This window comes from Mustela nivalis (genome assembly GCF_964662115.1).
Source record: "Mustela nivalis genome assembly, chromosome: 9".
Lineage (NCBI taxonomy): Eukaryota > Metazoa > Chordata > Mammalia > Carnivora > Mustelidae > Mustela > Mustela nivalis.
Window position 1 is genome coordinate 109,221,149 of NC_139028.1, and position 69,576 is coordinate 109,290,724.

The 69,576-nt window shown below is 38.9% G+C and overlaps 5 protein-coding genes across 8 annotated transcripts in view; 4 read left to right on the forward strand and 1 right to left on the reverse strand.

Annotated features, from left to right (window-relative positions):
• LOC309840410 (oocyte-secreted protein 2-like) overlaps positions 1-4,148 on the forward strand; it is a gene marked incomplete at its 5' end in the record, with an annotated part of 15,651 nt that extends 11,503 nt beyond the window's left edge. Inside the window, 3 exons of the mRNA XM_082682456.1 lie at positions 818-996; positions 2,247-2,350; positions 3,962-4,148. Of these exons, the coding sequence (XP_082538582.1) occupies positions 818-996; positions 2,247-2,350; positions 3,962-4,076 (398 nt within the window). The 3' untranslated portion in view covers positions 4,077-4,148. The remainder of the gene's footprint in view (positions 1-817; positions 997-2,246; positions 2,351-3,961) is intronic.
• Positions 4,149-11,174: 7,026 nt separating this feature from the next.
• LOC309841218 (membrane-spanning 4-domains subfamily A member 3-like) lies at positions 11,175-22,113 on the forward strand. Its single transcript, XM_082684151.1, has 7 exons — positions 11,175-11,522; positions 14,297-14,468; positions 15,115-15,249; positions 18,170-18,226; positions 19,545-19,703; positions 20,961-21,062; positions 21,672-22,113. Exons 2-7 carry the CDS (start codon positions 14,313-14,315, stop codon positions 21,699-21,701), a joined length of 639 nt encoding a protein of 212 aa, XP_082540277.1. The 5' UTR covers positions 11,175-11,522; positions 14,297-14,312; the 3' UTR covers positions 21,702-22,113.
• Positions 22,114-33,046: 10,933 nt separating this feature from the next.
• Positions 33,047-40,185, forward strand: LOC309840552 (high affinity immunoglobulin epsilon receptor subunit beta-like). Its single transcript, XM_082682716.1, has 7 exons — positions 33,047-33,240; positions 34,285-34,408; positions 34,951-35,085; positions 37,447-37,503; positions 38,047-38,202; positions 38,561-38,659; positions 39,511-40,185. The coding sequence occupies exons 1-7, from the start codon at positions 33,179-33,181 to the stop codon at positions 39,607-39,609; spliced, it is 732 nt and encodes a 243-aa protein (XP_082538842.1). The 5' UTR covers positions 33,047-33,178; the 3' UTR covers positions 39,610-40,185.
• Positions 40,186-55,475: 15,290 nt separating this feature from the next.
• On the forward strand, positions 55,476-61,843 carry LOC309841451 (membrane-spanning 4-domains subfamily A member 4A-like). 2 transcript variants are annotated; one of them, XM_082684402.1, is made up of 7 exons: positions 55,476-55,650; positions 58,989-59,124; positions 59,522-59,656; positions 59,868-59,924; positions 60,282-60,398; positions 61,161-61,262; positions 61,622-61,843. In XM_082684402.1, the coding sequence occupies exons 1-7, from the start codon at positions 55,589-55,591 to the stop codon at positions 61,703-61,705; spliced, it is 693 nt and encodes a 230-aa protein (XP_082540528.1). In that variant the 5' UTR covers positions 55,476-55,588; the 3' UTR covers positions 61,706-61,843. The 2 variants fall into 2 exon arrangements, with proteins under 2 accessions (XP_082540528.1, XP_082540529.1); XM_082684403.1 differs by lacking the exon at positions 60,282-60,398.
• Positions 61,844-66,290: 4,447 nt separating this feature from the next.
• Positions 66,291-69,576, reverse strand: part of LOC309840444 (high affinity immunoglobulin epsilon receptor subunit beta-like) — a 10,843-nt gene continuing 7,557 nt past the window's right edge. For 2 of the 3 annotated variants that reach the window (XM_082682516.1, XM_082682518.1), the window contains exons 6-7: positions 69,156-69,257; positions 66,291-67,404 (exon numbers count right to left, since the gene is read on the reverse strand). In XM_082682516.1, the coding sequence (XP_082538642.1) occupies positions 67,264-67,404; positions 69,156-69,257 (243 nt within the window). In that variant the 3' untranslated portion in view covers positions 66,291-67,263. The remainder of the gene's footprint in view (positions 67,405-69,155; positions 69,258-69,576) is intronic. The other variant, XM_082682517.1, reaches the window with a different exon arrangement.

Genomic DNA, 69,576 nt, shown 5'->3' on the forward strand with positions numbered 1-69,576 from the left:
TTCCAAGGTCTTCTATTACTCTTTTAGGAGCTTTCCTAGTCAAGGTTTGAACCTCTAGCTACTCTTTTCTTTGTGAATTCTGGCTTTTTATTATTAATTTATAATGGACATGTAAGTGAGCACCAATCCTATAGGAAAGAAGATATTAGGCAATTAGTCCCTCTGACACATGAAGGGCTTGCTCAGTGTCATGTGAGAAACTGTGGTTAATGTCCATCTGGCATATTTGGTCAGAATCCAGCACACTTTTACTTCCACAGGATACATGAATCCATTAGAAATAGTGATTATTCTTAAAGGACTGATTTTTCGCTCTTCAGTGGACTTTCTCTCTTCAGAGTCTTTCCTCTATGGCTCTGTTTGTCTCTGGTTCTGGTTTCTCCGGACACGGGTCGTACTCTTCCGCTCTTTTTCTTCTTCCTCTCCAACAAGCATTCCTGGGAATATGTCTCTTCTACTCAAATGCATTGCATTTTACTTCTGTCCCTATGTTTAGCCCTAGGTAGACCCCCCTCTTTGGCATCTAATTTTTTTAAGAGGAGGCACAGGACTAGAAGATGGTCATTTTCTTATTCTTATGGGTCGATGTTCTTCCCTGTGAAATAACTGAAGTCTAATTAGTTGAGGATATAATGATGCAGATATTTTGGAAACTAACGGTGATGTGAAAACTTTTATATGTTGTTCTTTAAGCCTTGATTATGTCAGAGAAAGAAATACCTGTTAGTTAATCACAGAGGGCATAGCTGAATAATCTTCGAATTCTTTCCTGAGATAAATACATATCTGATATTTTCTCTTATGATTCTTTCCGCAGTGAAAGTAAGTTGTTCTATGGACTGGTTGATGATTTCAGTTAGCCCATGTGGGTACAGCAGCAATCTGTATATATTTGCTGATGAATTATATCTGGGATCAGGTTGCCCTGTGACTCGGATACAAACATATGCATATGATTTTATATACCCTGTATATGACTGTGGGATCAGGATAAAGGTGAGACTCGTGATTATTTATAAAAATAACTTCTAAATAGTTTTTTAGATCTTTATACCTGGTACTAAAATTATTGTCTTTCTTGTTTTGTTTTAAAGAGCAAATTTTGCTTCTAATTATCATAATTTATGGGTGACAAAAACACAGTTCCTTACTTATCATTCACTAGACATTGGGACGTCTGTGTGCGTAGGACCTGAGGACATGCAATTCCAGACTGGTTAAGGAAACCGATTTTAAGTTGTCCCTAGGCTATGCTTGTATTTTACTAAAGCTTAGCAGACAATCTTAAATTCCTTTTGGTGCTCCTAATGGGAAGGTCACAGTTCCTAGAAAGGTATATCCTATTCATTGGGTCATTTGAGTTGCCTGTGCTTTGAGGATGTGTGTCTATACAGCAAATAGATTTTTACTGGGATAAAGTCTCTCATGTTTTCTTCTAGGCATAAATCTTCAACTGTATTATTATCCTGGAATATTATCTTTTCATAGATTCCCTTATTTGAACAGGTTATATTCATACTACAGAGATATTTTGTCCAGTGACTAACTGTAATAGTCACCTACAAATAAGGTGTTGGCTCTATTAGAAATGAGAGAATGGAATGAAGCTTTAGAAGGCGCTTTTATAATGTTTCCAGGGTGCAAAGCTGGTTAATGGTAGTATAGACACCAAACCAGGACGATTACCCTTCAAAGCTTATACTTTAAACCACTCTGTTATTTGACCTCCAAATCCTCCTTTTTGAGAGAACTGTTGGAAATCTTTCCATTAATGAGTCATAAAGATGGCTCTCATTGGCAGTTTAGGTTTGCTCCTATGTTCTATTAAGATTTTTTTCCCCCCAGGCACTTTATTTATTTTTTATTTTTTTTAAAATATTTTATTTATTTATTTGACAGAGAGAAATTACAAGTACACTGAGAGGCAGGCAGAGAGAGAGAGAGAGAAGGAAGCAGGCTCCCTGCTGAGCAGAGAGCCCGATGCGGGACTCGATCCTAGGACCCTGAGATCATGACCTGAGCCGAAGGCAGCGGCTTAACCCACTGAGCCACCCAGGTGCCCCATCCCCCCAGGCACTTTAAATACGCTCTTACAGATAATACTTCTCTCTGTCCCAGCGGGTTGTCAGACCATTGTGACAGTAGCCAACTTTGAGATTGTAAATGTTTTCTACTTCTTACTCAAATGTGTGTATGCCTCCCCTGTTACTAGAAGTATCTTCTATTTAACCTTTCTGCTCCCTTAGGTTGTTTCGGAGGATACTCTCCTTTTCCAAACTGAGATGTACTTTAACCCTCGGAATCTGCATTGTGACCCTCAGAAGATCCCTTTGGAGTGTTCTGCCTCTAGGTGAGTCCAATAGACCAGCCTTCTTTGAGATGTATCTGCTTCCCATTTACTTAAGATACTTCTGCAGAAACACGAACTTTAGACTTGATTCACCCATAACCATACGTCCAAATGTGAAAATAGCCTCCCTAAAAATACTTAATACTTTTATTTTTTATATACATTCTAGTATAATGAGGTTATTTTGCAACAACTGAACCACAAAGAAGACTCATTACTCAGTCGCCTTAATAAATGGAAGAATCAAGCCTGATACTATTTTTCAGTGTCTCCTCCTTCCTAATACTTTAATACACCTCATGGTTTAATTCCATGTTAATAGAAGGGAATATAAGTTCTTCATTTTAATACTAACTCATGGAATACATGAAAGGAAAGGTTTATCAACCTAATCATTAAAAGCATTTTGCTTGCAGTTCTGTGGAGCTGAGACATTGAATCTCAAAGGGACCCCACATGAACTTTGAGTCCAAGTAAAATGGTATGTGGTGAAACACTTTAATATTTACGTTGAATGTCACAAGTTACAAATCTTGTCACTGTAATATTTACATTGATTGTTATCAGTTACAAATCTTGGAAAAAATTTTATCCTTGTTTAATGTGTGAAAATAGTTGACATAAAAAAAGAAGGTAGAACTCAGAGCAAATGTGCAGTATTTTTTGCAGGGAGAATTTTTTTAAGCAGGCTCCATGCCCAATGTGGAGCCCAGTTCAGGGCTTGAACTCACAACCCTGAGTCAAGACCCGAGCTAAAATCAAGAGTCGGACGCTCAAAAGACTGAGCCACCCAGGCACCCCTGGTATTTTATTTTTTTATTGTTGTAAAATATATGTAAGCTGAAATTTATCATTTTAACCATTTTCAAGTGTACAGCTCAGTGACATTATATACACTCATATTGTTACATCCTCTTGATACTCTTTTAACTTATTTCCATAAGGCATGTGTAAGGCTGAGGAGCTTAGTGACACTCTGGGAAGTAGCTGACACTAACATTTGATTCTGTAGAGAAATACACATACACACACACACATTTTCATTCCTATATATTAGCCAATGCTTAGAGTAATATGAAATGTTGTGAAATAATGCTCTGGAGCTATTGCTTCTCCATAGGCTACATGATCACTAATGATAACACCGGCATTTCTGCTTCAACAGTGATTTTTGTGTTGTTTGCAGCTCATCTTCCTTTGGGAAAAATGAAAACTAGGCCAAAAAAGATAGACAGTTAGCTTACTGGTGTTACAGCATACTTTTTTACTGCTATACACACACACACACACACACACACACACACACACACACACACACACCCTGTGCCACTACTACACTAGTTCAGATTAAACTCTGGCAGCTTTTACTTACTATTCTTAGGATCTACTTGTCTGAATCCATTTTCCTGGGCATTTTCGTACTTGACTAAAGCAAGCATTTCAAATCACCTGTTCTGCAGAGGGTCTGGGCACTGTGCCACATCCTTAAATCACTATACTGAAAATGGCCACAGGGGTAAAAATAACTTAATAACTTGGACCCAAGTATAGACTCAGGGAGACCAGGTGCCAAGTATGCCAACAATATCTGCTCCTGTCTTTTTTCTTTAGGAAATCAGTGTGGCTTACACCAGTTTCTACAGAAAATGAAATAAAATTGGACCCCAGTCCCTTTATTGCTGACTTTGAGACAACACCGGAAGAACTAGGCTTACTAAGTCCTTAAGGAGGAATGGAGCATTGGAACTGACGTCATGAGTTTTGTTGGAAAAACCTTTTTTGTATTAAAAAAAAAGTTGGTATAAATCTTTTCTTAGATATCTTCTCCCTAAAAATCCCTGATTCAGGGAAGAAATATATATATATATATACACACAAAAATATATAAATATATATATATTTTTCATCAGGGGTATAGCTTATTAATTTAGTGTTAACTACTGGTAATTTATACCACCCATTTAAATTTTATTTTCTATTCTATACAGTAGAACAAAATGTCCCCAATGACAATAATTTGATCCAGTTGATATGAACCTTTGAGAAATATGTTCTAAATGTTTTTTAGTAAAAGTAAAGAATGGAGATAGGTATCTAAATATGCCAGAGACTAACTTGGTGCAGAGTTTAAAATTTAATGTACTAACTCTCAGGACAAAGTGCTTTTGTGTGAAGACACTTTAACTCGTGTGGCTTTCCTAATTAATTGGTACAATTGTTTCCTAAAAATAATTCAATGTTTGTCATATTTGATTGTTGCAGAAGGAAATTAGATTCATATTCTAGAATTTAAATAGCCACTCTCTTTAAAAAAAAAAGATTTGTATTTATTTATTTGACAGAGAGAGACACAGCGAGAGAAGGAACACAAGCAGGGGGAGTGGGAGAGGGAGAAGCAGGCTCCCTGCTAGACAGGGAGCCTGATGTGGGGTTCTATCCCAGGACCCCCTGGGATTATGCCCTGAGCCAAAGAAAGATGCTTAATGACTGAGCCACCCAGGTGCCCCTAAATAACCACTTTCTTAATTGAAATTTGATGTCAGGTTTTCTGTTCTTTCCCTGATGGGATTTTTCCACACTTGAAATAATCAATGGATTGAGGTAGTCAAGGGTAGTATCTTCCCACCATGCTATCAATATAATCATGAATTTATATTCATCCTTTATATATATAAATGATATATTCATCATGATATATTCATCATGTAACTGGTGATAAATAGAAAAAAGTGACTTTTGGGGCACCTGGGTGGCTCAGTGGGTTAAGCCTCTGCCTTCAGCTCAGGTCATGATCTCAGGGTCCTGGGAGCAAGCCCCGCATTGGGCTCTCTGCTCAACGGGGAGCCTGCTTCTCCCTCTCTCTCTCTGCCTGCCTCTCTGTCTGCTTGTGATCGTTCTGTCAAATAAACAAATAAAATCTTAAAAAAAAAAAAGTGACTTTTTTGTATATTGCATGGGAAGACTCCTTCTTTGGACATCTTTTCCCTAAAGAGGGAGTCTTCCCATGTAATATACAAAAAAGTCACTCTTGACTTTTGGTATATTTCTTATATCAATTAGGAGAAAGAAGTTGTTCAATTTGTTTTTCAATCGCTTTGTAAATATATATATTTTGGGTGTCATATGAGCCTGGAGTCTGATTTTTGCCAAGGTATTTTTCATTAAAATATTTTCATTAAATTTTTAGTGCTACTATTATATCATTTTCAATAAAATGCTGCTTGGAGTTGTTTACTCATCAGAGAATTTAAATATTGTCACAATGGGCATCTACCTTTTACAGTCAATATAAAAGTAAGAGGTAACCCTTCTGTAAGGCTTAACATGTGTCAGGTGATATTACCAGCATCTAATGACAACTTACTTGATTCTAATAACCCCAAAGTTATGTGTGAATATTACACCAATTTTACAGAGAAGAAAAAAAAATCAGTTAAATCATTTCCCAGCTGCTTTTAAAATTAGTGATCTTCTCCTACTCTTAGAGGAAAAGCTTTCAGTTTTTCACCTTCAGGTGTGGTGTTCACTAAGGGCTTGCTTTATGCAGGTTTTACTATGTGAAGGTACGTTCTATCTTTCTGTAATTGGTTGACAGTTTATCATGAAAAGATGCTGAATTATTTTGGTGAAGGTGTCCCTTAAATAATCGTCATTCCTTTTTTGGAAATCAAAACTAGAAAGAAAATCACAAGAGTGTCTCTGTTGTTAGATGTTCCTCTTTTAAGTTGTAGCAGGTAGCCTGCCTTGACTCTGAAGAGCCTTGTAAGTTTTTGTGTATATGCTCCTTCTGTTTCATTCTATGTAAGTGACTGAAGGGTGGACTCATGCAGAACATTTACAAAGGATGGATGATGCCTAAATGTATAGGACTATACACCTGACAAAGGAAACTGATTGTTATAAATTATATTTCAGAGAGCCTGACGTAAAAAAATTATGCTAGCCTGATTACAAGGCACAATAGCTCATCCCATATGAACCTAATGGCATGGAAATACATTTAATAGTACATCAGTTAGACTTTTCAACTGGAATTTCTTGTTCTATTAGAAAATGAAAGTTGTCCTATGAAATATATGCTCTTAAAAAGAAAAGTATTGAGAGGCCAATAGCGATTTTGGTAGAGAGATGGAAAGGAGACGGAATCACGAGGCGGGGGAGTGTGGAGGCAGGAAGTGGTAAGGATCGAAAGACATTTGGGCTGAGGAACCCAGGCAAGTTCTACTTGAGTAGCTCAACCACAGCCCAACTAGTAGAGAGTACCCCCCCGCCACGCCTGCCGCCAAATAGTCCATTAAAAGGCCCCCAAACTCCCTGCTAAAAACCTGTAGGCTGACTCTGAAAAGGAGGCAAGAGTGACTTGGTGGCTCCCTCAGGGAATGACTTACCAAGAACCTTGGTGGGCTGAGGGGCGGAGTGGTAGCCCAGAGTTGACAACATGTTTGGCAATGGTCAGGAAATGATCCAAGGGAATAGAGTGGAATTTGTGCCCTAAGTAAGGTTGATGAGATTTGGCAGATCAAAATACAAGATTCCCGGTTAAAGTTGGATTTCTCATAGTATTATTTCTGTTGTAATTATATTTCATGCAATATTTGGGACTTTAAATAATCAAATATCATATGTGGCATACTTAAATATTTTTTAAGTTGTTGTTTTCCTGAAATTCAAATTTAACTGGGACTTCTGAATTTTATCTGGCAACCTTAGTCCCAATCCAGCCAGAGCAAAGCAGTGTTCTAGCAGCAGAGGCTAGCGGGGAAGGTCAGGAAGGAAGATGCTCTCCAAGGCTGTATCTACTCTAGGTCATTCTCACTGTAGAAGAAGAGCACTGGAGATTAATTTAAGAACTTGTTCAAGGGCCAAAGGATTGGCTTGAACAATGTCCAGGGAAGACTTCCAGAACGTGTGCTGCTGACTGAGGGATCAAAGTGATCCCACTGATTTAGCCCTGGCAGGTGCCCAGTGTGAAGTCGGCGGCTTCCCAAGTGTTGTATCCCTGTTTGGACACTAGAGGGGGCAGCCTTGTCAGAAGGAGCGCAGATTGCTTTTTTCGGGTTCCAAGAAAGAGTGAAAGTCTAATTTCCATGCCAGTTGAATAGAGAGGGAACCTTAGGAGATACAAATGAAGGGGGCATTGAAGAGAAGATGCTGGTTTATGAGCCTCCTAAGCCAGAGGGAAGAGCTACCTTTGCCCAGACCAGGGGGTTAGCAGAAGACCATGTGAGCAAGAACCCCTAGTCATGTAACTAAGAGAGAATTTCTCCTGAGAAATACAGTGGGTAGAAGATGAAGTGCTTTGTACAGTGGCTTTATCCAAGGAAAGAAGGTCTGTTGCAAAAATCCAAGCGAACTTCAGTCCGTGCACAGAAGCCAGGTGAACTGGAAACCAGCCCTGTCTTCCCGGGCAGTGGGGACACTGAGATGCGGGTGGGCATGTTGGCTATGAGCCTTGTCTTGAACAAGAGCCTGGGTCTTCAAGGTGGACCTCTTACATGAGCAAAAAGTACCAGAAGTTTCCTATCCAGGCCTGGGTAGGAACCATGAATGAAAGACTACAGGGCTTTGGTCCACCATACTACATCAGCAGACACATGTTCGATCAATGTTCAGGACTAATTAGAATATGTATAGGCGCCCACTTCTATTTCTAGTCAGGACATAAATTTAGTAAGATGTAGTGCTAGCAAGGGGATCACATGAAAAAAAAAACCCATTTTGATTATAGAGCCTGTATTCTTCCTGTTCTTCTAAAATAGGAGCCAAAATATCACAAGATCACACTGAATGAAACAGAATGACAAACAGTGATATTTATAAATTTTCCCCATAAACAATGAGTGACCCTAAACTACCTACAATTAAGAGGATTCCGTACTGTATATAAACATTAGAGTTCTCCAGGGTCTACTGCTTTTCTCCTTTGGAGAAGAGTGAAAAGGCATTTTAGGATTGAAAGCTATTTCTGGAGGAAACAGACTCTACGCTATTCTAATCAGATAGTTCTCCTGACAGCTCATAGGAAAGAAAGTCCAAAGCTAATAGCGAAATGAGAACCGAAAGAGTAGTGATATATCACTCAGACCTTATGACAGGGTTCAATCAGGGGAACAGAACCAATATGCATGATATTGATAACATAGTTGTCATAAAGAACAATACATTTTGGGAACTGGGGTAGAAATACATTTTGCATCTGATGGTAAGCCCAGTGCTGCTGAAGGTCAGCAGGGCTGGGAACATACTGGAACTTGCCTCTTTCTCTCATTGTCTCCAACCTTGACCATGTGGAGGACCTGCAGAAGCTGGCACCATCACCATGGTGTTGCATGAACACCTGGTCCAGGACTCGAAGAGGCTGGATGAGGAGACCTGGTGTGAGTAGGAGAAGTTGAGCCCCAGTCTGGTCCTGTGCCCAGTGAGCCAGCAGATCCGTGACAGTGGGGGCGTGCCACAGGGGCATTGACACGCCACAGCCACTGGAATCAGGGAATATGACACACCCGTGGAGGACATTTCTGTGAGTCTTTTGAGAGCAGTTTCCATAATCATTCTCTCCCTAAATAATTGAAGAGGCTTCCCTTTTTTTTTTTTTTTTTTTTTTTTTTTTTTTTTTAAAGATTTTATTTATTTATTTGACAGAGAGAGATCACAAGCAGGCAGAGAGGCAGGCAGAGAGAGAGAGGAGGAAGCAGGCTCCCTGCCAAGAGGCTTCCCATTTTTATTCATTTATTTTGAATGCATGTAAAGACCTTAGTTGCTAAGATATCTAGATGCATTCTGTCATTTGCTTTTTACAGGCACTGTTCTCTAAGGTGGGCACTAGCTCTTATACTTACAAATGAGATAAATGAAGTCTTAGACTTTAAGTAACTTCCTTTCAGAGCTCTTTCCACCCCCCTACAGTTCTACATTTAAAACAAGTACGTTAAAAGGAACTACTTTTTTTTTCATTTACTCATATTTCTTCCTCTCTTTCCCTGAAGACACTTTCTTGTCCTTCCCTTCTTCTTCCTCCTCCTCCACCTCCTCCTCCTCTTCCTCGTCCTTCTCTTCTTTGTCCTCTTCTTCCTCCTCCTCCCCTTCCCACCCATCTCCACCTCCTTTTCCTCGTCTACCTCCTCTCCCTCTCTCCCCCTCCTCTCTCCTCCCCATCCTATTCCTACTTCCTCTTCAGTATTCCATTTGCAATGGCTCTGGCTAAAGTGAAACAGGAGGAATATATTTTTGTTGCCATCCTGTTAGCTATTTCCTCATGATTTACGGTTAGAATTTCTGTCTTCCCTTGCTCCCCAGCATCTGTCCCAGGCTCAGGTGCCAGCCGTGGTCGCAGAGCTCCTGCATTTTGTTACTGCTGCGGGACCTTTGCTCACTTGATATCCAGTGCCCAAGTTCACAGTCTACCAGAGCTCTCCTTGGGTCATCGTATCCATCCCTCTTTTTCTCTTTTCTGTGACCAAGTTCCCACTTCTCTTCCAGTTTCTAGAACTAGAACCTCACCCAATTTGTTAGGAACATTCTCCTCTTCCTCACAAGCTTCCCTTTCCAGCCTTTCCTCACCAGTCCTGCCCTGTGACTGTCCTAAAGATGGCAGTGCAAATCTTCACGTTACTTATTTCCTTACTGTCTCTTGGCTCTGATCGTTCCACCACCTACTTAAGGACACTTACATATTGAGGATGATTATGTCATGTTAACCTTGAAAATGAAACTGCCAGTCATTTCACCAGCAGAAAGGGGTTTATTTGGGAATAGTAGAGAATTACAACTTGAGAAAAGCAAGCTACAACAAACCACCGCCAAGGCAGACCAACAGAGGGAGGACCGCTCTTTTATAGAAGAAGCTGTGGGGAGCTGGGGAAAGCTACCATAAGCGCAAAGTCCATTGGACTAAAGAGGGAGTTCCAAGTATAGGGCCTCCTCATTGGCTGAGTTGTGGCTGGGCCGCTGTTAGGGAAGCACCTTTCTTCCTCGCACTGGGTAGTAAAGTAGATAAAGTAGCTTGAGAGGGTACGTCTCTTCTTGTGGGGTCTGCAATCCTCGAGAAGTGGTAGGGTGTGAGAGCTCCCCGCTTTGACCTCCCAACACCATTTTATTTTAAAGATTTGTTTGTTTGTTTGAGGGAGAGAGCATGAGAGAGTGAGCACAAGCAGGGATAAAAAGAAGAGAGACAGGGAGAAGCAGGATTCCCACTGAGCGGGGAGCCTGAATTGGGTCTCCATCCCAGGACCCTGAGATCATGACCTGAGCTGAAGGCAGGTGCTTGACCAATGGAGCCACCCAGGTGCCCCTTTCCAAACACCCTTTTAAACAAGGTTTCTTTTTATTAATTTTCACAATAATTCATCTTCTAAGCTGGGACACCTCTGAAAATGAAGAGAGGTGTTATTAAAATTGCACTGGGGGTAACAGGCACTGCTCTGATCTCACGGTACCCAGAGCCTGAAGTTTGCACACAGCCTGGCCAGGTATGGGCTGATGTTAGGAAAGCTGGTTAACGTTTCCCTGCGATAGTCTTCTTTTCTATGAAATTGGCCTAACAGTTGTTCCTTGGTCTGGAGTTAGCATTGACCCATTCTACATGTTCTACATGTCATGTAGGAGGAGGTGGATCAATGCATGTAGAACATGTAGAGTGATGACCCCTCCACGGCAATCATTCAATGTATTTAAACTACAGTTTATATACTTTTTGTACCTATAATGTTGGCAACTTAACTAGCCTTTTGAAGCCTGTAAGACCTGAGTGTGAGGCATGGGACCACTCTCCCTCATCTAGACACTGCTCTTACTGACTTTGTTCTTTGACATAACTCTTCAGTGCCCAGCCCCAGTGCTTTCCCAGCCATCTCCCTGTATGTCCTGCTTGTATTTCTTGTTCCAACAATGCATTGGGCAATGTCTCAATGCCAGAAGACAGTTACTCCTGCTGCCAGTTTCCTAATCAACGGTAAGCCTTCAGGAAGCACAGTGAACTCAGAGTGGTCTTAGCACGCTCTCCAGCCAATACATTTTCACTGACTCCTCTACACTGTTGCACAAGGCAAAGGCACGTTAAGTCGGAGTCAGAAGAGGCTGCAGATTTCCAGAAAAGACACACTAGCCATCATTTTCGAGTGTCTCCTACTTGGCTTCAGAGGCAAGACGTCTTCCGAGGCCTGAAGCCTCCAAGGTAAACCCTGTAGATTTCCTCTGCAGAGAAAGCCTCCTTTTTCATGATCTGCTCGGGGTGCCCCCCAGTGGGATGAGGATGTCTGCAGAGGTTTCTGTATGGTTGCTTTGTAGAGATTTGGAACTTCAGCGAAGAGCATGGCTTCCCTGGTGCCAAAATGTTAGATATAATTATATAGTTATTTCTTTGGGAAGACACGGGCCTGGACATGCATAGCCATGTGCACGCACGAACATAGGCATGCACACACACAGCCCTGAGATGTATTCCATCCAAGGGGCTGCCTCCAAGTTTGGCTGCCAGCTCTGGGAATGGGATGGTCTGGACACACCTGAAGCCTGGGATTTAGTGAGTGGGTTTCTGCATAAGCTCGGAGGGATCATAATGACATCCGAGAGCTGGGTCACCAGGCTCTGATTCCTATCTCCTCAGTTGTTGGCTGTGTGTTTTTTGGGAAGGGACATAACTTTCCTGCCTGTAAAATGGAAAGGATCACAAGAGTAGTACTTATTCATGTGGACGTGTGAGGGATAAATGGGTTGAATGAGTAGAACACTTAGAACAATGCCTGACACAGAGTAAAAGCCAGATGGGTGAATTTAACTGGGGTTCTCAGAAAATCTACACTTCTCTCACTTAAAAAAAAAAAAGCTAAATTGAGCAAATAATTGAACATAATTTATTTTGCCTAAAGGCTGAAAATTCTCCCTGGTAATTATAGTTATTCAAAAAAAAAATAAAATTAAATGATGTGGTTAGACTCGATTTCTCCCCTCTAGAAGTTCTCTGGGAGTTTCTCCGTAGGAGAGGCTCCAATCCTTGAAAACAGATTTTCAGTACAGCATGGCTCCATTGAGCTGGACCAAAAATTTATTTATTTGTTAAGCATGTATTCCCTGAGTGTCCAGTGTGTAACAGACAAGGACATAGCACTGACTTCTTATGTTGGGAAGACAGCAGATAAAGCTGAGCTTTCAGTCACTGGAGGCTTAGAAGGGTAAGTGGTATAAAAAGGGAAGCAGAAGACATTCTTAATAACAGGGAGCTTCCTCCAGACTTGGGCAGGACTGAAAAGGGCTTCCTGCATGAAAAGTGTGGATGTGGGCAAGGGGTCAGTCTGGAAAAAGACCAGACATTATCTAGGTGGAGCCGGAGGGACAACGTGTTCAAGATGGGAGGAATAATACTGAGAAGGAGGGTTTGAGACTTTTGAGAGCTTGATGCTTGGGGAATTAAAAGAAAGAAACCATGGCTGGATGGAGCTATGAGATAGGGAGGGGGAGGCATGAAGCTGGAGTAACAGGCAAGCAGCTTCTGATCATGAAGGAGCGCTGCTCCCCACATTACATACATTTTAAAGCAGTAGATGTCTTATCTAAAATATATGCATATTTCCCAGGGTGGCTGGTTGGCTCAGTCAGTGGAGCATGTGACTCTTGATCTTTGGGTTGTGAGTTCGAGCCCTACATTGGGTGTAGGGATCACTTAAAAAAATAAAATCTTTAAATATGTACACACACACACACACACACACACACACACACTTTTCCCAATGGAGAAATTTTATTTTATTATTTTTTAAAGATTTTATTTATTTTTTGAAAAAGAGAAAGACAGCACAAGCAGGGAGAGCAGCAGGCAGAGGGGAGAGGGAAAAACAGACTCCTCTCTGAGCAGAGAGCCCGATACAGGGTTTGATCCCAGGAATCTGAGATCATGACCTGAGTTGAAGGCAGAGGCTTTAACCCACTGAGCCACCCAGGTGCCCCTATCAGTTTTTATACTATGAAATTATACTGTCCAAGATGGAACATACTGTGTATATTTTAGTGATAATGTATTTTTTAGTTGCAATGATTGTGGTGGTTGTTTGGTGATCTTTATATATGATACTTTAAGTCCTTTTGACACAAGGCAGAGTGCAAGTTAAAGTCAACATTTAGCAACTGCTTGTTAGGTTAGGGACTTCATACCTTATCAAAGTTGCCCCTTATAAAGTTAATATGAAATTAAAATTATTTCCATTTACATATGTGAACACTGAAGTTCCCATTCCTAGATCACTCAACTAGTAAATGGCCAAATTCAGACTTCGACTTGGCTCTTCCATGGTGAGTAAACTATCCACAGCTATATGGCTGCCCAGAAGGCAATCTTCCCCTATAGTAGTATGTAGCATAAGATTTTTTAAAAATGTTGGCCCTTAAAGTAGAATGTCTCTAGTAGAGCTGAATTCATTTATAAAAGGTGTAAGTTTGGGTATGTGGTTTAACCTCTCTATACCTCCCTTTTCTCATCTTAAAGTGGGAATAATATTCCAACATAGACTGTCAGGAGCATTAAATATGTTCAGACATTCGCAGGAACTAGACCATGTTTGGCATGTAGCAGTAAGTACTCAATAAATTATACCTATTGTTATTATAGGAATATGACCAAAGGCATCTTCCTTACCTAAGGGTTCACCGCTCAGTGAAGCCATCTGTCTAGTTGTCTAGGATAGATTTGCAGAGAGAGGGGCCTATGTAATAATGTATACCTGTATATAAAAAAGAGAAGGGAAGGACTCTTCACTGTTTCAAGGTTAAATGAGACACCCAGACTTACTAGAATAGTCTAATGATTACTACCCCAAGACAAAATGAAACTCAACAATGGAAATTGTTGCACCATTTTGAAGTCATTTTGAATCAAACATATCTGTTGTGCTCAAAAATTTTTAGCTAACAGTAAAGGGGAAAACGTCAATCCTTTGGACTTCTTTTTTGTGACAGCCATCAATAACCCCAGATGGCCTCCCAAGAAGTTGGTAATGAAGAACCTAGGATAGCCTCAACAGGTAGTCCCCCAGCAAGCCAGGCGGAACCAGAGGTGATAAATAACTCTGTCTACCAGCCCATTGGTGAATGGCAAAATCATCTGAAGGAGAAACTACAAGCCTTTGGGGTATGTCAACCTTAGTTTAAAAAAGGTTTAAGATGGAAGAAAATACCTATCATATGGGAAATCTTGTTTATTCCCATCAGGGGGAATCTAAGTTATTCAACACTGAGTCAATAATGTACTTTTTAAAGAAAAGACCAGGATCTACTTTAGACTTGGAGAGTAGGAAACATCCTATCAACATTGGAGAATGGACTCCAGTCTGAGCAGCACATCAGGAGGCTGAGTTCTTATGAACTCATACTCCGCATCTTAAATTTAAAAATTGTGTTGAGGAAGGCTTAATGAACCGTTGTTTAATGTCTGGGTGCCTTCCCCATCATATTATGGCCCTAAAGTATGCTAGGAAGATGACTGACCTTATCTATGAGGTCGGCCATGTTGCCTGTACTCTTCTACCACTTTGGGGAAGGGGTTTGTGAGAATAAACAGGAGCAGGGAGAGAGGTGGAGATGAAGGGCTGCCCCTGGGATCGGTGGCGATAGCATGGGATGAAAACCTCCGAGCGTAAGCCCTAGCCCAGTTAAATTAGTTGACTTTATAATCATTTCAAGCAATGATACCTGCTTTCTGAAGGATATTAAAATGGTCTCTTCTCCATGTACATTAGTATATGACCATTATGCCTTTTCCCCCCTGCTTCTTACAGGCCGTCCAGATCCTGAGTGGAGCAATTATTCTGGTTCTAGGTGTTTTTCTAGGTTCCTTAAGAAACATATTCCATTTCTTCAGTGTGTTTTTCTTTATCTTCTACACAGCTTATCCACTGTGGGGCCCTATATTTGTGAGTATTCCTATTCCCCTGACCAGAGATCACTGCATAGATACCACTGCTAGAAATGTGTTGGATTATTATAGTGCCGTTCTTAGGTGATTTGAAGATTGCCTGCTATGGGTTTGATTTGTAATCTTTACACATGTTTTAAAAACAAAGTGCCTTTCTGACCAAGAGAAATCGTATTTTCTGAGTACAACTTAAGTCCCAAACATGAAGTTAATGTATTCATGTATTAAACCCAGGTATTATGGATACTAAGAAAATCAAATGGAAACTGAGTATTGGTGAATTGTCTTGTGTAGCCAAGAGAGTCCTGGTTTGAGACATAAGAGATTTGCCTGCTGATCACAGTCTTGAAATCAGAAGATTGATTTCCCCTATCTAGGTAAAAATGTAATCAATAAAATGGGCTTTGGTCCTAAGTGATCTTAAAATTTATTTATTTAGCTTTGTTATTTGACCATCACCTACCTGATGGTTTTTTTTTTTTTTTAAAGGTGATTAGTAGGAAGTATTTGTTAATTAGGTAGGGTTTGTTTTGTTTGTAGATTCTGGTATTAGAACTTCGAGAATTTATATGTGTTTGGTCTCAAACAAAGGTGCTACCATGGCATATCAAAGATGGGAAGGGTTAGCTGAAAATGGTAAATAGAACGTGTAATTGGCAAATGAAGAAGAAAAAATGTATAGCAAATTTTGAACTCTGATTTATTCATACCTTGTTTTTTTTTTTTTTCCTCCCCCAAAATCATTGACCTTCAGATGTCCTGCAAAACAAAATTGCTCATCATCTGGTCAAAAATTTCTTGACCCAAATCAGATCTCATGTTCTGACAAAAGAGTATATTCAGTTTCTGGATATAGTCTAACACATGTAATTTGGATTTAACATTTCTGAAATGTTTAAGTAGTTAATATAATCATTTAGATGACCTAGCTAGAATCTGGATTTTTTTTTCCAGAAAATCAGGAGTACACATTTTTTCTGCATCATAAATCCTATCTAAATGGGAAATTTCCATATTATAGAAAAGAGAATAATAGAGAGTCTCAATTATTCAACTGGAAATGAATATTCTTTTCTCAGAAAGCTGAGGTCAGTTTGTTGAAAAAAAGTAGTCAGGGAACTAGAACTCACTCTTTTAAGGCATCCTCAAGACTAAGATTCAAATCTGATTGTTGGATTCCCATTGCCAGAAACTTTTCTCTGGCTCTGTATCACCAGCGGAGCAAAAGTCTAAGATCTGTGACTTGGAACAAAGCGTTTCCTATCTGGCCTTTCTATACCCTTGTCTCCCTCCCCTTTCTTCTGTATACAGACCCTGCTATCTACACACACTGATGTGTGATTCCTTCTGTTTACCAATTTTCCTCTTACTTAATCCTTGTTAAACCATGTGCCTTTGGAAAAGATATTTTAGCTCTTGCCCTCCAGCTTCCTAGGATAGTAGAAATAATATAAGGACCTTCTCACTGGGTCACTAGGAAATTAAGTGGAAAAAATATATAAAAACCTTAGCTGTTTTTAATAGGCGCTTCATGTTTGCTGGGCCCATATCTAGTATCTTACCATGTGTTATTTCATTTTATCCCCATATAGCTATAAGATCAGTGACATGGAGCTATGAACATCTCTATCTTACAGAAAAAGAAATGCAGGCAAAGAGGGGTGTGACAGTTTGCCTCAGGAAACGGAATGAGAAAAGTTAAGATGGCATCAAGACACAGAGCATATGCTCTTGACCATGAGGGTCTAATGAGCCTGGAGTTTCTTGTGATAATCACTTTTTTATTTGAAGTGGAATTCAAAACCCGTTCCTTCATGTTCAGTCAGAATTCAAGAATTGAATTTATGTAGCGAGCTTTAGCTCTCCATGATTTTGATGTTTGCCTTCAAACCCTACGATTGGTTTGATAAAGGGTTGTAAGATATATGAGACAGAAAACAGAATGAACTTTTAAGAAAACCATGAACTTGGGGCACCTGGGTGGCTCAGTGGGTTAAGGCCTCTGCCTTCGGCTCAGGTCATGATCCCGGGGTTCGGGGATCGAGCCCCGCATCGGGCTCTCTGCTCGGCAGGGAGCCTGCTTCCTTTCCTCTCTCTTTGCCTCTATGCCTCCCTGTGATTTCTGTCTGTCAAAATAAATTAAAAAATCTTTGAAAAAAAAAAAGAAAACCATGAACTTGTAGAGAATTCAATTTATCAAATTAGAGTCATGAAAACAAGAGCTTATCAAAAAAAATCATTTAAAAAATTAGTGGACATTTCAATATAGACAGATTTGCAGAAGTTCTTTAAGAAAATCTAATCCAGGGGCACCTGGGTGGCTCAGTGGTTTAAGGCCTCTGTCTTTGGCTCAGGTCATGATCCCAGGGTCGGGAATTGAGCCCTGCATCGGGCTCTCTGCTCAGCGGGGAGCCTGCTTCCTCCTCTCTCTGCCTGCCTCTCTACCTACTTGTGATCTCTTTCTCTGTCAAATAAATAAATAAAATCTTTAAGAAAATAAAAAAAAGAACATCTAATCCAATGAATCAAACCCTTATCTGAAGCCTGGGTAAGAACACAAGAATAATGTTACATATGTATGTGCATATAAATAAATGTTATCTACATTAAATATAAATTATGTTACATTAAATATATGTATTTATTATATTTTTAAAGTATGCACACTCATGTAACCTATAAAAAGCCAGACATATAACATGATGATAATATATATTTGGTCAAAATTTTAATGAATTTAAAATTTCATTGCTATAAAATGATGAACGACATCAAGTATAATTCATGTGGTAGAATGTTAATTTAAAAAAGAATCTTTGTACAACCATTGCTAAATAGCTACTAATTCAAAGAGTACTAAGAAAAAATAGTTGAGATTTAGTATTCTCTAATCTGCTTTGTTTCCTGTGTTCAAGCAGTTCATTGTTTCAGGATCCTTATCTGTTGTCACTGGGAGAAAGCCCACAAGAGCGCTGGTAAGTGGCAGTTCTTCTTGTCTTCCTATGATCATAGGACTTGAAATAAATTATCTATTAATAGCAGGAGAGTAGAGGTTGGTGAATCCAGCTGAGATACTGAGTCTCATGTAATGCACAAGAAAATTAATTCTCTTATCTTAAGGCACTCAGATGGTAAATTATCAGAAAGTCATAGAGATTCGAGTGATTATTGGGATGGTTCTCTTTAATAGTTGATGAATCTGAAGCTCAGAAAAAGGCTTCTTGACTTTTGTGTGTTGTGAAACTTGATGAATTCTAATGACTTAGAGCATACACTTTCTACCGCTGATTCCACCACCGAAAGAAAGCAAAAAGTTCTATTCCTTCAGTGATTCATGAAGCACTTACTATGCCCCTATTATGCGTTCTCTCTGAATCATCTGCCCAGCTACACAGCTTCTCTAGCTCATTCTCTGCCCCTCCCTGGATGGCCACCTCGAACCCTAATCCCTTTTCTCTCACCTTTATTCTCTGTTGATGACCTTGCTTCCTATTCTGAGAAATGCAAGCCACTGGAGAGAACGTTCAGACCCCCACTCTAATATCCACTTTGTGGACCAGATCTGTACCATTTCTCTTTTCATTCTAACCTCTTATAGCAGGCGACCTCTCCACTATTTTCTCTAAAGCCGGTATCCCTCCTTGAATACGAGATTCCATTTTGTTTTTTTTTTTTTCCATCCAAGTGCACCACTCCAAATGTCTTTCTGCTAGATCTTTTTAATCAGCCTATAAGCATCCAGTAACTGCTCTAATTAGAAAAAATATATACAGTTTCAGTTAAACTCATTCCAAAAGGCTTTATTTTCTTCTCTACCCCATCTCCATAACTATTCTCCTTAAGATTACTGAAGACTTCTGAGCACCTGGGTGGCTTCGTTGGTTAAGCAACTGCCTTTGGCTTGGGTCATGATCCTGGAGTTCCAGGATCGAATCCTGTATCGGGCTCCTCACTGCATCTTCCTAGGCAGCATTCCTATTAACACCCCCACTTCCGCTTCTCTCTGGATGTCCAGGTCCTCCTCTCTCCACTCCATTAGCCCTAATACTTATTCCCCTTCAAAAATACTACGTAGTTTACCAATTTGTATGCTTAATTGTTTTTTTTTGTCTTTGCTGCTAGCATGTAAGCTCCATGAGGGTATGGATCTTTGTTCTGGGATGTGCGCCCAGCATCTAAGATGATTCTGGGTGTGTAAAGAACCTTAAATTGATATTTATTTAAATGAACCACCACCAAAGGAAGGAAGGATGTGCTTCCTATATTAAATGAAAATTCCTATTCTTTTTTTAGGTGCAAAACACTTTTGGAATGAATATTGCCAGCGCTACTGTGGCTCTAGTTGGGTTTGTTTTTCTCTCAATAAATTTAGCAGTTAATAAGCAGTCTTTCAAGATCTGTGAGGCTTCACAGTCACAGGACTTATGCATTTACGTGGGCATCTTTTCAAACGTATGTTTTCCAAAATTATGTTTAATTATAAAATATTTCAAACAACCCAAAATGTACAGAAGAATAATGTATCAGGTATCATGGAACTTTGATTTGAATCTGGGCTTGGCCATGTATTAGCTCTGTAATGAAGGTCAAATTAGACAATCTTTCTGTGCTCCAATTTGCTCATCTTTCAAAAGAGGATGATAATAGTATCATTCTTGCAGAGTTGGTGTAAGAATTAAACAAGTTAATATTTGATGAACTGTTGAGACCATGCACATTTTGTTATACTATTAATATTGATTACTACTACTATTACACTCTCCAGAGGAGTTAAATTGAAAAAAAAATTTATTTCACATCTTAATAAACTGACTTGGGAGTTTTGCAGTGTTCTCTGTAGTTTGGGATTTTCTTTTTTTTTTTTTTAAATTTTTATTTTTTATAAACATATATTTTTATCCCCAGGGGATTTTCAAATCAAGACTGACTTCTGAATTTTGGCAGTTGTCTTCCTTTTAGAGGGAAGCTCCTTAAAAACCTTTTCAAATGACTTCATTGTTTGTGTTAGAAATTCTCCTTTTGAGGTCCAATTAGAATTAAGATTTTCTTTCAAATTTACCTATTTTCTCCATGATGACCTATTTTATAATCTATTTTTACTGACTAACTCCTGTGTGCTGGCATAGAAGTTTGTGCATCAATTTTCCCAAGTTGTATTTTTAATTATATAAGTTTATATTTATATTGGTCTGATTTTTTATTCCTGTGGATTTCATAGTATTTTCCTTCTGGAGCAATTTTATATTTGTGTCTTCAAGGTGCCTCAGTGGTAACAGAGGAATTGCTAGTCTAGTGATTTTAGTGTTTGGTTGCTAGCGATGGTGTAAATGCATAAAACCGCTAATGAAATTCCATTAATGAAATGATGGAGGGGTCATTTTTGTCTATTTACTTGTCTGCCTAGTTTGCTATGATTCAAATTAGTAGATGTTAATGAGAATATCAGCATTTCGCCTCCACAGTTTCTTTACCCGTGCCTACCTCACGTGCGTTGATAAATGCAATGTATCTCTCTCTAGGGAAAGTATTCCCATGTTTTTAGGTTGGTAAATTGTCTCTTGTAGAGTGTTTGTGTATGTCTGTGTCTTAAACCTAATCTGTGGTTCACTTTGTTCTAAGGGCAGGAGACGTTATATTTGGTTTCCTGATGACACTTTTTTCCCTCTGAATGTTTGTGCTGGGTTTGATATGAGACATTCTATCCCCTAGGGCCTGATGTCTGTAATGCTGATTCTTACTTTGCTGGAATTGTGCATAAGCATCTCTGTCTCAGCCATGTGGTGCGTAGAAAGCTCACGTAATTCGACCGAGGTGGGTTTGTTTCCATAACTAATAATTCACATGGACTGCTAGGGTTTGAGGTTCTCACTGAGTCCCAGAATTGGAAAGACACAATTATGCAGTAATGATTTGTGGGGTTCCTGGAGTTAGAGATGGTGTGAATATGTGGGATGGAATCAAGGCTGGAAAAATGAGGAAACAGTGTATTTCATATAATATTCAATACATGTATAAAATCATAGTATCATGTTATAGTCATATAATTAGTATAATAATCAATAAATTAAAATATCAATAATAATACAATTAGTACAAGATAATAAATATTATAATAACATTTAGTACATTTTTATTCAGATATAATTAAGTTCAATTATTTACTCATAACTTATCAGTTTTTTGTTGTATAGCCAGGAAAAAATTATAAGTTCTTTACAGATTTTAAGTAACTCAAGTATAAGATGAAAACATTTTCATGCTCCTCTAATGTTTGTTTTGAGGATCATGTACATAAAACCTTCAGCACAGTAATGATCAGCAATCACATGTTATTGGTGATGATCATGATGATTAAGGAAGGGTTGGAAGGAGAGGGAGGTGATGATCCTATTCTTGGACATTGATATTTTTATTTTCCAGGTGATTTCCACTCCTTCCAATTCTGTATAAGCAGGAATGCCTCCTGATGAAAATAAGTCTGAGAGCAAGGAAATTCAAGCTTAAATCTCCAGTGAGTCAGAGCTTCATCCAAGAACTCGGGAGGATGGGAGCCTGCAAAACGCGATCCTGTTCTCTTAGGGCACCAATCATGAGAAACTTGAATATTTGACTCAATTTTCTTCTGTTCCAATTATAAACCCCATTAGTATGTTTGGGTATGGAAGGAAAAATATACTTCTTTAGACATTCTTGGTTTTGTAATGTCTGTGATCACCGCTCCAAAGTTGTTCGCAAAATCAGTGTCTTTCTTCTTACCTACCTATTCCACTGCCTAATAAGTTTTAAAGAAGTCAAATAGAAAAATTCCTGTTTTATGTGTTTTCTCTAAACCCAACTCCCAACCACCCACTAAAAAAGAAAATGAGTCATATATTTTTTTTTCATTGCAGAAAAACACTTCCTGACTTTAGCTGACATATGCATTGTTAAAACTCAAATAAAAATCCATCATTATCTTCAAGATACATTTTTACTACATTTGAGGTGGGGAGGGTCAAGCCTCAGAGATTTTGTTTCAGTCAGCTGCTGAGATTCCAATATGCCCTGATACATAAAGGATGGTGGAGACCAGGGACTTTGAGAGCAGTATCAACATTTGTTCTTCAAAGGATGGTGAGAAACTGCAAAGTAGAGACGTAAAAAATAAGCCTTTGGAATCTCACAGATCTGGCTTTAAATTTTGATAACTGTCACTTATTACCTGTGTGAATTTGATCAAGTTACTTAATCTCCTTGATCTGTTTCTCCTCATCTATAAAAGACGTGTGATAATATCAATGACCTTCAGGTACCTGGGTGGCTCACTCGGTTAAGAAACCTACTCTTGATTTCAGCCCAGGTCAAGATCTCAGGGTCCTGGGATCGAATCCCACACTGGGCTCCATGCTCAGCTCAGAGTCTGCTTGAGGTTCTCTCACTCCCTTTCCCTTTGTCCCTCCCACTGCTTGTGCTCTCTCTCTAAATAAATACATAAATAAAATAAAATAAAATAAAATCTTAAAAAACATCAATGACCTTATCAGTTGTTATGAGGCAAAATATGCTTACAAGTACTAAATAATGCTGGTGTTATGGTACTGCTGCTGCTGCTACGGCTGAAGTGGGGTGGTGGTCAGATGTGCAGGGAAGATGGCAGAAACCCTCACTTCTGTATGGCTCCTCCTATCCCCTAGGGATATTAATGGTTATCTTTTCAAGGTGGCATTTTGATGTTAAACCTCCTTCTGATATATGTGATTCCTGATTTATCCACTACTGAAGTGCTTATGTTTCACATTTATAAATGAATTCCCTTCTCTTGATACTAAACTGTGTCATTCAGAGTGTCCGTAAGTTCATACCTATAGCTACTCTTAGCTCCTTGTTTACCATGTATGCAAAGATTCTTCCACACTCTTCTCAACTTGTTGTTGCCTCTCCAGAGCATGCACACACATACACACTCATTATATATATATAATATATATATTAGAATACATATATATATACATATATGTATATATACATATATATAATACATATATATACACATATATATAAAATGAGTGTGTATGTGTGTGCATGCTCTGGATATATATATGTGTGTGTATGTGTATATATATGTATTTATATATGTATATATATGTATTCTAATCTGCTTTTTAATCCATTCAACAATATCTGGAGAGTGTCAACTATGTGCATGTGCTGTGGTAGAAGTTTAATGTATGATAGAGAATGATGGATAGTTTTTGCTCTCAAGTTGCTCATAGTAAGAGATATAGACCTATGGAAATATGTGATTACAACATGGAGTGATAAGGGCTATGATAGGAAGAGTATAGGATTCTGGGAAGATGTAGGAAGAGTTTCTAACTCAGGCAAGAGGGGATAACATTTTTTTCTTAGAAGACTTCTAAACCGAGCTCTTAAAGATAACTAGAGTTGGCAAGATGAAGGGGGATGCATGCAAAAGTCTTTAAGCTGGGGAGAATTGGGGATATTCAGGGAACTAACAAAAGAGTTTAGTGTATCTATGATGTGTGAGAGGCAGATGGCAAGATAAAACTTTAGAAAGAGAGGGAAATTACACACATCACAGGAGATCATAAGACAAACTCTATGAGTCTTCAGAAGCAATTGAAAATTGTATGTAGTGGTGTTGAGCTGGGTTATATAGACTTGTGAGAGCTGATTTTAAATTTTCAAGGTGACTTGAAATTAGCTGTGGTGGTAGTATTTATACCTCAGAGACTGGTAAGCCGCAAGTCACATTCCCACTCGCACCCTCCAACTCTGGAAAGCCAGTTGTTGAAATTTACAGCACTCTACTGGGAAAATATGGACAGGGCATACACTTGCTTGAAATTTAGAGATATCCTTTTGGTTGCAATGTAGAGTGTATTGCAAGGAGTTTGTGAAGAAGAGGTTGATTAAGAGTCTGATACAGTACACAAAGCAAATGGTAGGTGCCTATAGACTTCTCCAGAAAAAAAGTGATTTATAGTAACATTTGTATTATCATTTTTCATTATTTCTACTTTTCTCCTCTAATATGTTATAATTAAACAAATCATTTTTTGGTATTTTTCCAAAGATATCTGCTAACAAATTTTGATCAAAACATATTGACATCCTATAGTGGACATTGGGATTGCCTGTCTGGCAGCCATTCTAGCTATCCCTGGCTTGATGGCAACCTTGAGATTTTGGTGGAGACTGCAGGACTCACCATGGTAAATCTGAACCCATAAGAACATTTCCATTCCTGATTGTATCAGCCCATGAAATGTCCCTTAACCAGGGCTTGATTCATGTGTGGAACCATCAACATTAAGTTAGAGGCTCTTTTATGAATGTAAAATATGACCTTCCCTTTCATCATATTTGTGAACTAAGCTGAAGCTAGAATTAGTAGCTATAGTGGCCGTGGCGAAAACCAACCTCAGTAGTAAGCTGAAGGCAATGTGAGAGAATTTCAGAAAACAGAAACCAAACCCTAACCTACCCACATCTGAAATTTAACCCATATCTGGAATTAGAAGTTTCATGAACACATACATTCTGTTTTTATTGTTAAACATTTGTTGCAAATATCTTCTCCCATTCTGATTTTGTTTTGTTTTATTTTGGTGTTTCTGTTACTTCTTGTTTTGCTTCCACCGTGAATTGTTGTTGTTTTATTTACTCACTTTTCATCATGATTTATGCATTTTGCATTTTGGACAAGAAACTCTTCTTTACCTCAAGTCCTTGGAGATTTTCTTTTTATATTAAGATTTTTAATATATCCATAATTTACTTTTTCTATAGTGACATCATCATCATCATCACCATCATTATCATCATTCTCCTTTTGGAAAGCTAATAATTCTAGAATATTTTGGTTGAATATCTCCTTATTTGCCATACTGAAGTTCACATACATTCATGCACATACCCAGAGCCTCCTACTTCAGAGACTTTGTTGTTGTTACAAAAATAACACATTGTTTTAGTTGCACAATTATTTTTGGGTAGTATAGACATTTAACAGTATCAATTCTTGTAATCCATGAACATGGAATATATTTGTATTTATTTTTGTCATCTTTAATTTTTTTCACTGATATTTTATGGTTTTTAGTTGTTCTCTTTAACTATAGGATTTTTCCCTTCAAGATCTTGCTCATCTTTTATTATATTTACATCTACAAATGGGGGCAAATTACTTTCTTTTTTAAAGATCAATATATATCCCTAGTCTTTTCGCATCTGAGACATTTTCTCAGACTCTTCTTGTTTTCATGACTTTGACATTTTTGAAAAGCACTGTTCTGGTATTTTGTGGAATGTCTTCTCAGTGTGATAATATATGCCATGATTCAAATAGATTTATGGTTTTGGAGGAAGACTTTCATACAGTTGAAGTACCTTTCTCATCACATCATGTAAGGACACCCAGTATACTCATGATATCAATATGGCGTCATTGGTGTAGTAAACCATGATTACTTGGTTAAAGTCTCCCCAAGATGTGCCTCTCTAGTTTGTAGACTGTTTTGAGCTGAAGGCAATCAAGACTCTGTGGGCTCAAGAGAAACTTTGTCCCTCCCTTAACTACCTAGGGGGATCTAAACTGGAGATCTTTCCCAGAATAAGAGTTATTGCCAGAGACAAAATTTTTTAAAAAGATTTATCTATTTGTTTGAAAAAGAGAGAGAGAGCATGCACAAACAGGAGAGGGACAGAAAGAGATGGAAAGAGAGAATCTCAAGCAGACTCCCCACTGATTGTGGAGCGTGACATGGGCCCCCATCTTATGACTCTGAGATCATGACCAGAGCTGAAATCAAGAGTCACACGTTCAACCAACTGAACTACCCAGGCACTCCACCAAAGATAAATTTTATATGAGTGACCCACCTGTGTGGCAGGACAAACATCCAGTTACCAAACATATACCTTTCTTCTTATTGCCCCGTGATTTTCCCTCCTCTTCTTTGAAGGGCCAGATTTTTTCCCATTCCTTAACTCAGACTTCATTTTACCTTTTTTGTCTTTGTGCCTCTCATATATGTGGAACTCTCATACATAAGAAATTAAATTTTATTTTCTCCAGTTAATCTGTCTCATGTCAATTTAATTCTTGGACCAGCTGAAGGAAACTTTGAAGGGAAGAATAAAATTTTTCCTCCCCAACATCTTTTAGATGTCTTCACTGAAAAGTTGCTATTTTTTCCTCTTCCATCCTCCAATCATTACAAGTGAATTAATGTCTAGTTTACATTCAAGGGGAAGAGAAATGAGCTCCACCTCCTGGAGAAAGGGCTATCAAAACAAAGACAGGCATTCGTTAAAACCACCATTGTAATAAATATTTTAGAAAAGACATTTTGAGGCTATATAAATATCCTATTTCTCCTTAAAGTTTCACTCATTAATTTTATCATTCACATATAGAATTTTCTTGCAGCAATTACTTCTGTATCATTCAAAAGTTGATTTTCTATATCCCTCATTTCTTCTTCCTTTATTATTTGAATTCTGCAAAGAAGATTTGTCCCTTTTCTCTCATTTCTTTCTTCATTAAATCACTTATTTATATCTGTCTGGACTAATACATATTTATATTACTCTTTGTGTTATGACACATATTTTTTTAATTGGTCCAATTGTTCCAGTTTTTGCTGTTGAGAGCTGAGCTGACTTCTGTGTAGTTTTGACATGCTCCCAATGTTCCCTTTCTTTTTTAGCACTTTGCTGTTTTCTAGAACCAGAAGATAGTTCAGGTTCATTTCCCTGTTGCAGACATAGAATTTCCATTTCTATAGGGAGACCTGGTTTCTTTTTGGAGGGAAATTATGTTTTAAAAAACCTAATATGGGGTTAGGTATGCTTATTGCTACAAAAGTCACTGTTTTAGACCCCCTCAGTGGACAAGGTGAAGAAATATACATAAAACACTAACCTGTGTGCACACATGTTTATATTTATTGCTGTACCTGTTATCCGCACATATGTTAAAGGATACATGAGTTCATACTCATCTCTTCTACTCAAATCTAGCTCCACAGGATTCATTCTAGCAGCAGCCCCGCCCTGCTTGTTAATAACCTGTTTATATATAAACCTTGTTTATAACATGTAGGAAATCTGGCAATGATTATCCAACATTTATTTGTGTGTTTGTTTAACCTTAGCATACTTGTAAAGTTGTTTCAGAATTGCTCGCCAGTATTATGTAATACTAAATTTACCAACAGGAGCACGGCACTGATGTACAGCTCCCTTTGTCTTTTGTCTGTGGTCTGCAGTCAGAGAAGCTGTTTGTCAGCCACTTAGGTCAGCTTCATTTAACTCCCTCCTCTTCCAGTGAGGTTTCCGTGTGTTTCTACTAAGGTTTAATTCATTTTTCACAGTCTGCATAATATCCTGAGTCCCACAGTTATCCTGGTTGACTTTTTTCTTTTTTCCTCTTCTTTCCCTTTCCTCTTTCCTTTCCTTTCCCTCCTTCTTTTTAGCTTTGAGGGAAAATAAAGGATATGGGGGAATTCTTCTCTTGTAGGAAGTCACATTCTACCTTTGACTTGCTGTAAGATCATTTATATGGTCCTTAGTTTAGACTCTGCCTGACTCAGGCTTTCTTCCTTTCACCCCACAAAAGCCCTGTGACCTGGAGAAAGTAGCACAGCTTTGCAATAATAAAACCTCAGCTCAGGAAAATATTTTATTTATCTGAGAGAGAGAGACAGAGACAGAGACAGAGAGCATGAGCAGGGGTGAGAAGGAGAAGCAGGCTCCCATCATGGGGGGTTGGTCTCAGGGTCCTGGGATCATGACCTGAGCCAAGGGCAGATACTTAACCAGGCACCCCAAAACTCAAAAATTTTAAATGATTTTTCTATAGTTTGTAAAGTACTTCTGCTCATCTTTTCTCCACTGTGTTTTGTGAAATTCCTTCAGTGAAGCCTGGGTTTTATTTTGGGTTAGACTGGGGTCAGGGCAGTGGTTCACTGTTGGGTTTAGAATAGTGGGAATTATAGGGGTCCAGAGGGTGTTGGGCCATGATGTGCCATTTTGGCATGCAGATGATTTTGAGCTGAAAAAAACCAAGGCCTAAAAGACCCAGAAGAAACTTTGACCTTTTTGCTAACTGCCTAAAAGAATTTCAATAGAGAACATCCTCCGGAAGGAGAGCTACCATCATAAAGAACTACAGTATGATGTGAACCAGGTGCAGGAGGCTCGGAGAGACCTAGCAAAGTCTATTGAAACTCCTATGCTCCATTGTTTCTGCATGTCCCAACAAACACTTGCTTACCAAACATTTTCTATCATCTTCCTGTGAATTGCTTCCCGTCCCTTTGAAGTCCCAGACACTTACCCCTCCTCCTTCGTTTAGGTTGACATACATGCCCAGTTTTATTTGCCTTTGGAATTTCACGTGTTTGTGTGGATTCCACATAGTAGATAACAAAATTAATTTTTCTCCCATAATTCACTTTAATTTGTAGACCAGCCCAAAGAACTAGGAGTAAAGGGGGAAATGTTCCCTTTCCTCCCTAATGAATGATTCATCTATTCATTCATTCACTTCTTCAGTATTGAGTTTCTACCACATGCTTTGTCCTTCTGTTAAAAATTCAGAGATAAAAGTGCAACTTGTGGAATCATTTTGTCCCTACTTTCATGGAACAATAATAAATGAAGTGAAATGTGTAAAATAAAACCCCAACCAGACAAAGGGTTACATAAATAGTCACAATTTTGATCAATGGGTAAAGATGAATTTGAGTCATCTATACAAGCATTCCCTTCTGGATGAATTGTCTCACCCATATCTGATGCAGGTGATACTTAGATAAAACTCGGGACTTAGACTTTGGGCTGATGCTGGAATGAGTTAGGGGCATTGGGCTGGAATGAGTGTATTGCATATGTGAGAAGGACATGAAAATAGAGACAAATTTTGGATGTCTGCCGTCTCCCTAGTAAGAGATCCTAGTAAGTTTTTTTAATATGAGGAAGGTATCATAAAGAATACATGGGCAATTTTTTTAGAACATAGTACATGGGTGGGTCTCTAGTTTGAAAACGCTACTGACTATCCAGTAGAATTAATGCATAAAATTTACATTATATCTAAACATTATGTATTTTTACCTTTATGGATTGAGAGAAATTATAAAGACGTCTAGAGAGAAAATACATGACATATTTCAAATATTTGTAATTTTGTAAATAATTGTGAAGTTACATTGGAATTGCCAAAATGAACTCTAGATGCTAGAAGAAAAGAGAGTGAATGGTTCTGAGTAGAAGAATATTTTCCAGTTTAAATGCCATACTTCTCTAGAATTCAATCAAATATGGGCGGTGTAAAAAGAAAATGTTCAGGCCAGCAAAACCACAAAAACTCTATCTCCCAGATACCCTACCTCAGCATGTAACTGGAGAGTGTGTTCTACCCCTCTCATGGGCAAATCGAAATGGAACTAGGGAGCCCTACAGGGGGCGCTTTTGCACACATACCATTCCCCACAGCGGGCATTGCCGCAGGAAGGAAGATGATGAACTTAGCAAGGGAGAGTATTTTCGACCAAGAATATATATATATTTTTAAGATTTTATTTATTAATTTGACAGAGAGAGAGATCACAAGTAGGCAGAGAGAAAGGCAGAGAGAGGAGAAGGGAGGCAGGCTCCCCGCCTAGCAGAGAGTCCATCACCCAAGAATTTTATCTCCTGCCTTTAAGAAAAGGACTAAAGATCTCTCCCAGTTCCTGCAACCATGCACCAACCACTGCTTGCAGCCGGTGAGAAATTGCCACAGCCTCACACTAAGCAGAAGTTTTTGGTCAGAAGAGAACAAATACATTAGACACATAACTTTCCCTGTGAAATTGCCATTTTGGGAGCTAGAAGGGGTGGGAGCAGATAGAGAACAGACACGTGCAGGACCTTGGCAGTTGAGTGGCCCAGAAGCAGCAATGGCAGGCAGATCGGCTCCAATTTCAGGAAAGGTTTGAAGAGATTTTAAGCACCTGGGTCGTCTGTGTAAATCTTTCTCTTTGCATTTCTTAAGTCAAAATGAAGAGACAATGGCTTTCGCTTTTAGATCCACCAGTTCTGTGTTCTGAACAATGTTTTCTTATTTCCTTCTTTTTTATAACCCAACTTCCCATGGAACCTTGGCGTTTGTGTCCATTTTGGCCTTTCTGGGCCTCTTAAAGAGAGAGACAAAAGGACAGAGAGAGAGAGAGAGAGAGACAGAGAGAACAAAGCTGTAATGATTCCTTTGGGAGTATCAGAAAATACGAGGAATATCATCTTCCCATTTGTAAAATGAAAACTGGTGCATATTTATTTTAAGTAAATTGAGCATTCAGTTGGAGAATACAATTGTTGAGGTGGGATCTGAAAGGACATCTCTTCTGAGTGTGAAAGAGTAAGTCCAGTGTGTACTGAGAAAAAAAAAATGCTCGTGGAAAGCATGTGCAAATGTTCTGCCTGGATGTTACACACACCCTGCGGTGCAGGAAATGATCTCTCTAGTATCTCTTTCTTTCAGACAGAGGCATAATTAAATCTCATCTTGATAATCTTGCCTCCACCAAAAAAAAAAAAAAAAGTTATATTGGCATATGTTTCAATGTTCACAATCGCAAAAGACAACACTGCATGTTCTAAGGACTCAGATGTGGGGACAGGATTGGGTAAGCATCTCCAGAGGGATAGAAGAACGTGCTGGTGAAACCAGGGTATGAAGCAAGTGGGGGGCCAGAAGATAGGTTTTAGTTTCTGGTTTGCATTTTGCAAGTCTCTATTGAAAATTCTCACAAAACAGTGTCCTTATGCCTCCATCAGAAAGGACGAATACCCAACTTTTGTCTCCACATGGGCAGGACTGGAAGAGATTATGCTGAGTCAAATAAGTCAAGCAGAGAGAGTCAATTATCACATGGTTTCACTTATTTGTGGAGCATAAGGAATAACACAGAGGGCATGAAGAGATGGAGAGGAGAAGGGAGTTGGGGGAAATTGTACAGGGAGACAAAACATGAGAGACTGTGGACTCTGAAAAACAGTCTGAGGATTTTGGGAAGGTGGGGGGTGGTGGGAGGTTGGGTGAGCCTGGTGGTGGGTATTATGGAGGGCACGTATTGCATGGAGCACTGGGTGTGGTGCATAAACAATGAATTCTGGAACATGGAAAAGAAATTAAAAAAACAAATTTAAAAAACAAAACAAAATAAGAAAAATAATATCATGTCCAAATACCAAAGACCGTCCACAATTTGTTTCCTGTCTAAACCTTAAGCCTGACTTCTAATTATTTGCTGCACACATAATGCACTCTTACATGCTCCCAGAAAACACCACCAATGGGCATTTCTTTAGGACTTTTGCCAGCAGATGTGGTCTCATTCTGCAGATGAAAACTTCTGAGGCCATGATTTTTAAGTCCTGGCTCCCACGGTATTTTCTTAGGGAAAGGTTTTCCTTGAATTCTGCACACCCCTTGGCAGGTAGAATTGTTTCATCCTCTTGTGTGTTCCAGCAACATCTGGCATACTAGTAACAAGAACTCATTTATCTGTGACCTACTCTTACAGCCTGTGAGAGCAGTCAGGACAAGGGCTGATACCATGGTATCCACCTCTGTGTGGTGGTGACATAGTGACATCAGTGACAGAGCAATGCCTGACCTAGAGCCCAAACTCCTTTTTGGATGAATGTGTACATAAAGAAGTTGTATTCCTTAATCTCAGTAACACATTGGTTTAGTCCGCAAGTTCCCAAAGACACCGTGGGAAGATGGTGCATAGCTTCATTTATTTTTGTCATGAAAGGTATGCCTCATATATCTTTTAATGTCCTCTATTCACAAGCATACCTTAGTTTCCTGGAGAATGAGAAGAAGTTTCATCACATCCCAGAGAGACAATACAGGTGACTAGAGGGGCAATCTGGAGTATCTTACAGTTTAAGGAAGAGCCACTTAGGGTTATGTCAATAATTAATCTGAAATAAAAGAATCCCACATCTGTGATTCATTTTACCACGTATTTATTTGTTTAGCTAGTTAGCTATTAAGATGAACACATCAGTTAAGCTCTGACCCTAATTTAGATACATTGCTCCTTCTACTCATGGAATGCTTATCAAGTTCATGCCCCTCAGGGCTTCATGGCTGCATCCTTGCCCTCAAAAAAATCAAAAGAGCAGAGAGTCAGTCTAATGTTTAGCAGCCCAGAGAGTCTTTTGGATGAACACTTAGCTCCCACACCCTATCAGGAGTGGCCCAGAGCATTCTTCCTGTCCAGTTTTAGAGCCCATCTGCTGCACAGAGCTATATGAGTCATGCTCAAAAGACAGGAAGAGAGAGAAAGACAACAAATACCGGATTCAGAGGCAAATCCAGAGATTCAGAGGCTAAGACACACTCGTGAGCATGCGTCAGCCTTAGATGATGTGTAAAGCCACCTATGCCTTAAACAGGGAAGACAGGCTTTTCAGAGGTACCTTGGGTAAAGTTCTGGCACAGAAATGGCCAAGGAGAGAAAGCTCCAGAAGGGAAGAACATCTCTCTCTGTTCTGCCATTCTCTCTCACCTTCTCAGTGTCCAGTAAACTCTTTCCTTGGTTGGTTCTGTAAATGGTGCTGGTCTCAGGCAGATTCATTCTCCAGGACTCTCAAATGTCCTCGTTTCACACTACTCTCTGTTCAGTCCCTTAATTTTGTTCTTCATTCTAACAAACAAATGAAAAACCCTATTGCTCTTAATCAGCTGGGAATCTTATCTGACAAATGTCTTGAGTGTAAAGATAGTCGTCAGTATCATTAGCCAACCCATGCTGACTGTCTGTCTGGAGCCCTCTGTAGGAGGAAGGCCCCTGAAGGAAGGCCCCTGAGGCTCATTGTAACCACGTTCCTCACCGGCGGACAGCTCAGCTAATGAAAAGATGGACCCAGAAAATAGTGGCCGGGCAGGTCTTGCTCTCCCAAACCCACAAGGGCCCTCCAGGTAAGTACAAGCTACTCTTTTTTCCTATTCCCAGTGGGCCAGAGACAGTCACGGTGCTAGGGAGATGCCAGTTCCTGGATGTAGGCACAGACCCAGCTGGTTGAATTAACATATGGACTATAAAGAAACATGTTGCTATACTTTGCCAGTAGTTCTCTCGGGGTGATGAGGAAGTTGAAACATAGCTTGTGAACTGGAAATAAATTTTCTCGCAGCAGGGCTCACTTTCTGGGATTGAAGTAGGAGAGTTCGTACTATCAGTTGAGATTTCTTGCCTCAACAACTGGTGTATGTTAAGGGAAACTTTTCAACATGACCTGGGATTCCTTACTGGTTACTCTTTATGAACCTCAGGCTAAGGGAATCCTGCCCTACTGTTTAGAGGGAAACTTTCATGAGTGAGGATGGTAGAGGAGCATGATTCTGTTTTCCTCTGCATACTGAAGATGAACCTGTTATTAAGACTTTCCTTTTAAAGTTTTTAGGAGAGGTTTGAGAATCAATATTGGATTCTCAATATTGGATTGACTATCACTGCAAAATATTGAGTATATTCCAAAGTTTTAGAAGGGACAGTATTTGCAATTAGCCTCATCTGAGGATGAAAGAGGGAATAGAGATTGAACTAACCCGTCAGAGCTGTTCCTGTGCACAGGAAGTTGACTGTGAATGTGTCTTTGACAAAATATATTCAGGTACATTTCTGTGTTAAAAATACTGAGAGACACATGGGTAAACGTGCCTGTTTTTATTTTTACTCATTAGCATAGATCCCTGGGAAAGAACTTGGTGTAGTAACCCTGGATTAGGACTTGATTCCTTTTCTGTTCCATTTTGTTCATCTCGTCACTGGCTAGACAGTGATTTGGGCCACCATTTTGGACCCCCTGAGCCTCAACTTCTTACACATTTCAATGAAGATTTTAATTACAAGATTGTTTTTGAAAAAAATATACAATCAAAATCCTCCTTTTCTGTCAGTTGATAACTTTTCACAGAGAGAGAGAATTTTCTCATGGCTGAATTTTTGTTTGAACTTCACAGTGCACCTGAAATTGAGCTTTCAGAAGTATCTCTCCATGAAAACCCCTTACTACAGAAGACTGCCTCATCCCCACCATGCCACACATGGCTGATATTTTTGAAGAGGGAACTGGAGTTTCTGGGGGTGAGTGAACATCTTCCGACCTTAACCAGAGTAGGACTGGCTCTAGGAAAGAGTAGTTGCGTGCATGAACACGGTTTCCCCACTTGGATTCATGAGGCATGAGAAACCTGGTAGGTGGAGAGGTGACATTGGGCCCAGTTGAGTAGAGAGAAGCATTTCTTCATGAAGACTAGGATAAGAATGGCAAATAGGATCTGCCAAGTCTGGTCAGTTGCTGGTAGATTAATATCATTAATATCCAATTAATAATTTTTGTCTACACTTCAACAGAAAGAATAATTATTGATGTCCACCATGACTATGTAAATAAAGGTACATGAGAAATGATTGGCCATGCCTGCATTTAGGTCATGCCTGAATCCACCCTTAGAGCAACCTGATGGTACTGGAAAATACTGCATTTGAATTCTGTCTCAGGATTGCCTGAAACACCAAAGCAATTTCTCGTGTTTGGGCTTCAATCATAAGGAATGTGAATGTGTTAAGGGAGTCTTTCTTGGAGAAATCCTTCTTAGTCTACAAAACATATGCATTTTTTACAGGTAACACAAATTCTGGTTGGCTTGATATGTCTTTGTTTTGGAACAATTGTCTGCTCCGTGATCAATATTTCAGAACTTAAGGAAGATGTTTTTTCATCATTTAAAGCAGGCTACCCATTCTGGGGAGCCGTGTTTGTGAGTAAATATCTACATTTGCTTCTGAAATAACACTGCACATAGCTTTTCTCTTGTCTAGGTCAGGTCCAACCAATGATTTATTCCAGTATTTAAAGTGTATAAACATATAGTAGTTTGCAAAGCACTTGGGTTAAACATGTTAGCACACTTCTGTCAGACGAGAAACCTGAGATTGATAAAAGTTAAATGAATTACCCAAGGGACATTTAGCTAATAAAAAATGAATCTAAACTTTCAGGATCCAATTCCAGAAAAATATCCCTAACATTACTTATCCATCAAGTTATCTTCATGAAGGCAGGAGGAAGAGACTGAGGAGGTGGGGAGAACAAGGTCAAACAAGGTCAAAGACATCTGATGAACTGCTACTACGTCCTAGCAACTCATTTAGGTGCTTTCTCGTTGTATCTCCTTTAATCATTGTACTGTTTCTAAACTAGATGATTCAATGAGATCACAAAAATATACAGCTTTATTGATGTATAAATGACATGCAATCAATTGCACATATTTAAAGTCTACAGTTGGATACATTTCGACACCTGTATACACATGTGATAATATTACCACATCAATATAATGAACATATCCCTCACCTCCAAAAGCTTTCTCACACCCCTTAGTAATCCCTCCCTCTATTTCTTGACTTTCTATTCTTAAGCAGACACTGATCTGCTTTCTGTCACTTTAGATTAGTTTGGATTTTCTAGGATTTTATATAAAGAGAATCACACAGCATATTTTCTCTACATTCTGGCTTCCTTCACTCAGCATAATTATTTTTAATTAGTCCATGCTGGTTTTTGTATCGACATCTCATTCACAAGGACATGTGAAACTCTAAGAAATATTGCATTCCCTTGGCACTCTGCTAAATACTTAGGAATTATCAGGTCACCTACCTGTTCACAACTCTCCTTGAACTTCTGCCGTATTTTATTTTTTCTTATTTTTTATTTTTTTAAAAGATTTTATTTATTTATTTGACACAGAGAAAGAGAGATCATAAGTAGGAATAGAGGCAGGCAGAGAGAGAGGGGGGAGTAGACTCCCTGCTGAGCAGAGAGCCCGATGTGGGGCTCGATCCCAGGACCCTGAGATCATGACCTGAGCTGAAGGCAGAGACTTAACCCACTGAGCCACCCAGGTGCCCCTGCTGTATTTTATTTAACCCTTCTCTCTACTGTCCTTCATTCTGTATGCTTAGCTTATTAGGTGTCTCTCAACCCATCGTACATGAAATTTTGAAATTTAAGCTTTGAAATTGTTTTGAATTTGTGCTGTTGATTTACATTTTCAATGAATCTTCTCCCATGTACATTTTGTAATTACTATATGTCTATATGACATATGTTAGACTTGAGAACTACATGCCACAAACACACGTTTCTTGCCCAAAGGAACTACACTCTAACACACAGGATGCTCATACAAACAAGTAATTACAACAAATTAGAGTCATTCCATAATAGTCATGTAGCAGGTCTGCAGGACCTTGCTACTCTGAAAGTAACAATGGATTGTCAGGGTCAGCATCACCGGGGAGGCCAGTAGAAATGAAGAAACTCAAGAAACCTCCAGGACCAATTAAATAAAAGTCTACCTTTTGAGAAATACATAAATACAGAGAACAAGCTGGTGGTTGCCAAAAGGGAAGAGATTGGGGGGATGGGTAAAATGGGTGAGGGGGTGGGAGATACAGGCTTTCCATCATACAATAAGTAAGTTACAATGATAAAAGGCACAGTCCAGGGAATATAGTCAGCGGTGTTCTAAGAGTGTTATATGGTGACAGTTGGTAGCTACACGCTACATGTGGTGAGCATGGCATAGTGGATGGAGCTGTGGAATCACTATGTGATACACCTGAAACTAATGTAACATTGTGTGTCAACTACACTTCAATTAAAAAAACAGAATCTGTATTTTAACAAGGTCATCACATGATTTGTGTGCACATTTAATATTGAGAAGCGCTCTATAGGAAACAAGAATAAGAATATAATGAGCTTCTGGGGAATATTAATACATAGCTTTATAGAGTACCCACATGGAGCACCTGGGTGGTTCTGTTGGTTAAGCAGCTGCCTTTGGCTCAGGTCATGATTCCAGGGTCCTGGGATTGAGCCCGGCATCGGGCTCTCTGCTCAGCAGAGAGCCTGCTTCTCTCTCTCCCTCTGCCTGCCGCTCTGCTTACTTGTGCTCTCTCTCTATCTCTCTGTCAAATAAATAAATAAAATCTTTTTTAAAAAGTTATTATAGAGTACCCACAACTTTACGTCATATTTGGAGGATGGGGCTGGAGGGGAAATAAATGTCTAAGACTCACTGGGCTTTCCCCCATTTCCTTTTGTACAGTTTGCTATTTCTGGATTTTTGCCAATTATGTCTGAAAAGAAACACACTACCTGTCTGGTGAGTTACCGTTCTGTCTTTATCCATCCTTGAGAAGACAAGAAAGATGGAATTTTAGGAGTCTTGAGGAAGACGTGTCATCATCTCCCATATTATGAGTGAACGTGGATATGTGGTTTTCCCCCCCCGATCCTTGTGTTGGATATAACCATTAAAAAAATAATCACTAAAATATCAGTTGTCTTTTTTAGAAGACAATAGAGTATAATTACCTTGGCACTTGATTAAAAAATATCCTTACACCAGAACTTGTCCTTGTAAGTACAATCATCTGATCAGATATGTGACTTGTTTCTGATTAAGGAGATTGCTTGAGGAGAGATGATGTGTGTCCATGTGGTCTTTCCTAAACACCGTCTTGGGAAGAAGGTTACAGAACCTTATTAAACAATGAGTATATTTCCAAGATTTTCTTTTTTAATTTACATTTTGATCCAACGCAAGGTTTTAATTGTGGGCAACCCAGCTCTAAAAATGCAGACGGGCCTACTGAATGCATGGGCAGATGGAGGCTCAGGTCTGAGTGCTGTCCTTCGCCGTCAGGTGTGGGGAACCCTGTGGGCCAACGCTGTCAGCAGCGTAGCTGCCGGAATAGGAATCTTCATCCTGACGGTCAATCTGAGGAAGAGCTCTGCTTTTATCTACAACTGCCAGGAAGTTTACGGAGAGGACTTCTGCTTTATGGCTTGTTTTTCCACTGTATGTATTACTTGTGGGGAGCTAACATCTGGGTCCCACTCTAAGTGAGATCCCTCTTTTCCTTTTCTGTGAACATCGTCCTTTGCTGTAACCTCTCTCCCATAATGTGCTGTTCTGGATGTTCATGCACAGAGATGCTGGCTGCCGCCCCCTCTCCTGCTGAATCCTGTGACATTGGAGTCACCTGCATTGAACCATTTTGTGGCTTTCCCATGTGTGTGTCACTTCACTGGGACTGATCACGTCAGGGGGTGGTGGTTTGTGATAAAATGGTGATGAAATCAGGGGCTGCTATAAAGGAGCCCACTTTCGGGGTACCTGTCTTGTGACTCTACTTGTCTTGGCTATTGTTCAACAGGAAATTGTGGCAATGATCCTGTTTCTCACCATTCTGGGATTTTGTAGTGCCGTGTCCCTCATAATCTATGGGGTTGGAGAAGTAGTCCAAGGGAACAAGGTAGGTAGAGGCCTGATTACTCAATCCTGAATGACAAGCTGAAGAATTTAAGCTTCATCACTTAAAAATATGGCTTGGATTTCCTACAACATTTCTTCTAGAAAATTTTTTGTCCATGTTTCAGTATTTTGATTTCCAGATCTCTTATTTTAAATCACATTTTCCTCTCATAAGAGCATAAATCTCATAGTATAGCCCCGTGACTGAGGATTAGGAAAGTGGAATCTTCATAATTTTAGAAATTGCAGATATGCTTCTAAGTATGTTGAGCATGAGAGATGAATATGCAGGTAGCATATGATGGAAACATTCAGGTATCTGGGCTTATTTTCTCTTCCAGAATAGCTCCCTTATATTTGTTCTTGCTCTCTCCTTTCTCTTGGCTTTCATCTTCCTACATGCTCTGAAGCCTCAATTTTCTTTCCTTCCTTATTCACAGTTACCAGCTGCATTTTCACTTGCCTTCCCATCCATTTTACCTTTGATGTATGACAAAGAATCACCAATGCTTGATGTGCATACACTTACTCAAATCTTCAGATGATACACACTATCTCCATCTGTCCACTTGCCTGAAGCATTCAAGTCTGGTGGACTTTTTGGATTGCTTTCCTCCAAAGATAAATAAGACAGCAGATATACCCAAGTTCAGACACATAATAGCCTTGCCAACTTATTTTTGACCAGCTAGTCTGGCTTGATTTGTTGGAGATGGAGGGAATAATTATGGTGTAATGAGGGAGAGTATGAGACTCAGAAAGGCAAAAAGAGATGAGTTATGTTGCATGAATTTTTTGTCTAGTGGTAGAAAATTCCTCGTGTCTGATATTAAATCATTTTTCCCTCATCAGATTGCAGAAGATCGTCTTTATGAGGAATTAAACATATATTCGCCGATTTACAGTGAGTTGGAAGACAAAGTGGAGGCCTCTTCTCCAGCTGATTCATAAGAATCGTGTCTTCAGACCATCCTGACTCATGGCAAAGGTCTAGAATAGGCCAAGATCTTTCTTTAAGGGGATATTGGAAAAATTTCAGTTCTGTCTATGGTCTTCCAGGTTTACATTAGGACTTATTCTCCAGATGGTAATATTCTGTCTGAGGTTTCTGTTCACCTAAACTTTCTCCTACCCCGCCCATTTGTGGATATGTGATAGACTCCTACTTTTCTTGTTTCCTATTGCTATCTCGCATAGGAACTTTTGTGGGAAATCAACATGTAATCAGCAAGTATTAGCTGTGTGCCTTTACCACCCACTAAACAAGAGGAAGGCTGGTTGCGAGCTGAGTCAAACTTTGAGAGTTTTGGAACACCTGGGTGACTCAGTGAGTTAAGGGTCAGACTCTTGATTTTGGCTCAGGTCATGATCTCCTGGGTTGTGAGATCGAGTCCCATGTCAGGCTTCTTGCTCAGTGGGGAGTCTGCTTGTGATTCTCTCTTTCCCTCTCTCCCTGTCCCTTCTCCCACTCCTTCTTTCTCTTGATCTAATAAATAAATAAATAAAATCTTAAAAAAAAAAAAAAAACAACTTTTGACCGTTTGATCATGTTTGGCTCTTAGCCCTTTTCAGAGTTCACAAGAGCTACACAGGTGCTTGATAAATGTCTCCCTACTGCACTATAATCACTTAGAGGGCAAAGCCCATACAGGAAACTTACACTGAAGACCAATTTAGGCATTTGAAATTGCCCACATTTGTCTCTTTCACTTTGTGTTTCCCAGTTTCCCTCATCATGGGAGCTCAACGTGTATTGATAGAGTGAATGTGTGAACATTCTGGGAGAGTATCCCATGAAGCTAGGTGAGAGGTAGAGTAGACGAGGAGAAAGAGAGTACTCTGAAGTGAATTTGGAGGTGAGGAGAGCAACCTAGCAGATAATTAGCATTAGGAGGATAGTCAGATGGAGATTTGAATAGAATCCTGTATGCTTGTACGAATCATTTTGATGAATATTTATCATATCAACTTAACAATGGATGCTTCCTGCTTATTTATGTGTGATCTTCTATGGAGAAACCAACATGGAATGCTAAAGGATCATCCATCTTATAAAATGCTTTGGAATCCCAGGACTATAGCTTATTAGAGTGTGCTGTGGCAAGTTATTTAATTTTTTTTTTGCTTGTTCTGGCTTCTCTCATCTGTAAGATTAAGATATTAGGAGTAATTTACTTGCCAGAATATTGGAAATAATTTACCTGCCAGGATCTGTTGTGGGAACACACATGCGCACGTGCGCACACACACACACCTTACCATATATGTTAGTTTTCACATGCAAGTATTTTTACATCCCCTTAATGATAGCATACTTTTTCACAGACACAAAGTCTCATAAAGATCTGTATTATTTCCTGAATCACCACTACATTCACTGACACAATTTGTTCAATAATGTTTGCAGATTAATGAATGGGCAGAAGGGAGTTTCACTAAGTTTCACTAAGTTACTCAATATCTGGTGAAAACAGGAAAATCATAAATGGAAAGATCACTTAATGAAGAATGTGAAATGAAAATAAATTAATGAAGACTTGAGCTGAAATGAAGTCAGTGGGAGTGGAGAGAAATGGTCATACCTAAAACACGGAGTGAAAGAGAAATTGGTAGATCTTGTTAACAAGTTGAGTTAAAGGATAAAGTTAGACAAGCAACCAGTTGATGAACACATTCTGTCATTGGGTCTCAGGTCAAAGGAGGCCACCAGCCAAAGTCGAAAGAACTGATAGGAAGTCAGAAATATGAATCGACGAGGGAAGAACATAGATAGACCTAAATTAAGCTCAGTCTCAGACTTTCATTTTTAGGAGACCAAAGAGAAATGCCATGGAGTGAGCCTGATTGTCCAATACAGAGTTTGGGGAAAGATGAAATTTGGCGTCATTATGAGAGAGATCATCGTGAAATGAAGCCGTTTAACACTCTGAGGAAATTATTTTGAGATAAAAGTGAAGCCAAGTTAACCTTCGAATACTGATCATCATGGGGGAAAAAAAGAAGGAAAAACAAATCTAGGGTAGAATTTACAAGAATTAGTCAGAAAAGTGCACTGTGAAACAGCAGGCAGCAGGCAGCTCAAAGTAGAGAGAGGCCCAGTAAAGAGAGAATAACTCACCATCAGAGACAGTATCTGCTGGTTTGGGCAAGAGAGACATCTACAAGAGAAATCTTGCCCCCCGCATGGGTGAGAGAGAAGTCTGCCTCCAGGTGAGGCACAAAGATAGGGCAGAGCCAATTGCAACGGTGAATGAATGCCAGAGAAGCAGAGAAATTCAAGCAACAGTGTGGTGGTAAGTAAGTGAATAAAACATTTGCAGAGGCATTTAAAAAGAGAGCATGTGATATGAGAACTAAGAAAATAGATGACCAGCAGCAAGTTATGAAGAAAAGTAAGCAAAATATTTATGTTGCTGTTGCTGTCTTTGTTATTAAGAGGAGGAAAAAGTAGTTCACATCTTAGGCTAAGCAGATGAGTCCTGAAAAATCATCTTGTGGTAGTATTCACAAGTCATTAATAAAATAATTATGTTTTATGTACTTAGAGTGCCAAAATTAGAAAGTGACAGAAGATAGTAGCTTCCTCGGACTAAAGAAATGATCACATGACCACACACTTGGTAGGTTTACCCATGGTAAGCATGGTAGCATGGTAGCATGGTATGCTACTTTCATTTATCTTTTCCTTCCTTCCTTTCCTTTTTTTTTTTTTTTAAGATTTTTAAAAATTTAGCAAGACAGGAAACAACATGTGTTGGAGGGATGTGGAGAAAGGGGAACCCTCTTACACTGTTGGTGGGAATGCAAGTTGGTGCAGCCACTTTGGAAAACAGTGTGGAGATTCCTCAAGAAATTAAAAATAGAACTTCCCTATCACCCTGCCATTGCACTCCTGGGTATTTACCCCAAAGATACAGATGTAGTGAAAAGAAGGGCCATCTGTACCCCAATGTTTATAGCAGCAATGGCCACGGTCGCCAAACTGTGGAAAGAACCAAGATGCCCTTCAACGGACAAATGGATAAGGAAGATGTGGTCCATATACACTATGGAGTATTATGCCTCCATCAGAAAGGATAAATACCCAACTTTTGTAACAGCATGGATGGGACTGGAGGAGATTATGCTGAGTGAAATAAGTCAAGCAGAGAGAGTCAATTATCATATGGTTTCACTTATTTGTGGAGCATAACAAATAGCATGGAGGATAAGGGGAGATGGAGAGGAGAAGGGAATTGGGGTAAATTGGAAGGGGAGGTGAACCATGAGAGACTATGGACTCTGAAAAACAATCTGAGGGGTTTGAAGTGGTGAGGGGTGGGAGGTTGGGGAAACCAGGTGGTGGGTATTAGAGAGGGCACGGATTGCATGGAGCACTGGGTGTGGTACAAAAACAATGAATACTGTTATGCTGAAAATAAATTAAAAATAAATTAATTTGATTTGATAGGGACAGAGAGGGAGAAGAGAGAGCACAGAGAGGGGGAGTGGCAGACTGAGGGAGAAGGAGAAAAAGGCTCCCTGCTTAGCTGAGAACTCAATACCCAGGACCTTGGGATCATGACCTGAGCCGAAGGCAGATGCTTAACTGACTGAGCCACCTAGGAGCCCCTATACTTTAATTTTTCTGAAATAAAATTATGTTTCTCAAAATTTGATAGCAACATAAAAATACACCCTTTCATTGTGCTGCTTCCTAAGCAGTATTCCCGTTCTGGACCATATCACTTCTGTGACATATACATTTCCATCTAAGCTCATACGGCTGGTCTACCAGGACCTCTAGAAATGCATCCAGTTTATCTTTACAATAGTACCATACAATAGCACTCTTTCCCCCACTCGACTCCTATTTTAACCAAATTGTTGACTATATCTTTCCTGGGTACACAACACAATCTTTGTCTTACTTGGAAAGCCTCTTGTCACAAGTCTACTTCAGGCAGACACAGAGCACACAGCTGGCCTGTTCTTCATACATGCACTGCTTCAAATTATCTTTAACATTTTCCACTTAAAGGTCATCTTCTCCATGAAGGCAATGATACCACATCTGTTCATCCAGTCTCCATTTCTTGCTCCCTAACTACTCTACCCCATGACGCAGTATATGATCATTTATTGTTAGTGTACTTGTGATCTTCCTGGTGCATTCTCAGTTACTAGTATTTGTGCAATAAACTGGAATACTTTAAGTTGATTTTTTGTCTGTCTTTGTATTTGTGTATGAGGATAAGTGTCTGACCAACAGTAACAGAGAATCAAAGCATCAGTTCAGTGATGCCCGGGACCAAGGACCATCTATGCAGTCCTCCTTTTTGACCAGCATTTTATCAAATGGAGCAATCCATAAATAACCCTCTAGACAGAAAACAGCTGTATGAGCACTTGTCTGCCAAGAAACGGTGGGATAAAGTGTAAAAGAAACTGTGATCATGAATCTCATTTTACAAATAAGTTCTGACTCTAATTTATTTGCTGTTTTACATAAACTTGGAACAATCTTCTCCCTTTGTAGACTTCGGGTTCTGTGTCTGAAAATGAGCAGAAAGTTTTTGAAAATGCCATGGAAGATTTCCAACTGATGTTTCTATTTCCATATTCTGTGCTTTTGGTAATCACAATGATTAAGTTTGTGGCTGGGTAGCAGCAGCGATCTGAATTATTTGATGCAAGTTTATGTATGGCCTAACAAGGGACCTGGGATGATAATATTTGTTCTAAACTCCTCTTACAAAAGCTAACCAAGGGTTTCTTTTTGAAAATTGTCTTAGAGATAAAATTTCCCAAATAATTCCTATTCTATGAAGTTTGGGTCCACCTACAAAAAAACAGTGATAAAATAAGATACTGCATTCATCATTTCAGCTTGATGGAGAGTGTTGAAGTGATTTTATATATGTAAGAGTGTGTATATCCATTGGTAGTTGCTGTGTTTCATGAGTATTTTCCTCTCCTGGAAAACCTCTACTCACTGTGCTGTTAGTGGGCTCAATTAATGTCTCCCAAACAGCTTCTCTCTGGGATGCCTGCACAGGGTTTTGGTGAATAACACTGAAGAAAAGGGATTGTTTTGAATGTGACCTTGGGAATATAATATACTCAGAAGCAAATTGTAGTAGTATTAGATGCCAGCTCTTTCATCTTGGACAATTTTATCTTCGTTAATTTTTCCGATTTCTTGAATGGATGTATTAAACACAACTATTTCAAATTCATTGTATATTTTCAAAGATCCTAGTGCCAAGTGCGGGAATGGTGCATGGGACCTATTTTTGCATTCATGAATATTGATGCTTAATCAAGGAAATTAGGAAAAGAGACACTGTCCCAACTTCTCAGAAGCCTTTCACAAAATTCACCTCTAACTTGTCATTTCTAGTTGGAGAGAGTGGGTGTGGGACCCTGGAATGGATGAGGAAAGATAATTATTAGCAGCCTTCACAAAGAATAGTTCTAGGTAAATTGAAATGCATGAAATACACATTAGAAGATGGCACTGTCTTTGCCCTAAACAGGTAGAGAAGTAGACGGAGAGAGGTCCTAGAGAAACAAGCTACCAGATGAGCTTTGGGAAACATCTAAAAACATTTGGGTGATGAGAAATTCTTAACACATACCATCAGCCTATTAAGAGCAAACTTCTAGGAAAATACAGTGCAAGAGCCTCAGTGTGAAAAAAACACAAGGAACAGAGGAATGGATAAACAAGGGAGATTCTGGGCTCTAATGTTAGGCTGTGCCACAGAGGAACCTGGATGGAATACCTCATTTCCTGTTCTTGTTCTCTGGTGGCCCCAGATAACATTTTTGGGTTGGATTCTGACCTGTGCTTCTGTGAAGACTTGGTCCCTGGGATAGTTTTAGGGCAGGCAGAAGGAGGGCTGGCCATTAGTCTGTGCGAGAACGTTTGGAATGGCTTTCTACATAGTGTAACAGTTTTCAGTACTTTCTTCTCTGTCCTTTCTTAGGACAGACAACAGTCGCTTCCAGCCTCTAGCCACATTTTTGCCACTTGTAAATGAACTGATATTTCATCTCACAGGATTCTATGCATATGGCAGTGGAACAGAATAAGGGCTGATCCCCTGTGGGATTCCACACATTTTACTCCTTCACAGAACAGAAGATGGGAAATGTGTTGTGAATCCTGCCTTTCAGAAGGTCATATTCAAATAGGAGGAGAGAAAAAGAAAGAAAGATTCACTTGGGTGAACAGAAGATGCTGTTAGAACACAGAGGAACAGTAATGCTCGCAGGGAAGGTAATACAGAAAACCGACGATTAAATTTTAAAAAGCGGAGCTGGAATTCAAACTCTTGCAGGAGAAAAGGAAAGAGAATAAAGTTCAAGTTAGTTGAATTCCCACTAGGTCTCTAGTGGAAGGTCTTCTGCTGGAAGCCTACCTTGTCTTAGTTCACTTTAATCCATAAAACAAACTTTGAGATAAGGAATATCTCTCTTTAAAATCTGTTTCTTTATACAAGAATAAAAACAATTCATCCAAGGTCACTTAGCCAGTAGATGCCAGAGCTGGAATTTAAACCAAAGCCAGCTGCATTTAATATTTATGTTGTTTCCATTTGGCTCTACTACCTTTTTTTGGTTATGAGGGGTGTGGAATTAATGAGTCCTGGCATCTTCCAAGTGACTGGTCATTTGTTCCTCATGTGGAAAACTTGGAGCATTGGAGTGACATTGGCATGGTAAAGCATAAGACATCACCCCTCTTTGTCCCATTTATGTGTATATGTATATATGCATGTATGTAAGCTCTATGCCCAGCATGGAACCCAGGGTGGGGCCCAAACTCAAACCGTGAGATCAAGACCTGAGCTGAGATCAAGAGTTGGAGGCTTAACCCACTGAGCTACCCAGGTCCCCTGGTTCCCCCATTTCTCCCTTTTAAGCAAATGATCCTGCATTTGTCTCTGAGCACAAGTATGTCTGCAGGAGCTGTGGGGTTCAGACCATACACTGAGGGACCCAGGAGGAGTCTTGCTGACCTGTGCATCTGGTGTCAGGCAGACAGATCTGGGTAGGGGCTGCTTGCTAACTGACCAAAATGTCCCTTGGCCTCAGTAGGGGAAAACCAAGAGAGGTCTCATCTGGGCATTCACAGGCAAGAGTCCCTCAATAGAAGTCCAGCCTCACTGAGGAGAGATACTAACACTCTGTGCAAAACCAAACCAAGATAAATGCCAAGTTTTAATACACCGGAGAGGTAAAGGAGAGCTTCCAGTGATGCCCCTTCCTTGAGGAGACAGAGCATGGGGCTGAAGTAGTTGGTGGCCTTCTTTCTCTGTCTCTTGGAGAAGCGAGAGCAATGGGTGAGTTCCCAGCTACCACAGCTGTGCGGGTCACTGCTGGAGAAAACTGTTTCTTTCCTGTACCACCCTGAGTATGGAGGAGATCAAGAAAGAGACAGATAAGAGTACCAAAGGGGGTGAAGGGGACTTAGTTCCTGCTGACTGCTCTTAGGACTCCAGCAGGAAGCCTACACTACAAAGAAACCACCGTTAGGCTAATAACAGATTCCTCAGCAGAAACCCTACGGATCAAGAGAGAGTGGAATGACATATTCAAAGTTTTGAAAGGAGAAGGGGGGTGGGGCAAGATGGCAGAGAAGTAGGAGACACTGTTTCAACTGGTCCCCTGAAGTGGAAGAAAAAACTTGCCTACCAAGAATACTGTATGTGGCAAAGTCATCTTTCAGATATGCAGATATGAAGTTGAAATACAGATTATTTTCCAGAGAAACAAAAGCTGAGGGAGTTCATCACCACTAGGTCTGCCTGGCAAGAATTGCTGAAAGCAGACGTCCAGGCTGGAATAAGAAGTTAGTTAAGGACATGAAAATATACAACACATGTTGATAAGGGTCATTATGCCATCAGTTTTGGAATCTCTTGATTTTGTAACAGAATAGTATGTTAACAACTAATAATAGCATAAAGATTAAGGAAAATGATATTAAAAATAACTATAGCCATGATAATTTGTTAACAAACCATCTAAAGGTGAGAAATTGTGGCATCAAAAATATAAAGGGGAGAAAGTGGATGGAGCTTTTGTTTGTTATTGAAGTTAAGTTGCTGTCAACTTTAAATGACCCGTTTTACCTATAGGATGTTTTAGGTAAACTTCATTGTTAACCTCAAAGCAAAAACCTATAGTAGATTATGATCAGAGACAAACCATGAGAGACTCATGACTCCAGGAAAAAAACTAAGGGTTACTAGAGGGGAGGTGGGAGAGGAGATGGGGTACCTGGGTGATGGGCATTAAGGAAGGCACGTGATGTGATGAGCACTGGGTGTTATGTGCAACTAATGAATCATTGAACATTATATAAAAAACTAATGATGTACTATATGTTGGATAATTGAATTTACATTAAAACAAAGGATAGCCACGTCCAAAAAAAAAAAAAAAAACCCAAAAATAAATAGTAAGTGTTGGTAATAATGTGGAACAAAGGTCACCCTTTTACATTGTTGGTGGGAATGTAAACTGGTGCAGCCACTATGGAAAACAATATCGACATTACTCAAAAAAAAAAAAAAAAAAAAGTAGAACTACCGTTTGAACCAGCAATTCCACTCCTAGGTATACACTGAAAGCAGGATCTGGAAGAAATATTTGCAAGCCCATACTTGTTGCAGCATTATTCATAAGAGCCAAGAGGAGGAAACAATCCAAATGTTCATCAATAGACAAATGAATAAATAAAATATGATATATATATATAAAATATTTTATTTATATATATATCATATCTATATAATGGAAAATTATTAAGCCTTAAAAAGGAAGGAAATCCTGTCAAATGTACAACATGGATGGACCTTGGGGACATTATGTTAAGTAACATAAACCAAGGACAAATGCTGTATGATTCCACACTAACGAGGTTCTAAAGAAGTTGAATTCATAGAAACAGAAAGTAGAATGTTGGCTGCCAGGGGCTAGGGGTAGGAAATGAAGAGTTGGTCAGTGGGAATAAGATTTCAGTTTTGCAACAAGAAATAGTTCTAAGTGCTGTTGCACATCCATGTGAATATATGTAACTGTGCCAAAACTATACTTACAAATGGTTAAAGTAGTAAATTTTATGTTATATTTTTTGTACTATGATTAAAAATTAAAAAAATAATTTTTGGACCCCGTGGGGGAACCAGATTCAGGAAGCACTGCCATTGCCTATCAGTCACAGCTGTTTTCAGTAAATCAAGACGTGATTGCTGCAGCTCATGATAGAAAGTTGCAGAAACCCTCACTGGAGGCCACACAACTCCCCTCAAACACTGAGGCAAGTGACCAGTGGGAAAAGTAATGTTGCCATTCACCCTCATGCTTGCTGAAGCACGTGTCTATGTCTCTTTCTGCCAGTGTAGAAAAGCGAATATGACTTATTTATATGTCTCTTTCCTCCACTAGGTCTTCTAGCACATATCATTGGCAGAGTATAAATTGCTTCTAGAACATTAGCTAAGGGATCTGGAAAGTATTGGTCTCAGTCTTCTAGCCCTTTTCACACAAAGTGGGATATGGAATGAGAAGGACCTCTCTCCCACCCCGGTTTCCAATAAAAAATCCAACATGCATATTGAAGATAATTTTACTAAGTGCTTGGTGTTGACCTCTATGTATATTGCATTTCCTCTATGGATGAATTTATATTCTTTTTTACTAGGAGCAGGGAAGTTTAGGATGGAACAGGATGCCAAGATGGAAGCAGATGTCTATTGCCACTGAGGTCCTTCTGTTACTAACTTTGAAACTTTGACGGTTTTGGCATGTATGGAAGTGGCAAGTGTAGGCTATAGGTTCAAGATAGTCTTTCTTGAAATGTTCACCTGTGTTTGTGGATCTATAGTACTATGCGTAATGTGTGGCACAAACTTTGCCTCTTGGAGAGTAGATTCATTCACTATCTATAAAATCTTTCCTTGTGGTTTTGTTACACATTGGTTCTAAATGTTCCCGGTGAAGGTGTTGAAGATAATTCTGTTTCCTGTGTGGGAAAATGTGACTTAGTAGATTATTCCAGAAAAAGGAACCTTTCTGCAAAACAACGTTATCTTTCTCGCCTCTCTTCCTTTCAGATTAAGATGCTAATCTCTTTTGACAACTATGTGCTCTTTTTGTTGGGCTTCTTTCACTTAGAAACTTATATTGAAGGTCATCCATGTTTTTGCATGTATCGAATAGTATCACAATGTATGAATTTACTATAATGTGTTTATCAATTTGCCTACTGATGGGCATATGGACTATATCCAGGTTTGGTCTTTGACAAATTAAGCTACTATGAACTTCATGTTCAAGACTTTATATGGACACAAGCTTTAATTTCTCTTAGGTAAGTACCTAGAAGGGAAAGGGTCAGTCCTCTGAAACATGCTTTATGTTTAAGAGATTGCCAAGTAGCTTCCAAAGTGATTGTACCAATTTACATTCCTCCCAGTAGTATATGAAAGATGCGGTTTCCCCACCTTGATGCCAGCACTTGGTATGGTCAGTCTTTTTCATTTTACCACGCTAATAGATGTGAAGTAGACTCATTGTGATTTTAAATTGTATTTTGAGCTCTTTTCATGTCATTACTTGTTTATTTGGTCAAGGGTTTATTCAAATATTTTGCCTCTTTTTAAACTGAATTGCCTGTTTTCTAATTTTTGAGTTGTGAGGTCTTTGTATAGTCTTTAATCAAGTTATTTATTGGAAATATGATTTGAAACTATTTACTCCTAGTGTTTTCTTTTTATTTTACATCAACATCTTTCAAAGAACAGTTTTTTTAATTTTCAGTCCAATTTGCACTTTTTAAAGTGGATCATGTTTGCACTTCTCCAAGCTCATCAGCAAAAGCAAGAGAGAGATTTTTCTCTGGGAGATAAGAAAGCTTCTGCCAGTTTACAGAATATATAAAATTTGGGGAATTCAAGTTTTGTGGGCATTTTCATGACCATATCTCCATCCCAAGTCTTACCATCCCATTGTTTTTTTTACTATGTCTCTAAAAATACAATAAAAGACTTATTAAAATGCATATATAGTGTCCTCTGCATTTGTACTATCTTCAAACTTTAAAATTTGTTCTTGATTTTCAACATAGTCTGCAGAATACATGTGTTTATAAGTGTTTTATGGGAAGGCTTGTGACCTCCATGGTGTACATCAGGTTGATATTTAACTAATCTAAGAATTTTATCCATTTAGAGATCATGGTCATAATTCCCACTAATCTGGAATCTTTGTGATTATCTGATTGTGTAGACAGTCACTTCCAAAATCTGATAAAGAAGGTCGGCTTTGTAGAGCTAGTCTCCTCACTACCCCTAAAAGCAGCATGTGAGATAAAGATTTGAGTGCAGATGGTTACTGGGTGGTCAGCTTAGAAAGCTGTGAGAAGGACTGTGGAGAATAGACGGGAAAGAAGGAAAGCCACAACAAGATGTTTAAAACCATTTTGGGTAATTGAGATTCGATTACCCAAGTACCTTCAAGAAGTGTGTAAAACACCTCCCAGAACTGTCAACTTAAAGGGCAAGAGGCTGAGACATTTAACTGTCTTTCTTTGAGTGCATACGAACATTCAGTCTGCAGCATATGCTAACCTTGTGCAATTTTTAAATTATTTTAAAAATTTTTTTATAAACATAACCTTGTGCAATTTATAGACCTTGCAAATATTACCTCCAAGCTGATGACCTTTATTTTCCATCTCCATGGTTCTTTTTAAGGTACTAAATGCTGTTTAAAAAAAAAAAAAAGTATTTATTTATTTATTTATTTATTTAAATTTGAGAAAGAGAAAGGTGCACCACGGTTGGGTTGTTTCCATGTGTTGGCTATTGTGAATAGTACTGTTATGAACATGTGTATACCAGTATTTGTTTGAATATTTGTTTGTAGTTCTTAAGGTCACATATTATGTGATTCCATTTATAGGAAACTTCTAAAACAGACACACCTTTACATGCAGAAAGTATATTAGTGGTCTCCAGGGACAGCGGATAGGGGAGCAATGGACACAGGGTTTCCATTAGAGGTGATGAAGAGTTTCTGGAACAGGCAGAGGTAATGGCTGGACAACACTGTGAATGGATTAAATGCCTCTGAATCATACATTTTAAATATGGTTAATGACTACTTTTGGAATTGAGTTTCTCACTGGGCATTTCGGGTTTCAGATATGAGTGTAAAATGATGAGTAAGCATTTCAGTGTAGAGTCTGCATCCTGAAGTAGGTGTCCAGAGTCGGGGATAAAACAGTAGAAGCCACGTGTGCCTAAATGCTACTTACACTTATGTAATTGGATGTGATCTATGTAAGGAAGAGCTTAAGAGAAAAGAGAAGATATTTCATTTGCAAGTTTTGATTACATGAAATTTTAAAGTGGAATAGAGGAGAAGTCAGTCCAGAAATGAGAGCTCGTGGTCCCCAATATAAACCAAAATCTAGGTGATATACAAAAGGTATTCTTAAGTTTTTTACTTAAAACATCTGCCTAAAAATCTGAGTTAGAAAATGACATTTCTTTAGCTTAAAGATTCTCTTTGTTTGGAGACAGCCAGAGAATAAAGACCTGGCAATGGGCTGTGCCTAACAGGGACCTTTCCAATGCTGCGGGTGTCATACCTAGGGAGCCTCCTTGAGTTTTGAAACTTTTCTGTGTTTGTCACAATCTGAGTATCTGGGTCAAAAAATTTTTAGCAGGACCTCCTGTGGGTTTTCCCTTATCTTTTGTTTTAGGCCATGGTGCTCTCTGATAATAAACAGCTGCGATGTGTCCAGACTTCTAGTACAGTAGACAATTACTCACCTCTGTGGCATAGAATTAGACTCTGATAGCTTGATTCCACTCTGTCTTTCCCCTTTCATTCCTGTTTTCCTGGCTGAGATGCCACTTATTCTAGAAGTTTGTTTTTTCCCATTGAAATGGGTAGATACTGAGAATAGTGCATTTCTTCTCTGCCTCTTCATTATGTCTTTGCTTTAGATCTTTCTTAATTATATCCTAGAGTAAAACCAAAGTACGGATGGATATTCTCAGAGTTAATAAAAGTGGAGAATATATCTCTTTCCCCTGTGTTCACTGCCAATTTTACAGAACAAATATTTATAATCAAATTTTATGAGCTCAAAAGGAAATAAACACTCTGTCAATAATTTTATATAGATATAATATATAATATATAATATTTAAATAAAATGTAATTATACAAATACAGTAGTAATATATAATTATATATGTAATCTATAATTTATCTATCTATACCTATCTATCTATATGTAATCTCCTCAATGATCTCATATTCAAAACAAAAACTAAGTAAAATACCACTGGCTTTCTTTCTTTTTTTTTTTTCTTGGCATGAAAATATACTTCAGACTTATCTTGTGTATTTCTTACCCAAGATCTAAAATCTGCCGTTTACCCAAGGTTTGGTTTCTTTTATTGGAGAACAATATTTGAAGCAAAAGTCTGTGACTTAAGTGTGCCTGTTGTTACTGTTTTTTTTTTTTTTTTTAAGTTTCTCTCAATGGAAAGAGCAAGGAAATATGTGTGCATGTTGACCCTTGCAAACACCTGTATCTATGTTAACTGAAATATGAGCTCATACTGATTTCTCTAATAGGTTGTCATATGGAACATTCTAGACTTCTCCCCTTGCTTGTCTATGATCTTTCATTTCAACAGCAAGAAACATGGCTCCCATAATCTACCATGTACTTACTTAGTGCTTCAATTACAGTATATGTGCATAGTATGTTCAGATTTGACTGACAAGATTAATTGAATGCTGTAGATTAAATGTTTATGTCCCCTCAAAATTCCATAGATTGAAAACCTAATCTGCAATGTGATGGTATTTGGATATGTGGTCTGTCGGTAGAAGGTGATTAGATCATGAGGGCAGAATCCTCATGAATAAAGTGAATGCCTTTTATAAAAGAGACCCCAGAGGGCCACCTTACCTCCTTGAGCCATCTGAGGGCTGGCTGTCTATAAACCAGGAAGTGGGCTCCCGCCAGACCCCAAATCTGCCTACACCCTGATCTTAGATTTCCAAGGCTCCCAAACTGGAGAAATAAATTTCTGTTGTGCATAAGCAACTCAGTGTGTGATACTCTGTTATATAGAGTGGTCCAAACAGACTAACACAGCACAGAATTACTTAAAGAAGATTTTAAAATCAATACAACAAATTCAAACCACCAACCAAAGAATAGAAGACACCAACATTCAATTCCTATAAGACCTGATAGAAATAGCAATAAACATATGAAAAAATGCTTACAACCATTTTAAGCCCCTTAAATGGGTACAAACTGATCTCTTGTATACTACTGGTTTTTAGTATCTTATAAAATAAAGACCTGGACAGGATATGATGCAATGCTAACAACATGTGTCACCTATTTCTTAGGGTAAGATAATTTGAAATATGACTTTCGAGAATAATTTAACAATATCCTATAGTAGGAGGTGTGCACAATTTAGGACATACACCTTGCAAATTATTTCCCAGTATACAAAGAGATGTGCACCAGACTGTTCTGAGTTGGGTTTCTTCTAAAAAATATTGCAGGAACTGTACATTTTATCAACATGCAAGAAAGAAAATGTTTGTATTTACATAGCTGAGTATAGTAAGATAATGGAACTGAATGAATAAAAGCCACACATTATGACAGTGGGTGGAAAATACTATTTGAAGAAGGTAAAGTAAACATGATATATTTTTAAAGCACAATCATAATTTATTAGTGAACTTGATTAAGGATAACTCTCCTTTTGTCTGCCCATATCTTAACAAAATGCTCTCCCTTTCACAGACTTCTAAAACCAGTGAAAAATGTAAAGAGCAGAGCATTGAAAATCAATGTGGGAAAAATTCTGTTTGCTTTTTTTTTTTTTAAAAGATTTTATTTATTTATTTGACAGAGAGAGAGATCACAAGTAGGCAGAGGCAGGTAGAGATGGAGGGGGTGGGGGAAGCAGGCTCCCCGCTGAGCAGAGAGCCTGACGCGGTGCTCGATCCCAGGAAACTGGGATCATGACCTGAGCTGAAGGCAGAGGCTTTAACCCACTGAGCCACCCAGGCGCCCCCCCCCCCAAAATTCTGTTTTTATTTAATGTTTTATTTAATATTTTGCAGTAAGTGGGTTCAGTAAAACAAACAAACAAAAAACATACGTTTGGATCTGATTTCTCTCTCTAGATCTTCTGAAGCAACTGGTTCTCTGCTATAAAAAATTAAGTAGTTACATTCCAAGCAAAATTATAATCATAATCAATAAAGGTAGTAGTTGAAGAGCTCTCCAATGTAACCAAGAGAAAAGGACTAGCAAAATCATTGGTTACTATCTTTTTTTTTTTTTTTTTTTGTAGGCTCCATGCCCAGTGTGGAGCCCAATGAGGGCTTGAACTCATGACCTTGAGATCAATACCTGGGCTGAGATCAAGAGGAGGACGCTAACCTCCTGAGCCACACTGCCACCCCACTAACTTTTTTCAGTATACCCAGTTGTAGCGGTTAGTGATTTTTGTCATGATGTTTGTTAACAAAATGTTAACTTGTAGAAATTCAAATTTATTCTTAGCTGCTGTTTGGTCTTTGGGATAAAAGTGAGAATGACTTGTCCTCATGTGACTGAGGTTTTGATATGAAAAGACTTAAATACCGTACTTATGAGTACAGCCTGGAAGTGCAACCAAGATCTAAAAGCAAGTTTCTGTTATTGGGTCCTTGGCTTCCCTATCTCATGCGAGTGGTAGTTTACTCATTGAAGTTTCACTTGCAGCTGCCCTGTGGTAGGCAGGGTAGGATGACCCACAGGAAGTCATGGTGACTACGCATAGCTGAAAGTGATTGTCCCACTACTCTTCAGATCAGGTCAGACTCTTCGGTGGACATGAATGATGGTGAGAAGGAGCTCTCACCTACCATTTGGTGCAGTTCTAAAGGGATGCAAAGGTAGGAAGATTTCCTTTTCTATTCTCAGCTTCTAGGAAGAGCTCTGGGTTGAGCTATTGGCGGGTGATGTGTAGGAACATGGATCAAATGTGTCTAGTAAAGGCTGAGGTGAGAATGAAATTTAGGATGAGTTAGCCTGCTTTTGAAGGATGGGTTCTCATCTGCATGGGACTAAATGTTCAAGCTGTGGAATTGTGCCCCCTTCAACATTTATTTCAATGGGAAGACATTAACTAACTTCCAGAATATATGGAATGTGAGCCAAAGAAATTGAAGGAAAGGAGAGGGAAGAAGTGGCTGGCTAAAGGTATCCGATACAGAACTCTTTTCTTGGAAATGGCCCTGTTGTGTATATTCAAACACAGAAAGCAGCTCAACACACCTTGGTTTCATTCTTGACCTGATTTGAGAAGGAAACTATGGAACTTGATCATGTAAGGAAAATTTTCTGGTCCCTTCTTTGTTTCCTGTCTTATGATAGAAATACTCTTTCAGGGTGCCTGGGGGACTCACTCAGTTAAGTATCTGACTCTTGATCTAAGATCAGGTCTTGATTTCAGGGTAGTGAGTTCAAGCCCTGTGGCAATCCATGCTGGAGTTGGAGTTTACTTAAAAAAAAAAAAAAAGAAAGGGAAAGAAATATTACTCTTTCTTGAGACATATAAAATTATATACAAACATTTTTTGGCATTGTCCCATATCTATGTGTCTCAAACACACACAGAATTATCTGAGACCCAATGTCACCTAAGGTCACAAGTTTAGGTTTTATCTTCAGGATGTTTTGCTTAGACCTGGATCCTGATCACGAGCAGATGGTTGTCATAGTTCTGTCAGTGTTGTTTTTCCCAGACAAAAGTAGTGATGTTATTATTTGAGTCCATTTGTAATTATCTCTGTGTGGGCAAATATGCAAGAATGACCACCTGTTTTCCCCTTAGGAATAAAGAATGAGGGGCATCTGGGTGGCTCAGTGGGTTAAGCCTCTGCCTTTGGCTCAGGTCATGATCTCAGGGTCCTGGGATCGAGCCTTGCATTGCACTCTCTGCTCAGCAAGGAGCCATCTTCCTCCTCTCTGCTTGCCTCTGTGCTTACTTGTGATCTCTCTCTCTGTGTCAAATAAACAAAAATAAAAAATAAAATAAAAAATAAAAAAAATAAAAAAAATAAAAAATCTTTAAAGAAAAAGGAATAAAAAATGAAACAAGATGGGATTGGGAGGGAGACAAACCATAAGTGACTCTTAATCTCACAAAACAAACTGAGGGTTGCTGGGGGGAGGGGGTTTGGGAGAAGGGGGTGGGATTATGGACATTGGGGAGGGTATGTGCTTTGGTGAGTGCTGTGAAGTGTGTAAACCTGGTGATTCACAGACTTGTACCCCTGGGGATAAAAATATATGTTTATAAAAAATAAAAAATTAAAAAAAAATGAGACAGAAACTAGGAAATATAGACAAACCAGACTTATTATAGGTCACATTACAACCAAAGCATATCAGGCAGGACATATCAGGCAAAATGAACAAGGGTGTGTCAGTGATTTTTTGCCACAGTAATGATGCATAACAAATAACCCCCTGAAAGGTAATGGCTTCAAGCAATAAACATGCATAGGCTGACAAGTCTGCACATGGGTGTGCATGGCCCTTCTGAAATTCCCTGGGACCATTCACACGTATGAGGGTCAATAATTGCTATCTGGTTAGGGATGACTTCAGCTGGGATGAATGCTACAGCTTTTCTCATTTCTGGTATCTTTTATCCTCAACCAAGGTGGCCCAGCTATATTTTCTCAGCCATGACATGAGCTCAAGAGTCTATGCTTTTAAAACATTTTCTTAAATCCCATTGGCCAAAGTGAGTCACAAGGCTGAAATCAAAATTGAGGAGGAAAGGAAATATATTCCATCTTTTAACAGGGGCAGCGGTGTGTCATGTGGCACTGGTGTGAATGCAGGGAAGGGTAAAGAAGAAAAGCTGTCGATGCAACAAATCTATACACAAGGGTGGTATACAACAATTAAAGAGATCTCTGAAAAGAATTTTGAGTTGGCCTGGCACATCAGAGCTTTTAATAAATCATCACTATGCTTATGGTGTAGGACAACATTAACAGAGGTAAATTTGCTAGAGAAATTGAATTCTCATTTGGTCCAAACACAGAAATGCTGACTGACATTGAAGAAGTGATAGAATCCATTGAAAACTAAGTTCTCTTACAAGGAAACTGAAGGTTCTCATTTTATGTAGTTTCTACTCTCATGCACTTATGAATTCATGATATTAATTATGGACTCTGAAAAACAATCTGAGGGGTTTGAAGTGGCAGGGGGGTGGGAAGTCGGGGTACCAGGTGGTGGGTATTATAGAGGGCATGGATTGCATGGAGCACTGGGTGTGGTGAAAAAATAATGATACTGTTATGCTGAAAATAAATAAATGAAAAAAAATAAATTAAAAATTTATTTTCTTTTACTGTATTGTAGGCTTCCAGTTGACAGGAATTGTGCGTGTTTTGTACATTGCTATATTCCTAGCAACAAAACTTATAACAGAGCCTAGCACATAGTAGACATTTAATCAATATTTGTTGACTGAATGAATGAATGAATGGATAATACTCTTGTGAACCAGAGCCATAACACATGGCTCTTACAGGACTTCCTAGAATGATTTGTTCTTTTTCCATCATTTTTTCTCTATAAGATATAAATTCTTCATGCATTATTCATGCATATTTGTCATATTAAATTTTAATAATAATACAATAAAAATAATAATGATGTATTATCTATTAATATTTCGATTATACCAAGCACTTAGTTCCAAGTTTTATATGTACAAAGCTGTTGAAATCATGCAGGCATATGACAAGCAACAGGAGGTGAGTACCACAAGCACCCCCTTTTGTAATTTTGCTATTTATTAAAAGAGTTTTTTACTTTATTTTACAGAAAGAGAGAGAGAGTGGGGGGAGGGGGAGAGGGAGAGAATCTCAAGCAGATTCTGCACTAAGCATGGAGTCAGACATAGAGCTCCATCTCCTGACCCTGAGATCATGACTTGAGCTGGAACCAGGAGTGGGATGCTCAACAAACTAAGCCACTCAGGCCCTCCCACTTCAGTTTTTATAATTTTAAAAACTAAGGCATGGAAATGGTAACAAAGATATACCCATGTTTACACAGTGTGTGACTGGAATTATAACTCAGGCAATTTCATTTACCATCATGCTAAACTGCCTCATGATACCATTCTTCCAAAGCACATTTTTCATGTCTACAAGAAAGGGGTTGAAGAATGAATCTGTTCTCTGTAAAATATTTACATTCACAGGACTAAAGATTGTGTTAATACACCAGAAGGAGCAACTGCATGGTTTGGCCCGAATCCTCCACAGAAAAACTTCATCCAACTAGACCAAACAGACAATCTGAAGACCTTCCTGAAGGGGGAGCCTCAAGTACTGGGGGTAAGTGAGCTTGACCTCCAAACATGGTATTTGGGAAGATAGCCATTTCCAGAGAGGAGAACAGTTGTCCTTTGTGGCTCCTGAGGTATGATTAACTCTGTCATAAACTGACCTCTGTAAACCTCACTGTGGCAGGAAATAGATTTTTCAAAAATCAGAGGTCCTGTAATCTGAAAGGAAAATGCATTTATCTAGTGAGAAGGGAAAAAGAAAGTTATCATAAAACCTTTCTAAACAACTTTGAACTTGAGAAAAGGCCATGGACTCCTAGGGGTTTCATCCTTGGAGCCTTTTCAAAACCAGGGGATGGGAAATAGCTTTGTGTAAAGACCACAAAACCATCTTCTTAGAAACCTGTGTGCTTCCTACTCTGAGCATCTTCTTTTTCATTCCCCAGGTGGCTCAGATCCTGATTGGTTTGATGAAAGTGTGCCTATTTGCTATAGGTCTGCGTTTTCATTCTTCTGACTTTTCCCATTGGTGTTATTCCCCAACCATGAGCTCAGGATATCTTATATGGGGATCCTTATTTGTGAGTATGTTGGAATATCTCAACTTCCTCAGTGGTAGAATTCTGGGAATATTTCTTCCAGCCTTCTCTTTCAAAAACCAATGACTTGATCTGGGCTTTTACATCTTAGAGCAAAACATGTGACCTAAATGCTTGGGGGTTCTGTTGAACTTTGGTTTGGGGGAAGTACAAGTGCACGCTCACCAGGTTGAGTAGATTCTTCCATTTTTAGTTCTTTGTGTCTGGAGCTGTGTCTATTGCTGCTGGAAGAAACATGACATTAAACCTGGTAAGTATTTCCCTGGGCCCGAAGTAACGAGCAGAATCAGAAGTGCTCTATCTCAAGACAAAGGAAATAATTTCCAATTCTCTGAATTATCTGGGCTCTGTGGGGTTCATGGCAAATTCTTCCATGAGGAAACTAAGGTTTGACTTACTTTTTCAGCCCTATTGTCTGATATTCCATCCCTAGGATTCATTTGTGAATACAGAATCCAAAGCTTCAGCCCATCCTTCTTAGACTTAGGAAAATTATTTGAGAATATGTCTTCAACCCCTTCAAAATAAGTGAATGTTTTTGTGTTTCCCAAAGGGAGGAAGAGCATGGAACAGAAGGACGTAGGCGACATTGATTATTCTCTTCCAGATCAAAGGCAGCCTGGGAGTGAACATACTCAGTGCTGTGGTTGGGGGAGTAGGGATAATCTTGTCAACAGTAGGACTGACTGTGGTACATGAATTGGAAAAAAGTTGTCTTATTCTTGTAAGTGTTTCTGAGCTGATTTTATTTTCTGAAGTTATCTTTCTATTATCTAAATATACATTAGTCTGAAATGATTGTCTCTCAGTTGATCCTGGCTTATTGCCACAAGTAGTAAGATCTGGGACTTTGATCTCATGGGGAGAAATTTCAGCCCCTTTTTGGCTGGGACTTACAAGGATTTTTTTCTTGCATTCTTCACTGAACACAGTGATGTTAGAAGATTGAACATGAGGATCTTTCTTTAAGGCCTCCAGGTTTGAGTTTGGAGCTGGCTCAGGAAGTTCTGTGTTATATGCGGGTGGGGCAGGGAGAGTCAGGGCCTCCAAGCCAAGATGCTCAGAGTCTCGGGGGTGTATGTGGTGTAAGGAAAGAACAATGATATCACTTTCATAGTCTTGGAGTCTCTCTTTAGATGAGAAAAAAGTAGAAATTCACACAGGGAGTTATTATAAGGAAAATAGCTTGAATTGGGCAGCAGAGAGAATTTCTAAGCCAAGACAACTAAAGAGACAAGTCTGATTTAATCTAAATTTGCCCTGCATTTATGAAGGTCTAGAGCAGACTCCTCTCAGCCATTTTAGGATTTTCTTTTCAATTTTTCTTCCTTTGGTTTGTTATGGGACAGAACGTTACCTTTTTCTTTAATGGAGAATGAGTCAGATTGGAATCAGAGAATCCAGGGCCAAAGGAAGTATTCATCTATTAATCATATTCCTTTTCTTTTTCCTCTTCTCTCCCCTCGTGGAAACGGCTTCTTTTTAGAGGGCACTTGAGATTGGGCTACTAGTCCTCTCCCTGCTGGAAGTCAGCATCACTATTTCTCTCTCTGTGTTTGGGTGCAAGGTGACCTGCTTTGTCACACAGGTAAGCGTTCAGGACCTGAGGGAGTGTTCACGTTTCTCTCATTGTGTGTTCCTGTTTCTCTCATTGTGTCTCTTCTTTCTGAACCAATGAGAAGGATAAAGAAGAAGAGTGCAGGAAAGATTGTTGTCTATGTGACCTCTTCCTGAAATTGGAAGAGACAACAGAACACAGAGATAGACCTATGGCAGATGTTTCTGGGAGTCTCATAGATCTTGATGGATATTGATTTTTATCTAGTGGGGGTATAAGGCCCTGAAAAAGGGATATTGAACTCTCAGGTCCCAGGATACAGAAAAGAATTGAATCCCTCTAGCTGGAAGAGTATGTGAATAACACTATATATTTTTCTATCTCCACAGGTGGTGGTTATTCAGCCAAACAATGACAAGGTGCCCTCGGTAATGGCCCCTTATGAACATATTTATGAGGACCTGGAGTTTTAACAGGATAGTTCCTGCTTTTAGAAAAATTATTCATTGAGTATCACTAGGTCATTAATAACCTGCCTGCCGGAAAGCAGTCACATTTGTGCATGGGAACATAATTATTACAAAACCAAATAAAATACATTTTTCACTCTATTGATGCTAATTGTAGTTTTTGGAACCCATCCTCCCACATCATCCCATAATCAGCCATATGGCAGGGAGGCACACTATCATTTCTCATGATAACTTGTTTTTTTTAATTTTTAGTAACTTTTATTTTTTTAGGGGCTTTTTATTTTTTATTTTTATTATTTTTTTTAAATTAAATTTATTTATTTTCAGCATAACAGTATTCATTATTTTTGCACCACACCCAGTGCTCCATGCAATCCGGACCCTCTAGAATACCCACCACCTGGCTCCCCCAACCTCCCACCCCCCGCCCCTTCAAAACCCTCAGACTGTTTTTCAGAGTCCATAGTCTCTCATGATTCACCTCTCCTTCCAATTTACCCCAACTCCCTTCTCCTCTCTAACACCCCTTGTCCTCCATGCTATTTGTTATGCTCCACAAATAAGTGAAACCATATGATAATTGACTCTCTCTGCTTGACTTATTTCACTCAGCATAATCTCTTCCAGTCCCGTCCATGCTGCTACAAAAGTTGGGTATTCGTCCTTTCTGATGGAGGCATAATACTCCATAGAGTATATGGACCACATCTTCCTTATCCATTCATCCGTTGAAGGGCATCTTGGTTCTTTCCATAGCTTGGCGACCATGGCCATTGCTGCTATGAACATTGGGGTACAGATGGCCCTTCTTTTCACTACATCTGTATCTTTGGGGTAAATACCCAGGAGTGCAATGGCAGGGTCATAGGGAAGTTCTATTTTTAATTTCTTGAGGAATCTCCACACTGTTCTCGAAAGAGGCTGCACCAACTTGCATTCCCACCAACAGTGTAAGAGAGTTAGCCTTTCTCCACATCCTCTCCAACACATGTTGTTTCCTGTCTTGCTAATTTTGGTCATTCTAACTGGTGTAAGTTGGACTGGTGTGAGGTGGTATCTCATTTTGGTTTTGATTTGTATTTCCCTGATGCCAAGTGATATGGAGCACTTTTTCATGTGTCTGTTGGCCATCTGGATGTCTTCTTTGCAGAAATGTCTGTTCAAGTCTTCTGCCCATTTCTTGATTGGATTATTTGTTCTTTGGGTGTTGAGTTTGCTAAGCTCTTTGTAGATTTTGGGTACTAGCCCTTTATCTGATATGTTGTTTGCAAATATCTTCTCCCATTCTGTCAGTTGTCTTTTGGTTTTGTTTACTGTTTCCTTTGCTGGGCAAAAGCTTTTAATCTTGATGAAGTCTCAGTAGTTCATTTTTGCCCTTGCTTCCCTTGCCTTTGGCGATTTTTCTAGGAAGAAGAAACATCTGCTGTGGCTGAGGTCGAAGAGGTTGCCGCCTCTCCTCAAGGATTTTTTTTTAATATATATTTTTAAATTTTATTTATTTATTTGACCAACAGAGATTACAAGTAGGCAGGAGGCAGTCAGAGAGAGGAGGAAGCAGGCTCCCTGCTGAGCAGAGAGCCCGATGCGGGGCTCGATCCCAGGACCCTGGCATCATGACCTGAGCTGAAGGCAGAGGCTTTAACCCACTGAGCCACCTAGATGCCCCTCTCCTCAAGGATTTTGATGGATTCCTTTCTCACATTGAGGTCCTTCATCCATTTTGAGCCTATTTTCATGTGTGGTGTAAGGAAATGGCCCAGTTTCATTTTTCTGCATGTGGCTGTCCAATTTTCCTACCACCATTTGTTGAAGAGACTGTCTTTTTTCCATTGGACATTCTTTCCTGCTTTGTCAAAGATTAGTTGACCATAGAGTTGAGGGTCTATTTCTGGGCTTTCTATTCTATTCCATTGATCTATGTGTCTGTTTTTGTACCAATACCATACTGTCTTGATGATGACAGTTTTGTAATAGAGCTTGAAGTCTGGAATTGTGATGCCACCAACTTTGGCTTTCTTTTTCAACATTCCTCTGGCTATTCGAGGTCTTTTCTGGTTCCAGCAGCTTTAGATTAAAAAAAAAAATCAATAAGATAGTAAAGAGAGTTCCCATACATCCCAAGTCAGTTGACTTCTTATATTAATATAGAATGAACCATATTGATACATTATCATTAAATTAATGATACATTATCATTACCTTAAGCATTATTATTGTTCAGATTTCTTTAGTTTTTAGCCAGTGCCCTTTTCCTGTTCTAAGATCCCACCCAGGACACCACATTTATTAGTTGTCATATTTCCTTAGGCTCCTCTTGGCTGTGGCTATTCATGAGACTTTGTTTTCAATAGCCTTCAGAGTTCTCTGGAATACTGGCCAAGTGTTTTGTAGAAGGTCCCTTAACTGGAGTTTGTCTGATATTTTTCTCAGGATTACACTAGAGTTTTGAGTTTTGGGGAGGAAAAACTCAAAAGCAAGATATATTTTTTTTAAAAAAGATTTTATTTATTTATTTGACAGAGAGAGATCACAAGTAGACAGAGAGGCAGGCAGAGAGAGAGAGGGAAGCAGGCTCCCTGCTGACCAGAGAGCCCGATGCGGGACTCAATCCCAGGACCCTGAGATCATGACCTGAGCTGAAGGCAGCAGCTTAACCCACTGAGCCACCCAGGTGCCCCACAAAATATCATTCTTATATCCAATCAAGGGTACATACTATCAACATGACTCACACTGTTGATGTTGACTTTAATCATCTGAGTACAGTTTTTCAGTTTTTTCCACCTAAAGTTAGCTTTTTCCTGAATTTTATTCTGTATTCTTTGGAAGGATACATTCAGCCACTGTGTGCAGCCCAGACTCAAGGAGACAAGAGTTATGACCTACTGCTTTGAATGTCAGTAACTACATAAGTTATTAGATATTCTGCATTGAGATTTTGTCCATTTTATCCCACTTCCTTGTGCATTCAATGATTCATTTGTATGAATTCATGAATACATACATATACTTTGGGTTATAATCAAATACTACTTTATTTTATTGCTCAAATTGCTTCTGTTTTCATCACAGTGGCTCCTGAGTCCCTTAGGTGTACCCCATCTTTGGGTCTCATTTTAAGCATTTCCTTGTTTTATGCCACTACCATATTCTCAGGGTTATCTTATGTAGTTCCTGCTCCAGTCTTGGAAATCAACCATTTCATCAGACAGCCCTGTTTCTTTTTAGTGGAGAATGGTATCAGAAATCCAGATCTGGGCTCTAGGTATGATTGTTGCTATTGGGATGTCATTTCTTTTAGGTTATCTCAGCTAACAGAGCAAAGAAATATATGTATATCTACTAACTCATGTGTCTTAGTTGAGCTGCTATAAAAAATAGTATAGATTGCATAGTTTAAACACATTTATTTCTCACAGTACTTGAGGCTGGATGTCTGAGATCAGGATACCAGCATGGTCAGGTTTTTTCCTGGCTTCCAGATAGCCATTTTCTGATTGTATGTTCCAATAGTAGAGAGCAAAGAGAGGAAGCAAGATCCATTGTGTGTTTTCTTATAAGGCACTAATTCCATCATGACAGATCCCCCATTTTACCTCATTCCCTCACTAAGGCCCCCAACTCCAAAAACCATCATGTTGGGGATTAGAGTTTCAACATATGAATTTGGGATGGGGAGGACACAGACACCCAGTCTATAGCATCATGTTCATATACTTTTATGAAAGTTTCTATCTGCTACAGATAGAATCAGATATTATACAGATATTATATGTTACATCTGGCTTTGGAAAAAAATCACAAGAAGTGCTAAAAAAAAAAAGGGTAAAAGAAACCCCACAAATTTTTTGTAATTTTATTTTATTTTTTCACTGTTCCAAGATTTGTTGTTTATGCACCACACCCAGTGCTCTATGCAATACGTGCCCTCCTTAATACCCACTGCCAGGCTCACCCCCACCTTTTTTTTCTATTCCAAAAGAAACCTCACAATTTTTACACATTTTAAAAACTATTCTGTGACCCTGTGGACTATTTCGAAGTATGTTGTTTAATTTTAAAATATTTTGAATTTCTACTTACCACAATTCTGTTATTATCTGGGAACATTTATATTCTTTTAAATTGTTGAGTTGTGTTTCAACACATGAAGTAACCAACTGGTAAACATTCCTTGTAATTTTGAGAGAAATGTGCTGTTGTTGGATGGAAAAGTCTGTAACTGTCAGTTAGATCAACCTGATTGATACTGCTGCTCAGGTCCATACCCTTACTGCTTCTCTGACTGGTTGGTATATTAGTTACTGTAGAAGAAGCATTGAGGTCTCCAAATATAATAGTATATTTGTCCATCTTTCTTCTTAGTTTTCTCCATCTTTCTCCTCAAATATTTTGGACCAGCCACAAGTTACCATTGAGCACTTAGAATATGTTTACTAAAACTAAGAAAATAGACTTGAGATTTTTTTTTAAATTTTAAATAGTTTAAACTTAAATTGCCATATGTGTCTAGTGGCTATTGTATTGTGTAGAAGAGAAATGGAATTGTTTGATCTCATGAGACATAGTATTAATTTTACTGGACTTTTAAGACTTTTGGTTCTTTTATTCAGGAGGAATGGGGTAACACTTTGTCAGCAGGCCAATTAAACAACACAAGCTTTTATATATGAGCTTATTTATGTAAAATACCATCAGAAAAGCTTGATGTACTTAGAGTGATGCAGTATAGTTAATTAACCTAACACTAAATTAATTAAATACTATAACTTATAGTATTTCATATAGTCAAAAGTATTTTTGACTATATTTACTATTTTCTTCGATGGATATCCCAGTCTAAACTGAATCAGCTCAAGTTAGTCCATTTGAGAGATAAAGAAGATACAGACCCAAAGCCACAGAGTGTAAAAGTGAGGGACCAAACACGCAAAGTATTTTCACAATTAGTTCAGGAAACTCTACGTTTCCTTCATTGTTTTCATCAAATATTAAACTTCAGAACTTTACATCACCCTACATTTCCTGTCTCCCATATAGTGCTGGGAAGACGACTGTTTAATGGGCTGTGGCAAAAAGTGACACATGCTTTTTCCAGACCAAAGTATCTAATTGCCAAAGGTCTGATTTATAACTTTTTCTTTCCCTACCTTGGCAAAATTAAAAAAAAAAAAAAAAGACTTTTTGAGATATTATTCTATTTGCTAGAACCCATATTGGTGTGGGTCTAAAGTAAATAGCCAAATAATAATGAACATGTAAAATAGGAAGTAAATGAACTTCTGATGTATTAAGCCATCAATATTTCTAGGTTAAGTTTTTTAATAGTGTATAATAGTGTATATTTGGAATCAGCCTGTGATGACATCCAACCATAATAAATAAACAACAACAAAAAAAGGTGGTGACAACCAAATTCTTATTATTATAAATGCCAGTTGCTATCTTTATGACTCTGACCCACACAGTTGTAGCCTCACATGTGTGTATTTCTACCTTAGTGGCCCCAGTATGAGCTTCTTGCTATTACTGTGGTTCCAGAATACAAAAGTGCAGCCTCATGTTTGTTTGCTAGTATCTGCAGGATAAGGTGAAGTTGTTTCTTTCTTACATTGAAGTTCTCGATTGATTGAAGCTTGTGGGAACACTTCTTCGTAAATACTTTCAGAAGGTGTTTTCCGGCGAAACAATATAGAAATCTGTTAAAAAAAAAAAGGCCAAAGAATAATCTGTAAAGTCTATAAAATAAGCCATTAAGAATAATATAATCCGGGGTGCCTGGGTGGCTCAGTGGGTTAAAGCCTCTGCTTTCAGCTCAGGTCATGATTCTAGGGTCCTGAGTTCGAGCCCCACATCAGGCTCTCTGCTCAGCAGGGAGCCTGCTTCCCCTCCTCTCTCTCTGCCTGCCTTTCTGCCTGCTTGTGATCTCTGTCTGACAAATAAATAAATAAAAATATTAAAAAAAAGAATAATATAATCCAATTTTTCAGGCAACAACACAAAATTATTATGTATTTTGGTACTGGAAATGGGGGAACAATACAATATTATTACTGTAAGTATATCTAGGATTTGTAAACAAATACCTAGCTTACAGGAGTGGCTTTGGAATTAGGCAGTAGGATGAAGCAAGTTTGAGGAAAATTTTGAGGAGAAAAATTTTCAATAACAAAACTTTGAGGAACAAAACTTTGAGGAACAGTATAAAGAAAGCCTAAAATACCTCAAATGTTTGTTTTTCGAAATAAAGACTATCAGTGTGGCTCAGAAAGAAGTGAGGAACACATTACTGGAAACTGGAGAGACAGTCTTGTGGTGCAGCAGCAGAAGTTTAAGAGAATGTTCTCTGACAGTTATGTGGAAAGCATAACTAGTAAATGGTAAACTTGGATAATAAACCGAGGAGATTTACAAAGCATTGAAGACAAAGCCCCTGTTTCTTCTTGTTTACTACAAAAGGTGGAAGAGAAGAAATTCTAAGCACGGGTGACACCTTTTGCCATGCCCATGGATGGGTCCATCCCACCCATGGTCTTCCTTTCCTGACAGACTGCCCTGAGGAATTCAGACTTGCTTAACCAGACCTTTGAATGATGGAATCCAATGCTTATGATAAATGTCACATACTTGAAATGAGGGGAGTTTTGATGCCATAAACCTTTCCATTTTGTTTGAATTAACTCTAACTGACACAAAGCTGTGGCAATAATTTCAACACACAAAAGAAGTAGGTGATGAGGTTGGGGAAAATATGCTACTAATTCTGTATTACCCATATTTGTTACATGTGATAATAAAACATAAAATTCTAGCTATATTTGTGTTTCTTAGCATATTGTATTTTCAATTGTATACACCCGTAATAATGTACTTTATCTCCTTCAGGTTTTAAATTAATTATACCTTGATTTTGTTATTAGGATAGATACTTTGTGTATTCATAACACTAAAGAGTATAGTTCATATAGTCAATTAATGGGTGATGGAAGGATGGAGGTATGGATGAGTGGATGTTAAAATTCTTGGATATATACCCATGGGTGAGAATTTCTATACGGACTAGAGGACTATACACTGTGTTTTCCAAGTGTGCTCAACACACAGCTAGTAACTCTCAGGTCATCCATAGAATCATTTATAGTTTTATTTTTGTTCATTTTACCAAAGGTTAAAAAAAAAATAAGGCGGGGCGCCTGGGTGGCTCAGTTGGTTAAGCGACTGCCTTCGGCTCAGGTCATGATCCTGGAGTCCCAGGATCGAGTCCCGCATCGGGCTCCCAGCTCCATGGGGAGTCTGCTTGTCCCTCTGAGCTTCTCCACTCTCATGCTCACTCTCTCTCTCACTCTCTCTCTCAAATAAATAAATAAAAATCTTAAAAAAAAAAGGCACTGCCAACGTCATTTAATGAAATAGTTGAAATCATCTTCATTCTTCCAAGAACTGCACTTACCCAGTGAATATCCTTGTCATTCACATTATAGTTGAGCATGGAGAGAGGAAGTGAAATTAAAATTTGCAGACAAGTTAGGATAATTAGGATAATCACAAGTTCCTGTTAAAGAAAATAAAATGTCATTACCTTCCACCCTGATGATAGTTTGGAAAGTTTTATTTCAGAGTGCCATGTCAGACCCTCAAAAGGGAACACGTTATATTATACAAAATTGTGGCATGAGGTTGGATCTGAACTCAGAAATATTTGTGCTGGGCGCCTGGTGGCTCAGTGAGTTAAGTCTCTGTCTTTGGCTCAAGTCATGATCTCAGGGTCCTGGGATCGAGCCCCACATTAGGCTCTCTGCTAGGCAAGGAACCTGCTTCTCCCTCTCTCTCTGCCTGCCTCTCTGCCTGCCTCTCTGCCTACTTGTGATCTC

Bases quoted from the DNA above. Each gene is read 5' to 3' on its own strand.
- LOC309841218 (XM_082684151.1), top strand. From the start codon at position 14,313: ATGGCCTCCCAAGAAGTTGGTAATGAAGAACCTAGGATAGCCTCAACA. The intron at 14,469-15,114 runs GTATGTCAACCT...TGCTTCTTACAG, and splicing joins AGAAACTACAAGCCTTTGGG to GCCGTCCAGATCCTGAGTGG. The intron at 19,704-20,960 runs GTATGTTTTCCA...TCTATCCCCTAG, and splicing joins ACGTGGGCATCTTTTCAAAC to GGCCTGATGTCTGTAATGCT.
- LOC309840552 (XM_082682716.1), top strand. From the start codon at position 33,179: ATGGACCCAGAAAATAGTGGCCGGGCAGGTCTTGCTCTCCCAAACCCA. The intron at 33,241-34,284 runs GTAAGTACAAGC...TGAACTTCACAG, and splicing joins AACCCACAAGGGCCCTCCAG to TGCACCTGAAATTGAGCTTT. The intron at 35,086-37,446 runs GTGAGTAAATAT...CCTTTTGTACAG, and splicing joins CATTCTGGGGAGCCGTGTTT to TTTGCTATTTCTGGATTTTT.
- LOC309841451 (XM_082684402.1), top strand. From the start codon at position 55,589: ATGAATGATGGTGAGAAGGAGCTCTCACCTACCATTTGGTGCAGTTCT. The intron at 60,399-61,160 runs GTAAGTGTTTCT...GCTTCTTTTTAG, and splicing joins AAAAAAGTTGTCTTATTCTT to AGGGCACTTGAGATTGGGCT. The intron at 61,263-61,621 runs GTAAGCGTTCAG...CTATCTCCACAG, and splicing joins TGACCTGCTTTGTCACACAG to GTGGTGGTTATTCAGCCAAA.